This window comes from Petaurus breviceps, unplaced genomic scaffold, assembly GCF_028583685.1.
Source record: "Petaurus breviceps papuanus isolate PSGF00001 unplaced genomic scaffold, PetGlider_PUasm1.0 90919, whole genome shotgun sequence".
In the NCBI taxonomy this organism is placed as follows: Eukaryota; Metazoa; Chordata; class Mammalia; order Diprotodontia; family Petauridae; genus Petaurus; species Petaurus breviceps.
The window spans coordinates 29,006,716-29,078,804 of record NW_027187378.1 but is presented as its reverse complement, the minus strand read 5'-3'; the positions used below and the strand labels follow the sequence as shown (position 1 = coordinate 29,078,804).

The window sequence follows — 72,089 nt, the reverse complement described above, 5'->3', positions numbered from 1 at the left end:
GGGGATGAGACATTATGGAAGGAATGGGAATTTACCTGCAATCAAACTAGTTGGGGCCACTGCTATGTTAGCACTGCCCAAATTGAAATGGCTCCCGAATAAATATTGCTGGGTGGAGCAGTAGCCCCTATCAATAGAAAAGCTAACAGCCTTACACCATATAGTGGAGGAGCAATTACAGGCTGAACATATAGAACGTTCATTCAGCCCATATAACTCCCCTGTGTTTGTTATAAAGAAAAGGAGTGGTCAATGGCGAATGCTCACTGATTTGAGAAAGATCGATGACCTTTTACAACCTATGGGAGCACTTCAACCTGGATTACCTTTACCTAATATGGTTTCAGAAGGATATAGAGTAATGATTATAGACATAAAAGATTGTTTTTATTCTATTCCTCTACATCAAGAGGATAGAGAAAAATTTGCCTTTACTGTTCCTTCAATTAATCTGCAGTCACCTGCCAGGAGGTATCAGTGGAAGGTATTACCACAAGGCATGGCAAACAGCCCCACCTTATGCCAATGGTTTGTAGATCAGATTCTGCAACCTATAAGGTTGGGACATCTAGAAGTTGTCATTATACATTACATGGATGACATATTATTAGCTACAGAAAAACAGAAAAAGCTACAAACAGTTTTAAAGGAAGTATTACAAGCCTTGTATGAACAAGGGCTCATAGTAGCCCCAGAAAAAATACTGGGAAGCTTGGAAGGAGAGCCCAGCAAATAGCTAGTAGGGATCCATGAGTCGAGTGAGAGGTTTTTAAGGGTGGGGACATGTAAACATGTTTACAAGCAGTAGAGAAGCAGTCAGTAGACAGAGAGAGAGAATGGACATAAGCTAGAGAGCAGGGTTGAGAGAGAGGCCAATCTGCTGGAGAAGATGGGATGGAGCCCCTGTGCATGTAGAGCAGTTTGCTTTGTCAAGGAGAAGGACCAAGTATTCATGTAAGATGTGTGAAAGAATAGGTTAGGAGAAAGCATCAGAGGGATAGATATGGTAGAGGGATGGAAAGAAAAGGGCAACTGGCTTTAATTTCTTCAATCAAATATGAGGTTAGTTTCTTAATTGAGAGGAGGGAGAAGGGAAGCCACTGGAGATTTAAGGATGGACTCTGATGTTCTTTCCAGATTTAGAACTATGATTCTATGACCATCAGTTCCTTTAACCCATGCCTTTTTTTTTAAAGCAATTGGGGTTAAATAACTTGCTCAAGGTTACACGGCCAGTTATTTTTTGTGTGGGTGCCAAGTATCTGAGGCCGGAACCGATCCCGGGTCTCTCGATGCCAGGGCCAGTGCTCTTACTCACTGCACCACCTGGCCACCTCCAACCCATGCCTTTTTGACATGGTTCCTGGTTATCCTCATCCTCTGGACACACCTCAGTTCATCAGTGTCCCTCTTAAAATGTGAATATGACACACCAAATATGGTCTGAATAATGAAAACATCATCTCTCCATATCCCTTCCCTGTATCAAATTGATCCCTGTATCAAAAAGGTAATTTTTATCTTGTCTATCACATTCATATCTTAATTGATATGAATTCACATTCAAATAATCCTTTTTTTTGTAGCATTTTATGGTCTTTTGGGTCTGTGCCTTCTTTACATTTCTGCAATCATTACCCCATTCAGGGCTCTTTGTCACTACTGTTTAGATTACTTGGATTACATTAATATCAAGTGGTTTCCCTTTCTCCAATCCAATTTGTACACTTCTGCTAGAATAATCTGTTTCCATTCATCACCCTTGCCAAAATCTATATTGTCTCCTTTCAGAAGTCATCATACTTAATCATTCAGTCAATCAATAAACATTTATTAAGTGCCTACTACAAACCAAGCTCTGTTCTAGACTCTGGAACTACAAACACAAAGAATGAAACAATCACTTCTCCCAAGGAGCATACTTTGAAATAAGAAGACAACACATATGCACACATATGTGCACGTTTCTGTGTATGTATGTGTATACATGCACACACATGTGTATATAGCATAAATACAGAAAAATAATAATTACAAAATAGTTAAATTCAAGGTAATTTGGATGAGAAGGTATTGGTGAAGAGGCTCAGGAAAGGTTTCTTATAAAAGGTGGTTCTTGAGTTGCATCTTGAAGGAAAAACTCTCTTAGGGGGAGTTGAGGAAGGAATGCATTCTAGGCATGGAGTATGGGCTAATGTATAAAGGTATTCAAAGCAGCATTCAAGTGACATGTATGAGGAATACAGTGAAGTCCAGTTTGGTTGGATTTCTGGGTGTGAAAGACAGTGTAATAGAAAATGAAGAGAGAGATAGGTTAGGGACAGGTTAAAAAGGGCTTTAAAAGCTAAAGAGAGGAAAATATATGTATGTATGTGTATATGTATGCATGTATGTATTATCCTAGGGGCAGTGGGGAACTACTGGAATTTATTAAGTAGGGGAGTGACATCGTCAGGTACCCGCTTAAGGAAGATCACTTTGGAAGTATGGGTCCTACAACAAATTTGCTTCTCTCAACTCAGCATAACTTCTCATACCTTTTCATTACTATCCTGGGACCTTGGCACATGCTTTTATCCTGACTTTGCTCTTCTCTGCCAACTCATATCCCACCTCTTTTTCAAAACCTGGTTCAAATGACCTCATTTAGGAACTCTTCTCCTTTCTCCATGCTAATTGTTCTTTTATGCTGAACTCCTTTTGAATTTGTATACCCTAGTTAAAATATTTGAGTTTGTACTTAACATATTGTGTGTACATTTTTCTTTAATTTGTATGTAGCTTTAAATATTTTATGTCCTATATCCTCAATTCTGCTTTTAATTCTTGAAGCTGAAACCAAAGTATCATCGATTTAGAGTGTCAGGTTATTAGGAGACCCCCTGTTTTCCAGAGCTAAGGCCCAGTGAGCGAGCTGTGCCCTGAGCCTGGCAACAATCCTTTGTGCTCACCTTCTGGAACTGATGGTCCCTGAGCTTCGGAAAGCATCAACAAGCCCAGACATGATAACCTTGCCTCACTGTTGCTGTCATGCCCCACTACTTTTGCTACTCTACACTGTTTGATTCTTTATCTGGCCACAAGTTGAACCACGAGGTTCAACCACACTGCCTCTGGTCCTGCCACTAGGGGAGGGGCCCCAGCATTTGTATCCTTACTTGCAAACCATTTCTCCCACTTTGAAATTAAGCTTCTGTTTGATTCCTAACCCTCCTGTCTCTAGCCTTCTCTGTTTGGCTCTGGCCAGTTCTATCCATTTGACATTAATTGTTGTAAGAAGTGGGATTAGATATAGAACCTGGGTCATTCTCCAGTACCAGAGGGAACAGACTAGGCACCACTGGAGATTTATTTCTCCAAAGTCTGGTCCCTCTCATCTGATGAGTCCTTTGTCCTTATCCCTTCTCCAACCCTCCAAGTTCCCTCCTTGGTTGAGGCCACTATTCTTTGTGAGGAAAACTCCAGGGCAGCTCCAGTGACCCAGTTCATCTTGGATTATGCTGGTAAGGATGTCCTTTCTTAAACTGCATAACTCTTAATTGGCCTCTCTGCTTGCCTCTGTTGTGTTTTTGCGTTGGGTTTTTGTTTTTGTTTTGTTTTTTGAAGGAGGAAGGTAGGACAATTGGGGTTAAGTGACTTGCCCAAGGTCACACAGCTAGTTTTGTGTTAGTGTCTGAGGCCGGATTTGAACTCAGGTCCTTCTGACTCCAGGACTGGTGCTCTATTCACTGAGCCACCTAGCCGCAGCATCTCTGTTGTACTTCTTTACACACCTCTGTAAACTTTGTGCCTCTTGTCCCTCTGTTGTTTTTTAAACTGCACACCTCAGTAAAGTTGAAACCACACATCTCAGTAACTATGTGCCTCTGTATGGATTATAACTGCAGGCTTTGTTAAAACTATCTGTGTCAGGGGTGGCTAGGTGGCGCAGTGAGTAGAGTGCTGGCCTTGGAGTCAGGAGGACCTGAGTTCATATCCAGCCTCAGACACTTAACACACACAAACAAAAAACCTAGCTGTGTGACCTTGGGCAAGTTACTTAAACCCAATTGCCCTCCAAAAACCAAAAACCAAAAAACCTATCTGTGTCTGTAACTGTCTTGACATTTTGTCTGTGTTTGCATCTTTGTAAAATATCTGTGTCGTGTTTATTTGTGAACTAGATTCTCTTACCTTGAAAGATTTAAGATGTAGTTGCTGTAGCCAAAGAGTTTAGAACACTGGGAAAGATTAATGAACTTTTATACTTGAAGCAATTGTCCCAGCAAGCAGGACTAACTCCCACTTTAGACTTTCTGTGGGAGATTAAGTTATAAGAAAAAAAAAACATGCAAGACATTTTTTCCCTGTCATTTTCAGTTATGGTTATGCTGGAATTACAAAAAAAAAAGTCAGATACTCAAAGTCTATAGAACTGCTAAAAACATCTTAGCATATTTTGGAAGTTTGAAGATTAACCATTTTAAGATTACAGAGGACTGGGATTTGGGATAATTCCGGAAACTCACTCCCTTCTGAAATAACTTAGCAAGTTTTGGGGTACCACTCTGTAGAATTTGTTTTAAGGAAAAATAAGGATTATATTTTATAAAAATCTTAAAAGTAAATGGCAAGGTTAATAGCCTCATTGTTCTAGGGCAGTAAAGGAAGGCAGCTAGTTGGGAAGCAATCTCAGAGTGAAGAAAGAAAAAAAAAAGGTAAACAGTTTGCACTTTATAGCAACCTCTTGTCGACCCTTCCTTGACCATGTTTGTGACTCCCCCAGGTCAGAGAGACCCTCTCCATCTTATTCTGTTAAACCTCCTCATCTCAGATTAGATTCCCCAATACAGGTGTTTTTAAAAATACTGGAAAACTGTAGGGAAACTTGAATTATATTCCAGGTGCATAAATTTATTAGTTATGTAATCAAGCTATCTTATCTCTGCCCCAGTTTCCTGATCTGTAAAGAGAAAAATAATAATGGTACCTACCTCCCAGGGTTGTTGTTATGAGATCAGAATAATATAATGATTGTAAAGTGCTTAACACAGTGACTGGCATATGCTAAACACTATATGATTTCTTTAGGTCAGTGTAATCATTCTGTATCTGATAACTCTAAAGTGGTTTTACAATGTCAAAGGCAATAAGATCAATCATTTTTATATGTGGTAATTTGGAAATGCAATTGATGTCATCTGAAGTTTATTGTTCGAGTTATTATTGTATTTCTAAATTCTCTTATATTGTGGAATTTGAGAGAACATTGTTACAAAAATGCTGTTAGACAAAACTTTTTAATCTGGGTTGGGTTTTTAAAAGGATGTGATAAAAGATATATATTTGAAAACTATAAAATACTTAATGAGATATATTTGTTATGAAGCAGATGATAATAATAAATTTACTATAATAGTGAATTTTTATTTGAAATTCTTGGCTATTATGAAAATGTATAGGGTGGTTTAAAGATGTATCTTCAACATATTAATACTGTTAATCTGGATAGGCTTAATTTATTTTAAAAAAAGGACAAATGAAATGTCAACTGTTAGGAAAACATCAGGAAAGATATTCAATTTCTAAGTTGTAGCTAGTAAAATTTTGCAGGTTAAGGTAAATATTATTCGGATTATAATTTACTATTGTTTTGAGTTTTGATTACAGGGATGGTTGTCTGAATTCTCGGGAAGCCAAGAGTAGAAAATGGCATGTCTTACAGTCTGAGAACTGCTAAAGGTGGATGTGCCTAAGAAAAAGTTTTGGAGATGACCTTGGTACAGTCTAGGTAGGATCCTCTTGACTCTGTTTTCCCATTGTGCTATTTCCTTTCTGAAAAGGAAAATTCCCACCTGGTTGATCCTGAACCTTGTTTTAACACCCTGTGACTACATGATTGGCTATCAGATATGACTCATGTTTGGAATCAGAGATAAGGGAGTTTTTCTCTCTGTTATGATACATGGCATTGTCATAAATATGTCCCTTTTATAACAAATTTCTATAATTAAGAAGTTTTGAAAGTACAACACTAAATCTATTAAGTACTAGATTGATACTGGAACATCTCTGAGTTATTATAATAGGATGCAAGTATGAACATCTTAGAATTTTAACTTGTATTTTTGGTCAAATTATAGGGATGATCTCCTCTTATGGGGGAAATGATTAAACAAAGTAATAAGACAAAGATGTAATGTGAAAGTTTTCCAATTAAATGGAATAGTAAATTTTGAGAAAAGCAATGGGATTAGATTGTTTTCTTTAAGTACTATATATAGATGTATATGATTGACTCCCAAAGTTTACCTACCATGGAAATTCAGACTTTGAGCATGTTTTGGTAATAAGTCCTCAAAATTCAATTTTACACATAAATTGTATGAATAATGATAAAGAAAGTGAAATTATTTTCCCATTATTAAAGTATCTATATGATAATTTTAAAAGACAGAAGAATTTTTTTGCAGTTGAATCCTCATAAATTTTTAAAAGATTGTTATATCAGATATAGGATTTAGGTAAGGATAGAAACAACAAATGGTATATGATGTGAAATTCTCTGAAGTTCCAAAATTGGAGAATCAAATTTAAATGATATTACTAGCAGAATTATCTAGGAACCTCTGCATTTGGGACCAGAGAAGCAGAGCCCCTTTTAGAGCTGTCCTGAGAATAAGGCCTATTGTCCAGAAAAGATATTTAGGGACCAGATACCAATATGAGAAATCTGGGACTCAAAATGTGCTGATTAAACAGATATTAAGAGTGGGTCATTAGAATACAAGATTTGATCACCAGTTAATACTGGTGATAACCATTGTATTGCTTTGGTGTTTTGTTTCAAGATGTTTATGTTTAAGTTTTCTTTGTTACCTTGGTGACATGTAAATCTCTGTTGTTAAGAGCTAGTTCGCTGTGAGCCCTCTAAGTAGTTTCATCAGTACCTGACTTAATGTACTTATGCAATGATGATCAGTCTACGAAAAACCTTATTACGTTGTTTGAAACTAGCCATGTGTGACTGGGAAAAGGGATCTCAATGGGCTGTTTAGAGATCCTTAACCAAGGATCTATGTTACTTTGACCAGAAACTCAGATTCAAAGATTGCTACAAGGAGTTTTCTGACAATTGTTAACCCACATATCTTCTAAGGGCCCCTACTGGATTCTTCTGACTACTCCCACAGATGCCAAATTTGCAAGTGTGGTCTCCTGGATCATCTGAAGAAAGCCTGTGCTCCTGAGTGAATAGCAGAGCCCTCCAGGGACCTCAAGGTTCATCTAATATGGTCCCAGAAGCAGCTGACATCCAGATGAGACAGCTGTTCCGAGATTCTGGACAGAGGCCAAGTATACTGTCCTAATTTTTTCTCCTCTTCCATTTCGTTATGTGCCCAACCACCACCGTCTTGATTCAAGTATGTGTTGGCATTTTCTCCCTCTATATTCTTGGCCCCCTTCTCTTTTCTTCACAAGCAAACAATGGCTAGCAATGATACCTGGGACACACTTCCCGGTAGGTCCCCTCAAGGAGCCGACCTCCTGGGGCAACATCTCATCCGGGCCCAACTGGCCTCTCATGGCATTGAAGTGCCCATCAGAAATTATACACCAAAGCCCCCTAACCCTGCTAGAAGGGGACCCCTACCAGGGTCCCTGGAAACTACCTAATAGGCCATAATAGTGAGGGAACGTTTCACCTGTGTTGCTAGAAACATACCCCAGATACAAGTCTGTTCTTGTTAGCCCAGATACAAGTCTGTTCTTGTTAGGTACCCAAGACTTTACTAGAAATGGTACCCCCCCCCCTTGGAACCACATTTTGTTGATTAGCAACACCTAGCTCTATAAAAGTATACCTTTCAGAAGACTCAGTGCTGTCTTCCCTACTGGGGAGGCAGTCACCGTGGTTAATAAACACTCCTATCAAATTATAATTGGCTTTGCTGTCATGTCCATTGTATTTGTCCATTTCAGCATCTTGGCTTATACCTGCCTCTCCTTCACTGACCAGAAGAGTAGGGGTTATTTCAAACTCCCTCCCTTTGACCAAAAGAGGGAAATGTCAAGATATTAGGAGACACCGTGTTTTCTAGAGGTAAGGCTTAGCAAGCAGGCTGTGCCTGAGTTTGACATAACAACAATCCTTTGCGCTCACCCCCTTAATGATCTCAGCCACAGCAAAATCCCAGAATTGTTTCATCTAATTATATTGCTTTGACCAGCATTTGGTCTTTTCTGAGCTCAGACAAGAAATGGATAAGTACCCATGTTCCAGTCATGGAGCCCTGCTATGAATCAAACTTGTTTCATTGGTGCTCTTAACCTTCATTGTCAGGACTACAGCTCACTGCATAGACATTGTATTAGGTATTAATTGGTATTAGTCTTGACCTTTCCCCATGATGCACTGGGTCCCTCCCCTTATTAGGGGGCAGAGCCCTGGCACATGTGTCTTGTTCCCTTCCTGCTTGCAAACCATTTCCCTCACTTTGAAATTAAACTTGTTTGATTCCTGACTCACCTGTCTCTAGCCTGCTGTTTGGCTCTGACCATCCACAGGTTAGAAGCTGGTTCATTCTAGTTGATAAGAAGTAGAAGGGCCCTCAGAGGCTACCTAGTCCAACCAGCCTCATTTTATAGAAATGAGCAAATTAGCACTCAGAGTGAAGTGATTTGCCTGAGTTTGCAGTAACAGAGCAGATAAGTGAACACAGGGCCTCTGCATTATGAGGGTGTGAATGATGTCTCTCTCCGTTTCCTTAGGAGTCCCTGGCACTATACAGTGACTTGCCCATAATGAGATCTCTAGATGTGTTGTTGACTGCCATCACAAAACGAACCTAGTCTTGCCACCCACAGTCGATTATAGCCAGAGAAGTTGTTCAGTCATTTGTGACCCCATGTGGGGTTTTCTTGGCAGAGATACTAGAGTGGTTTGCCATTTCCTTCTCCAGTGTACTTTACAGATGAGGAAACTGAGGCAAACAGGGTTCAGTGGCTTGCCCAGGGTCACACAGCTAGTAAGTGTCAGAGGCCAAATTTGAACTCAGGAAGATGAGTCTTCCTGACTCCAGGCTGGGTGCTACGTCCATTATATGACCTAGCTTCCCCTTAGCCAGAGAAGAGAACATGGTAAAAACTTTTATGATAGAATCACCACCCAGATTAAGAACCATGAATCAGGATGGCAGAATAGAAAAATACTGCACTTGGAGTTGGAAGACCTGCTTGGAATCCCAGCTCCACCACTTATTAGCAATGCAACTATTCTGAATCTGTTTTCTTATCTATAAAATGAGGTTAATATTTGTACTACCCACCTCTCGGGGTTGTTATAAGGTTCAGTTCTGATAATATAGATAAAACTCTTTGGAAACCTTGTGTGTGTGCACGCACATGGGTGTGCACCTGAGACAAGTAGTCAGAAAGTTCCTTCAAATCTACCTTTTGGGACAAACTCATTGGGGTAGATGATAGCAGAGGAGGAGATGGCTAGGACATCCCAACAGGGAGACAGCTAAGGCTGATGAAGCAGGTATAGGGTGGGAAGAGAATGCAATGGGGAGAGCTGAGCTGGAGTGTGAGAAAGAAGCAACCAACATTTGATGATTATCTATTTTAACCATTATTCCCAATAAATTTACTTCAAGCTTAGTTACCTATACATTTCTCAGATTAACTACTGTCACTGCCCTCTAAGTTTCAAAATTCTGAGGCCTTGCTACAGTTCTTCTTTAATTGTTAATTATTATAGACTAAAGTTAGTTATTATAAATAAATTTATGCCTTGGGATCCTTATAGGTATAAACTGGTAGTGCTTTTCCCAGAAGGTTCTCCTCCATAAATGAGAAAGACAAGAGACTTTCTATGATCCAGAAAACTTCTTCATGAAAGCAGACATTTATTTTTAAGGGTTCAGGGATTCCAATCCAATCCAATTATTTCTTATTAACAATACCTACCATTTATGTAGCACTTGAAGATTTACAAGGTGCTTTACATATATGATCTCGCTTAATCCTCACAATAACTCTATGAAGCGGTTGCTGCTATTGCCCCCACTTTCTTATCTAGCATTTCCCACCAGGATGCTCTGCTTATAGATCGTTGTATTGCTTTGACCAGCACCACTTGTCCTCTGAGCTCAAAGAAGCACCAAACACCAACAAGTATCCATATTCCCCCTGCTGTGAATCAAACTTGTCTCATTGTCGCTGTTACCCCTTCATTGTACATCTCACCGTGTAGCCATCAGTATAAGTATTGAGATCTTCCCACACTTAAAGCAGGTCCCCCACTAGGGGCGGGACCCCAGCACGTATATCTAATCTGCCTCCTTGCTTGCAAGCCATTTCCCTCAATTTGAAATTAAATTTCTGCTTGATTCCTTACTCTCTAGTCATTATCCTGCTCTGTTCAGCTCCAGTCATCCATGGGTTAGAAACTGGTTGTTTGGTTGACATGAGGAAACTGAGGCAAACATGGTAAGCAACTTGCCCTGGGCTTCTTTGTGATGGCAGAAAGTAAAGAGAGTGGAGAGAAATTAAGCTCACTGGCCTTTGATTTGCAGAATCTATTTCCTTCTCTCTTTTTGGGATCTTGTTCAAGAGGTGATCAGTGAATTCTTTCAATTTCTATTTTGCCCTCTGGCTCTAGAATATCAGGACAATTTTACTTGAGAATTTCTTGAAAGATGGTGTCTAGGCTCTTTTTTTGATCATGGCTTTCAAGTAGTCCAATACTTTTTAAATTATCTCTCCTGGATTTATTTTCAAGGTCAGTGGTTTTTCCAATGAGATATTTCACATTGCCTTCTATTTTTTCATTTGTTTGGATCTGTTTTATAGTATCTTGATTTCTCATAAAGTCATTTGCTTCCAATTGCTCCAATCTAATTTTGAAGGAATTATTCTCTTCAGTGAGTTTTTGAGACTCCTTTTCCATCTGGCAAATTTAGCTTTTTAAGGCATTCTTCTCCTCATTGGCTTTTTAGGCCTCTTTTGCCATTTGAGTTAGTCTATTTTTTTTTTCATTAAAGCAATTGGGGATAAGTAACTTGCTCAAGGTTACACAGCCAGTTATTTTGTGTGGGTGTTAAGTATCTGAGGCTGGAACCGATCCCGGGTCCTCCCAACTCCAGGGCCAGCACTCTTACTCACTGCGCCACCTAGCTGTCCCGTTAGACTATTTTTTAAGCTGTTATCTTCTTCAGTGTATTTCTGGGTCTCCTTTAGAAGTCTGTTGACTCGCTTTTCTTGATTTTCTTGCATCATTCTCATTTCTCTTCCTAATTTTTCCTCCACTTCTCATACTTGATTTTCAAAATCCTTCTTGAGCTCCTCCATGGCCTGTAACCAATTCATATTTTTTCTTGGAGGCTTTTGATGCAGGAGTTCTGACTTCATTGTCTTCCTCCCATTCCATGCTTTGATCCTTTTTGTCCCCCAAAAAAGGATTCTATGGTCTGATAGCACTTCCTCTGCTTGCTCATCTTGCCAATCAATTACTTGATTTTTGAGCTCTTTGCCATGGTAGAGCTCTGCTTTCAGAGTGGAGAGCTTTGACCCAAATCACTGGAGTTTTCCCAGCTGTCGGAGCTATTAGGAGAGAACCCTCTCTACAGCCCCCACAAGCTCTGGCACACTGGTCACACACCCCAGGACCACCCCGCAAGACTGTGATCCAGATCCAGGGAGGTTAAAGAGTGATTACCCTCTGAATAGTCACTTGGTCCCCCTGCAATCTGCAGGCCAGGTGCTCTGGAGGCAGCCACATGGCAGCAGCTACAGCCACCACACCTCTGCCACTTCTTGCCCTGGGGGGCAGGGGCTGGACCTTATTCTTCCTTCACCCTAGTTGCAACAAAGTTCCCCACTGACCTTTCATTTCACTTTGACCTATTTCCTTCCCCCTTAAAAATTAGGTCATTTGCCCTCTCCTATTTTCCATGATCATTCAAATATTACTAACAGTGGCAAAGTTATTATGTCTGTCAGTTCCTTCAGTAAATGAGCAGAGAGTTCTTCCAGGCCAGTGTTCGTCCTTGGTGACTAGCATAGTAGGTCCTTAATAAGTAGCCTGGTGGCACTATGAATATAGAATGTTGGACTTAGAGTCAAGGAAACTGGGAGTTCAAATTCTGAGTCACATACTTCCTCACTTATATGACCCTGGGCAAGTCCCTTAACCCCTACAAAACTAAAGGCCAGTGAGCTTGCCTTTTATTCCTGAAAAAATTCCAGAAAAGATCATTAGAGAGATTGTTAGTGAAAATCTAAAATGAGAAGCAGAGATTAAACAGAGCCAGCATGATTTTACCTAGAAAATGGCTCATGCTAGACTTAACACTATAGATATGATTTACCTAGATTTCAGCACACCTTTTCATCAAGTATTTCATACTGTCATATCATACTAGCAACATAACATACTATCAACAATTAATACTATTATAACATATATAACAATCTCCCTTGGGGCTGGGAGATTACCTTTCTGTTACACTCTTCCAGGAACTGCCTGACCTTTTCAGAAGCTGGGTCTTAACAGAAATAGTAGTAAAAGGATGGATCACAAATTAATAATGTTATTAATATAACAGTATAATATTAATTTCTTAGAAGACTAGCCTCAGAGTAGTTGCTAATGGTTCAGCGTGATGTGGCAGGAGGTATCTAGTAAAGTATCCCAGAAATTTGTGCTCAGCCGTGCTCTTTATATTTTTATCAATGACATGCGTAAAAGCTTACTTAATATGCACTAGGGATAACAAACACATACCTATGTTAGACGTGCAATTTGTAGTCTTAGAGAGTTGCCTTCCAGCACTGAAAGGTTAGGAGATAACTTCTCTATCAAGCTGCCTTTCTCTGCTCCATTACCAGTTTTGTTAATATTGGGACATCTAGGTGGCTCAGTGAATAGAAAGCCAGACCTGGAGTCAAGATCTGAATTCAAATGGGATCTCAGCCACTTACTGTGTGACCCTAGGCAAGCCTGTTTCCTCATCTGTAAAATGGGATAGAGAAGGAACTGGCAAACCACTACAGTATCTTTGCCAAGAAAAACCCAAAAGGGGTCATAGTCATAAGTGACTGAAATGACTGAACAGCAAGACAACAAATTGTTAATATTATATTACCTTTAGTTTATAAAAGATTGATTCTTTGAGACACCAACATTGTCTTGTAAAGCAACCACTTTCCCCTTCTGTTTCATTCTTTGCTCAGCAAAACAATGTAATTAATATGGTTCCCAAGACACAGGAGCACACCAGTAACAGGAAGGGGTTGCCTTGAGTGACTAACAATTTGCACTAGCTGTTAGGGTGACTTGGTTGTCCAAGCAAGTACACCTCCCATTATAAAGTAGCCAACGGGCAATCTCTTCTTACAAAGCACTCTCAGTGAGTTTAGTTACCCTGTCTGTGAGTTTATGGATCTGGTAAGGCTGAAAACTGACCTTAGTTACCTACCTATAGGTAGCAGGTTAAGCACCATTCTTGTTATTCAGTCATTTCAGTCATGTTTAACCCTTCATTACCCCATCTGGGGTTTTCTTAGCAAGGATACTGGAATGGTTTGCCATTTCCTTCATATTTTATAACTTGATCCAGTGAACTGGGAAACTCAATTGATCAGGAAGGGGTTGCCCTCATCAACCCACTCCCTGACCCTTTTTAGTTCTTCTCTGGAGACAAAGAAAAGCAGTAATATTTTTCCTGGATTTGGTTATGATAAATATTTTTATCCATAGTGAAAGGACTCTTTACATCACTACTATTCCCTATATATTTAAGCTGAGATAATTAGATTTGTAAATTCAAAAGGCACAAGAGTTGTAGGGGAAGGGAATCTGATGAGATTGACATGACATAAGGGTGATGTGCAGATTACAAATCACAATTTATTAAGCATCTATTATATACTACATGTTGTGCTAAGCTCTGGGGATACAAAGGCAAAAAATAGTCCCTGCCCTCAACATTGGAGACTATATGCAACATGCTATATGAACACTATATGTACAGGATAAAATGGAGAATCTAATCAACAGAGGGAAGACATTAGCATTAAGGGTTATCAGGAAAACTTGCAGAAAATAGCATTTTAGCTGGGATATGAAGGAAGCTAGAGAGAGCAGGAGATGGAAATAAGAAGGAATTCCAGGCATGAGGGGAAAGCCAGAGAAAATGCCTAGAGTCTGAGATGAAATGTCCTGTTCAAAGAACTGCAAGAAGGCAAGGATTGCAGTGTACTTGGGAAGGGAATAAGACGTAGGTGACAGCTCAGGATGACCTGGAACACGGAAAGATATGGAATCAAGGAGACTAACCAGAAAACTACCGTAGTAGACCAAGTACAAGAAGTAATGAGCGTCTGTGCCAGGGTGGTGGCAATTATGAAGGTGGAATGGAGTGAATTTAGGCTAATTCAGGAGGTAGTTTCTGCTTCTTCACTGGAAGTCTTCACCCAATACTTCCATCCAGCTCCAAGGCTGGCTGACTAGCTGGGTATTTTGTGAAGTCCTTCAGCTATGGCTTAGAATAGATGGTCTCTGAAGTCCCTTCCAATTTTGAAATTAGATGACATCTTAAGGTCCCACTCCAGTTTTAAACATTTTTATCTATTAAGATCCATTTCTTGCCCTCAAAGGCCTTCATGACCTCTTGCTTTTGTCCAAGATGACTCACATCTTTTAGTTTATTCTCCTACTGAAATCCCTTTCATTATTTTAATTGCCCTTACCCTTCCTTTTTGACATTCAGTTGTTTCTTAAGAATTTCAAACAGTACTGTGGCCACACTGACTCAGGATTTTATTATTAGGAAGCAGAAAGGAAAGTAGAAGACGCAGGTATGTAAACTTCTCTAGAAAATGTAGCAACTCATGGATTGCTGCTTGGGGGTGTAGTATCTTGGAAGTGTGAATAACAATTTACATTGTTATCCAAAGATTTGACATCTGGGCCTTATCAAAGGTAGGGCTCCTGTACAAATATGATGGCAGCAGGGGAGGATGGTGAGATATACTGCCTTTACATGTCTTTACTGCCCTTTCCTTTCACTGTTTGTAGCCCCATATCTAGTTCAACGTTCAAATTTGTGAGTGGGGTTGGGTCACATGGCCTACTGCTTTGAATACAAGCCTCCCCTGGGAACTTCTGAATTACAGGTAGCCATTCTCCCCTATTCTGAAGACTTGGCTGCAGTAAATTTTCTGAAGACATTTAATTTTTTTTTTCAGATGGGGAAGGCAATCAGGGTTAAATGCCTTGCCCAGAATCACACAGCCAGTAAGGTAGTAAGACTGGCTTTGAATTCAGGTCCTCCTAACTCCAGGATATCCACTGCACCATCTATCTGACCCCAGATGTTTAATTTTAGCCAAACACTTAAGGAACAAGAATGGAACAGGTTGAAAGAAGATGAAAAGGAAAACAACTGCAGGAATTAAAACAATACATATATTTAAACATAGGCAGATTTTAATTCAAATATTTTCTACCAGTTTCTTTATAGATTTTTGAAAAAACTAAAGTCAGATGGCAGCTTAATTTTTCAGCATCTGATCAGATTTGAATTTTATTAATAGTTATCTAGAGAAACTTAACACTAGACTTGGTGTAGCTCTCCTTTGTGGTGGAAGAAAAACACCATATACAAAACAAGGCACCAACAATAACACAAACACTTGAAACAACACAAATTTCTTTCAAGTCAATAAAACCACACTTGACAAAACAAGTTGATGCAAGTTGATTTAGGATGGAAATACATCTACTATCTAGTTTGCATTATTTAATGACTATGACTTGAACATTACAAAGAATATTAAAATGTTACACAGATTTACAAAAGTGTAGAGTATCTTTCCCTAACAGTCAAAGACAGATGCTCTGTAGAGGAGGAACCTGTGCATTAACGGCACTCAGGATTAGCAAAAGATACATTAGAGACACCAGTATATTATGTGGTGCGACTTTATTTTATGGGACATGAATAGTAATAGTGCACTTGAACCCAAGAGTCACATTCAAATATATCAAGAGTACAATCCAAATACCTGGCTAATGAGGAAATACATTTAAACTAAATTGTGCAAGTACAACATTTTTATTATAAATGGCATTAGATGTACAAGGATTCTAAACAATGAGGTCTAGCATGTACTTGTATTGAGCAGTAACTCTCCCAGGATGCATACAGCTTGAACCAGAAGCTAGTGTTGTTATGGCTAGACCGACATAGGCCCTACTGAACCAAGGAACTGGGTTGTTTCAAATCTCCATACACCATCCTTTGGATTTGCAAAGAGTCATACATAAAAGATTTTTGTTCACTCTAAAAGCCCATTAGAAATCACTTCTCAGGACAGGAAAGCATTTGTAGTGAATACCATTTTCCTTCACTTAGAGAAAAAGAAACCAAACATTTCATAAATGTTTAGTTCTATTTCCTAAATAGGAACTTACAGTAATGAGTATGGAGCTCAAGAACTTGAAATGTTTCAAAAGACTACTTTTGGGTTACCCATTTAAAGTGGGCTGGTATGTTATTTTATGAAGAATGCAAGGCCTTACTGATGAGAACAAACGTGAAAAGAGTTTATGAAGGAAGGAAAAAAATGATAGACTATGAATGCCAGTTTTTTATTAGTTCAGCTACATTAAGGGCAAAACCTGTCTTCCCATTATTTGATATTTGATAAGATGGAAAATTACATAAAAACATGACCAAGGAATTATCTTGAAAAGCCAGCTATTAGCAAAAATAGCTATAGTGACACAGTGACAAAATCACTATAGGTGTGCTTTAAATGGACAAAGGAAAAATAAAAACTAAATCTGAGTGATCCCGAGCCACAAAGGACTCAGACAGTTCACTTATATCAGATGTGCTAAGTGGCCTTCTATTACTTGTCACAGTCCTCATGTTGTCAGAGGAAGGGACAAACTATTTTAACAACTAGCTTACTTTTGGTCCAGAAAAGAGAATAAGAATGAATCCAGTCTGCTAGATAAGGAATAAGCATTTTGCTTTCTTGTAGCATCCATTCAGTAAAACTGAAAAGTTTTCATTTTAAAAGGACTGTTCAATTCTTCCTTAAATGGTTTCCTGGGAATTTATGTGACAAAACAGACATTTACTCTTTACTCATACAGAAGAAATCAACAGACTTCCAGATTCCACCACATTTCATCACCTAAACTGACATCACTTGAGACCCATATGTTCTTATTAATATGAAGCTCAGAGTCCAAAAACTTATTTAAATTATAAAGACTAACACTGTTCATCTAAATTACTTTTAAAACATAAGAATGAACTGAATTTAGAAGTTATTTGATATTGTTAATTTTTAATTTGGCAACAAAGCTTACAGTTTCTGCATGAATGCTTCAAATGTATGTATTCTACAAAGGCAAAAAGTTCATTTTGACACATAAATATTATATATGATGGCTTTTGCCATAAAAAAAAATTTAGTTCTGGTTTAATCAACCCTATATTTTCCAAATCTATATAATTATCTGCTAATTACAAATGACAATAATGGACCCAGTAATGTCATAGAGAAGTTCTCTCTTTTAGAAAATCATAAGGACAAGTTGATAAAAAAGAAATCAGGATTTGGAGAGCTGAATAACTAGGGAATAGTGATTGTGGGTAGAAATTATTCAGGTCAAGGACAGGGACAAGTAACTACTCTAAACTTAGGTTAAAGGATTCTTTTTGTGTACTACTGGAAGATAATGATTACACATTTGCTTTTAACTTTCCTTTCATGTGCTTTTAAATACAACTAAAAATATGACCCAGCATCATCAATACACATGGAAACACCTCATGTGATTATCAGCCTAGATGAGAAACAGGGAACCTTGTTAAATACAATCCTCTAAGCCTAAGGCTTTTATCTAAAGAGTATTAAAAAACACTAACAGGTTCAACCATTCTGCTTGTTCTTTTTAATCAAGTCAGAGGCAATTTATTATTTTCTAGTTATTTTTTCACATATCCAGAGGACACTTCAGTATGTTCTAATTTGCCTTAAATGGCTCTCAGATTTTGAGATTTCTATCTGCAAATGTGTACTACAAATGCACAAATCATATAATAGCTTAACAATCCACATGTGCTAGCACCTGTTTTCAGGAAGAGAAAGAAGGAGCAGATTTTATGTCCCTTACTATTATAGAACTCTGGCTCAGACATTCGTTACACTCGTTCACTAGGAATGATGATATTCCATGTCCCTATCAGTAGGACCTAGTAATGAACAGTCCCTATACCTGCCTATGGACCACATGTCATGTTAACCATTGTTAAGGAGTCACTAAGAAATCTTCTGATGCTCTTCCTTATAACATCCTAAGTGAATTGGAGGTGAAAAGTCTTCCACTTTGAAAGAAAGAGAAAGCTAGGTTTAGATGTATTTGCAAAGTAGCAGCTCATTCTCAGGACCCACAAAAAGTTTTCCTCCTGTCTCTGCCTTCCAAATTTTATATACATACACATATGCACTGTACATAACTAGCTTTAGTCTATTTAGGCACAGATCTCAATTCCCTTCCTTGCCTTAGTCTTTTAATGAGGCCTATTATGCCCCAAGGTTCATAGCTATAACCAGAGAAGCCAGCCATTCTAAAATATCTACAAGGGACTTCTCACTAAAGACAGGTTTTCAAATTACTGCTAAGCAGCCAGGGGAAGGAATGAAAGGACTAGAAACTTCTAAAGTGGTAGGATCACATTTTTGGATGGGATGGAGAGAAGCAGCTTGTATTTGCCAGTTTCTAGGGCTACTATGGTCACAGATTTACATTCAAGAATGGAGAGCAAAAAGTTTTTCTTTTTCCACAACATACAGTAGCACTAAGTCTGGATTATGTTTCAGCACTCTATACTAAAACAATTATATGTAAAGGTGTTATAATGAGTTGGTATTAAAGCCTAATCTTTCACAGTGTACTCTTAAAAAGTAATAAGTATCTATAATTTTGGTAAACAAAATTAACATTGAAAAAACTTGGCAACAAATTTTCTAGAGCTGACCAGAAGAAAAAACTGAAACCAGAATAAACAAGTCATGCTTTTTCTGTAAAATCTGAAAATCTTTTAATCTACTAAATTCCTGAAATTTAAAATGTGGTACTACATCACAATAACAGTTTGTTCCTCCTTAAATCACATTTGCCTAACATAGAACATGGACAAGTTAGTATAGTCAAGACAAAAATGCACTGTGATAAAAAAAAAATATCACACAAAAAGTTGTAACTTCAGTATTAGTCAAGTCTTATTCTTTAAAAAAAAAAAAGGCAAAAACCAGTGCAATGAGAACATCAGACAAGGGCAGTGCATCTCTGGTTGAAGGTAACCATTTTTTACAATGTAAATTATGACCTCTTCCAAATGACATTTTTCCTTTCTGGCCCTCATATGTTATGTTCACTTCTAGAAAGTATGGCCAAGAAACTTAAAACAAACAAACAAAAAACTCAATGTCAATATTGCACATTTTTCCAACTCTGATTTAGTGTTCACTCTTCAATAAATTTAATTCTTAAGAGAAATCCCATCAGACTATCTGGCTTCTGTTATAAAGGCAACTGTCCCACAACAATGAAGTGATATTACTGTATTTATCTCTTTTCTTTCTTGATAAACTGAATGTAAAGTAAATTTAGCTTTGTCAATCTGAATTATGCCAAAAAGAAGGTGCAAACCCAATGCATTAAACAAAAAATGCCTTGATTTTTCACTTCGGGTTTGAAAACCCATGTTTTTGCATCTGAAGCATACGGAAGTCTGATACCAACACCAAAAACCCTAGACAAAAAGCCAAAAGTCAAATAATCTTTTAATTAGATGGACTTTTGTCTTCATCCACAGCTGGCCATCCATATAAGATTTAAATTAAAAAGGAGAAGCTTAAGCTTACACTTAAGTATAAGTTGTTTATAATATGAATGACATCAAATATGCCACCACTTTAATGCCAACTAAAATGACTCTCACCTTCTTCTTTTCCTCAAAGTGAAGCAGCCCTAAGAGGCCTTATTTAAGGTAAATAATGGTTGCAGATTTCATCAGTGAAGTGTTGAGAAATCTATTACATCAGATGAGTTCCACCATTTAAGCATATTCCAAGCTTCAGTGTAAAGATGAACCATAGGAAAACAGGAGAAAGAGACTAAAGGGAAGGAAAGTGATGGAAAAGGCTCCAACTGTAGAGCCATAAGGGGATATCTCAGGGGCTTTCTTGCATCCCATCTTCTGTTTCCAGCTCTGCCAACTGCCTTCTAAGTGCATTTACTTTTGCCTGTAATTCTTTGTTATATTCAATGATATTAATCATTTCTTCATAGGCTTCATCCAGATACTTCGAGGATCTGTTCCATCGTAGGAATACACCTATTGAAACAAGAAGGGGGAAAGAAACAATGAATTATTTAAACATTAAACATTTATGGAATAATAGGAATGGCAAGTACCTAATTCTTCATCCTCTACATAGGTTTATACCTCTATAATCCCAATCTAATTGTTTACTAAAGAGGCACAGATAAGGTAACACTATAATTTCTCATATTATGTGCCAGTGACTGACAAGGATTCATTATGATTCATCAGAACACAAGACATATCATTGGTCTAAAGGATGCTTCTATAAATGCCTAGTGTTAAATGGCTGTGGCATATGCAAATTGCATGAAACTACATTCAAAAAACTTTAAAGTACAGGTGGTATCTCACTTTTGATATTAGCTAAAACAATAATATTTTACATTTGTATAGCATTTTCCAGTTTGTAAAGTACTTTGCATCTGATCTCCATAGTAATCCTATTAAGTAGGCATTATTAGTTCCATTATGTAAATAAAGTTGAGTTAGAGAAATTGAATGACTTGTTCACATGGCTAGTGCTAGAACTAGAAACCAATGTCATCTGACTCCTCCTCCAATAAGTTTTCCACTCTGCCTTTCCACCTGTGGAGAATATCCAAGCCAAAGGGACATTCTTATCAATTACGCTATTATAGGCTCAAACTCCACATAGGTCAGTTTGTTTTGATCTGTTACATAGCCAAAGACTATTCCTCAAACTAATCTGTGCTACTAGCCACAAGAAGCCTGAGTATTCTAGGTAGAGTTAGCTAAGGGATACATATAAGTAGAGAACTCACTAAAACTATAGTCCCAGTTGGTAGCTTCACCATTCTCAAATCAAAAGATGGCACATAAGAAAAAGATAGCATATATGACTAGGAATAAAATACATTTGAAAAATAAGAACAATTTACCTTCCCATAACTGAAGACTCTGTGGAGCAACTGAAGGCCAGATGACAAGGCTATTGGCTTCAAAAAGAGGATTAACGAACTTACTCAGTTCACTGGGTATGTTGACCCAGGACCACAAGGACATGGTTTTCTGTTGTAGTTTCAATTTACACCTGATTAAAAAAGAAAATCATTACTTACTGAAAGTGTGTAACTAGCCACTACTAAATAATCTTATTTAAGGATCTTATTATTTTATTATAATATTATATATTATAATTATAAATAATACATAATTATAACATATGATAGAAATAATATTTAATGATTAATAATAATCTTAATCTAATGATAAATAATCTTCATGTAATGTTGGGACTGCATCCTCTCTGTGCAAGCTAAGACATAAACTGAGCCACTAAACTTTCAAAGAAATTCCTGTAGAAGGTTATTACCTACTAAATTAAACTAACTTAGTTTGGATTAACACAGAGATTCTGGTTTAAAGGCGATCTCTTTTGGAAGGCAGACTAAAGGCACATGCAAGGTAGGTCATGTTGAGGATTCCACTTAAACCCATTCAAAGAACTCTGCTCCCTTTATCTCTTCACTAAGTTTAGGTCAGTATAAAAATTTTAAATTACTGAGTAACAAAAACTTCCAGTATTTCCTGTTGCTAAGAATCTTCAAACTTCAGGACAAAGCAGTACATACTACATGAAAATACAGTCAAACCTCACTTTTGTAATTGTAATACTATAAGATCCTTAATTACTAAAAAAAGTTCAATTATGTTCACCATTCCCTATTTATGAAGAAGGCAAAGTAGTTTACTATTATTTGGGGAAGGTTTTAAAAACCTGAAAGGCCCTTGCTTAACTTTAAAAATGTTCATAAAAACAAGCTGCCATAAAACTTTTTTATCCCCTGCTATTTCACTGTAAAGTGGGCCTTATATAGCTAGTTTTTAAACACTCTGGACAATAACTAAACACTGTACTAGAGCTAAACAGGCAGGCAATTATATAATTTTGAGTTATGAGAATGCTATGTGTGCACTAACCATTTAAATCCTTACACGCTTAGATGTCTCCATTCTATATTTGAGTGGCATGACAAAGGTAGCCTACATAATAGTAAAGACCAAAACAAATTAGACCAGAGTCCAAGATCTTAAGCATGATTAATTAAGAAATACAGAGAAAGGCCTTCCCACTCTTGGATTTTTAATTGTTGATTTCAAATATGTGCCATGCTAACTTGTGTACTGACCCCCTGACCCATGAGGAGTATGTCTATAGCCTTCTATTTTATATTTGGTAGGATAAAGGTTTTAACCATCAATACCGTTTGTGGTGCCTTCCATCAGAATGCAGTACACAGCTATTTGGGTAGCAGAAAACAGGAACAGAGAGCTAAGTAACCAGTAGTTTAGTCTTGGCTTCACCACTAACTAGTAAATTACTTAAGTTCTCTGGGTGTAAGTTTCTTTCTCTGTAAAATAAGTAAGTCTGACTAGATGATTGCTAAAGTCTTCCAGATCTAACATTCTATGGTTTCTAATTAAGGTGTGGCAGAAGTGGCAGCAGAGAAGAAGAACTGAGAAGGGGGAAATGAAATTAATAAGAGTAGGTCAAACAGGGGATGGCTAGGTGGCACAGTGAGTAAAGCGCTGGTCCCGGAGTCAGGAGGACCCGAGTTCGGTTCCAGCCTCAGACACTTAACACCCACACTAAAAACTAGCCCTGTAACCTTGGGCAAGTTACTTAACCCCAATTGCCCTCCAAAAGGCAAAAAAAAAAAAAAGAGTAGGTCAAACACTACACAGGAAAGAGACCTGCCCCTAAGGGCAAGGACAAGGCAGCCAATTAGCATACCTCCAAAGGGTCTCAGACTGTTTTCTTTTTTTAAGGAATATGCAGGGTCCCCAGCTCAATTCTCAATTTTCTGCCACTCAGGGTCATCTAAGAACAGGTAAGAACCAATCTCCTACTCCTAATGGAGTAGGCAAGTATTATTTTATATGGGGTCTGAATAAAAGCCTCACTTTCTCCCAAAATTTGGCTTATACACACAAAAAAGTCTAATTTTGGTTCCTTGGATATGGAAGGCAGTTTCCAAACTATGAGAAAAATGAACAATTGAAAGCAGTAATACTGGGAAAGGTAAATGTTGCCATTCTTGTAAGCTTTCAGCTTCATACATAACACCATTATGAATGGGGTTAAGTCTTAACAGTAATACTGAGTGGTCAGGGTCACTAAGGGCAAAATCAAATAGCCCATAAGGTCTACTTGGAACGAAGCATGATAGACAATACATTGCTGTCAACAATTTATCCCCTTGATGTCCTGGAATTAGTAACAAGGCTTATTAAATTGACATGTTTTTCAAAACACGTTATTATTTAATGGTATTTTTAAAAAGTTTTTTTTAAAGTATTCTATTTAAAATAACAATAAGAACAATAAGGAAAATAAAAGGGTGTTCAGCTGTAACGAGAGTTCAAAATGGAGGACTACTGGCTGCAAAATAGAATTTCAGGTGTTTCCTTGGAGTCAATTGATGGGATTTTCTCATTTTACAATTCCTCTCTATTCAGTCTATCTACTCCCTGGTAGCAGGCCCCTTGTTCTTTTGCTGTTGTTGAGTCATGTCTCTTACTCTTGGTGTTCTGGGTTTTCTTGGCAGAGAAACTACAGTGTTTTGCCATTTCCTTCTCCAGATCATTTTAAAGATGAAGAAACTAAGGCAAACAGGGTTAAGTGACTTGCCCAGGGTCACACAGTTAGCAAGAATCTAAGGCCAGATTTGACAAAATTAGATGAGTCTTCCTGACTTCAGGTTCTGCTCTATCCACTGCACTGTACCCGATAATGAAAGGCCTAATTTTAAAAATTCAGCTACCTTGTAGGTCTTAGGGTCTTTGCTCTTGAGCCCTCGTGGTTCTCCTTGTCCAGAGGTTTCTCAACCTGCTGGGGTGTCCACTTTTGCCATCCCTTACCCTGCCTCTATCACTAACTACTTCTATTTCCTGCCCATATATTTTATACTTACTGTCCTCTGGTAAAAGGTGTTTGCTCTAAAAACCATGAGTTTGAGGACAATAACTCCATCCCAGTCATTCATCTGTACTTCTGGGAAAAACAAACTCAACAGCTGAAGAAAAAGACTCATCCCCCTGCCCTCCAACATTCATTTTGTATGAATGATAAAACATAAGGAAAACACTTTCATCACACATGGATTTTTATACAGGTTTCTTGTGGATGTAGAGATCACACTAGATTTTTTGATTAGTGGACTTTGCTGCCTTCATATTAGCAAAGCCACATTAACATAACGATGCCACTTAGTCAACAATCATTTATTAAGTGCTCCCTGTATACCAGGAACTGTACTAAGCACCGGCAACATAAAGGCAAAAACAAAAAGTCTCTGCTCTTAATGGGCTGACATTTTATTATCCTGTTCACTTTAAAGGAAGAAATTGAAGTTCAAGAGGAGTGAAAGATTAATAGCTGAAATAAGAGCATCCCATGTGCTGGGCTCTCTCACAGAAGCATGGGATGTCAGAGATGGAAGGGACCATAGAGATAATCCTTCATTTCAGAGTGGAAAATGGGCCCAGGAAGAGGCAGGGGCTTGCCCCACTATGCAGTGTAGTTAGGATTAGAATGACTAAGAGTCTTTATCATTCCCTAGATGTGAGATCTCCCCAGTCTTCAGTATCCTTTGTAAAATAAGTGCACTGGATTAAATGATTTGTAAGGTTGCATCTGTCACTAAAACTCTACATTTCTAATATAAGCTGCTGGTAGGACATGTAAACAGTCCTATTATATAGAATTAGGTGTTATATAATGTCATTCATTAAGATATGACTTTGGCAATACTAACAGTTCCAATAGCAATCCCTTACTACTATGACAGCTATTCCCAGAAAATCAACTTAAAATGTAAAATGGGTAACTAGTCCTATTTCATTAATTTTAAAAATTGCACTTAGCACAGCATCTGGCACATAGTAGGCACTAAGTACTTTTCCCTTCCCTTAACTCTATGACCTGAGGAAAGTTTTACAAAATATTAGTTTTGAGTCATTAATGCAAAAGGACATTATTAGCTCCACTCCCCCACCCACATAAAAGTTTGAACTAGTTCTTCAACATGCCTAAAAACAAACTAGTCTTGTCCTACTTCCACAATACCATCAGGAGAAACCTGGGAATAAAACACCTGCAACAACCACTTACAAGGAATGTGAACATGTTCAAACACTAAGGGGCCACTCTTGCTAAATCAAGCACATAAAGAACTTGTAGATTCAGTAGCAATTCCTTAAAACAAGTATCTATAGAGACCATAAGACCTTTCTGCAGAACTCATCAAATCATTCTAAGGTTTGCACTAAAACTGTATTAAGAAAGCTAAATCTATGAAAGGAAAACAACTGAAGAATTTGTCAATATAGTTCTCATAAAAATACGCATTATCATCTGTCAGTAGCTAAAGACAAACTGTTAAAAAGTTTTTTTTTAAAGACAAAATTGCTTTGTACTGATTCAATTAAATGGAAATGGCTATCAAAAACATCACATTTTGCCTTTAGACAAACTCAGGTAACTTGAAGATCAGACTTTACTGAGGGGGTTAATTTGGAGCAGTGGAAACAACAGACTTCAGAGTCAGAAGACCCGAGTTCAATGCCTGGCCAGGCAATTACTAGTTGTATAATCTTGGATAAGGGTGTTAAATTCTCCTGGTTTCAGTTTCTTCATCTACAAAATGAGAATACTACTCCTGCACTACCTATATCACAGTGGTATATCAGAAAAGTGCTTTGTAAACCATAAAATGCTATGTAAATGCTAGTATTATTATGAGAAATTTCTCAATGTAATAGCTGCAGAGTTCTAAATAAACCTAAGGACTTAGTGGTGGTTAGGCTTGTGAAATGGGATAGCTATGGTGGTATACATTATATTAATAGACTTGCTCTGCTTGACCCAAGAGGCCAGAAAAAAAAAAGCATTGGTTTGATGTTGTGAAGCAGATTTTGCCTTGATGTAAAGAGAAATTTCTTAATAATCAAAGCTATCTAAAAGTGGAAAGGCTCACTGGATATGAGGTCCTTTCCAATTCTGAGGGTGTGACTGAGACCAGCTTTTAAAAATGGCAGTGTTAGAGAACTCAAGAATTCAACCCACTCATGGCATCCCACTCAGTGTGTCTGCAATTTAAAACAATGGTTCTGAGAATACACACCCCCACAGAACATTTCATTTTTGTGTTCTGAGTTGTAGCATGTTTTGTAAAATTAAGTGATTACATGCAGGATCGTTATTTGTTTTCAGTGATAACTTGAAAACAAAAGGAGACAGAGCTTAGTCTTTATATCTCAGGAACTACAAGCATGTAAAATGGGCTACTGCCATGAACAACAGAGACGTGTGGTTACCTTTCACTTTCATTGTTGCCCAAGAAGGTCCCAAATTGCGAGGCATAAGAGTGCTCAAAAAGCAAGATGAGGAATTGTTCGTTAAACTCAAAGGAGCAAGGGAACTGGCGCAGGATTTGCCACACGCAGTCTAAGAAAAGAAAAAACACAGGTGCTTCCCACTTCTGCTTACTGTTGGAGTAGGCCGACTGGGCACAGCGCTGCTGGAAAGGGTGGCCTGCCTAGGGGTAAAGAATAATGCAAAGCCCCAGTGAGAACATTAGAATACAGCTGTGATGAGATGCCTGCTAATAACGCCCAGGGCAGCCTCAGAGGGGAAACCTTTCCAGAAAGGCTCTTTCAGTGAGAAAGCCAGCCTCCTTACCAGAGACTACACTGCTGATATAAAGCCCCCAATGTCTGCTGTGCAGGTAAAACAACTCTTGACAGAGGGTTGGGGGCATCAGATTTTGTCAATTTCTTGGTTTAAATGTTTCCTCCCAACCATCCAAAATCAAGGAAGTGTTGTTGGAAGATGCTGTCATCTACAATAAATTCAATAGAAAAGGAGCACACAAGCTGCCAGAAGTAGGTTTGATGCACTCTTTATGGGAGCATGTTTAAAACAATAGCTAGGGAGTTATTACCCAAACGCAAGTGAATGCAGAAGGCCTTGTTCACAGTCTACCAATATGCCTCAAATCCCCAGAATTATAAAACTCAAGAAATAAGAGGAGAAAAAGACTATTACCTTTATAGGTTAAAAGAAAAAAAAATGACTGCCATCTTTCTTTTCTATTTCCTTCCATGAAAGACCAGCTGTAAGCTCTGCTTTTCCTTAGATGCTCAAAGTTTCAGGTCATTTCTGATAACCAAATCTGTCACTGTGGCAAAGGAATAAACCCATGTTCATGAAGAGATGTGGCCAGATTATTTTAGTTTGGTTTCAGAGTAAGACCATATATCAAATAGTGAAACTGTCGGAGTTGTTTTCCCATACATCCAAAAGCAGCATGTCTGATTCCCAGGAACCATGATGTTCTGGATAGCTAATGTGGGCTAGGAGTCTATGAAAAAAAAAATAACATTTTCCCCCCTCTCAAATACTAAATATGAAATGACATATGGAACACTGCCAAGTGCTGCATTTTTTAAAACACGAAAGCAGGATTATTTTATTCTGTTTCGCTCCAACATTCTAAACTCTCTTTATCCAGAGGGTATCCCATATTCTCAAGACCAGCACTCAAAAGCACCCATTACAAACTCAAGTCTTGTGTGGCCTACTGGAAAACAGTTGTCTGGAGAAATAATCAGAAGAATCTGCCACCTACTGTCCAAAGTGAGTAACTGAAATGATACATTCTAGTGACAGTCATTGCACAGAATCAGTAATGCCCAAATTCTGCTTTTTACCCTCATGATCAGAACCTAAGCAGGCTGGTCTTTTAACTAATCAACCTATTACACATCAAAGCAACATACATCATAAAGTACTAAAGTTTGGAATTTTAGATCATATTAGTTGACATAAAGCAAACAGAAATAATTTCTATTAATTCTTGGGATTTCCATAACTATTAAGATCATACCTGAATCACAGAGCAAACAGATGGCTACACAATGCCTCTGGAGCATTGTAAAAGAGAGAAGGGGTGCTTGGGGGAAGGTGGAAGAGGGAGGATAATATAATAAGATAATATAATAACATAACAAAGGTCAATGTCAAGAACATGAATGTCATTCATAACAGTATTATGAATATTATAATAAGGTTGTGTTATATTATAAATGATTAATTTTGCTCCAAAGAAATTCTAGTTTTATAGCATTTTTTTCATGGTTTTTCATAGCATTGACTCTAAAGATAAGGTCATTACTGTCATGTTATAGCATGAGATCTCTTTTTTTTTGGTATAATAACAAATTGAAATAGCACTCCTTTTTTGGAACATCTTTTCAGAATAGAATATTCAACTTCTGATTAAAATGATACAATTTGCAAAATATACAAAGGTTTACGGGCATTAATAGCTTGGGTTTATGACTCAAAGGCACATTAATGCAGAGGGCCTTGTTCAAATAAAATGGGGAAATTTAGAGGGATAAGTTTATACATGTTGCCATGTAGGTAGAAATATTTAGCAGGTGGGGGCAGCCAGGTAGCACAGCGAGTAAGAGCACCAGCCCCAGTGTTGAGATGACCTGGGGATCGAATCTGGGCTCAGACACTTAGCACCCACCCAGAAACACCTGGCCGTGTAACCTTGAACAAGTTACCCCAATTGCTTAGGGGTGGCCAGGTGGCTTAGCGAGTAAGAGCACCGGCCCCAGTGTTGGGATGACCTGGGGATCAAATGCGGGCTCAGATACTTAGCACCGCACCCAGAAATAACTGGCCGTGTAACCTTGAGTAAGTTACTTAACCCCAATTGCTTTAAAAAAAAGAAAAAAGAAATATTTAGCACTTGGAAATATGGACAGAGAAATTAGGGCAAGATCAGGCAGTCATCTGTGTGTAGATATCATAAAGAACTCCAAAGGAAATCCTACCTATCTTAAGAGGTCCAACTCAAATGATAGCCTTCCTTCCATCTCTACTCTAGACCAAAATAAGTAAATTCTTTCTGCTTAATTTCTATAGCACTCTGTTCCATTCATTTACACTTCATCTTATTAGATAGCAAACTGCAGTAAAACAGAGATTGTCATGTATTTCTCTCTCACACAATACCTTCTATATAAACATTCTACTATTTGTTAGTTTGAATTTATTCATTCAACAGGCATTAAGATAAAGGAATTATCTGTAAAGGAATAAAACAAGAAGTTTTTCATTCAAAATGTTGTAGTAACAGATACTGTGACAGCTATTACAAAAAGAAGAAATTAACACATAAGGGCAATTCCTTTTGAATAGATGTTATACTCCTGGCAATTTCTATTGGAATCAATAACATTTCTTACCTGTAGCCACTCTCTCTCTATAAGAGCCTCAAAACCACGGATGGTCCTACATCTTGGTTCTAAGATGATCTGGGCCAGGGAGGTAACCTGAAGCGTGGAATCAGTTCCCTCTGTTCCATGAATCAATACCGATGCTCCTTCCCTGATAGGAAAATCCAGAGCACAAATGGGATACTCCCGACATGTTCAATGAACTCTGTTAACAATAAACATTTATTGAGTACAAGTAACTTGTAAGACAATGTATACTTCTCCACAGCTCAGCAGGTTCTTAGTCTTAAAAAAGACTGATAAAATACATCAAAGATTTTTCTTGAGATGGAGCAGGGAAGGAAGTAGGGGGGAAAAACAGAACAAGCTTCTTTGGTGGTTAAATTTCACAGGTCCCCTTTCAACTTTCATACTTGAATTTCTCTTCCTTGCTAAACTTAGTAGTTTTCTTTCTTTTTTTTTTTTTTTGGAAGGGGAAAACAGGGCAACTGGGGTTAAGCGACTTGCCCAAGGTCACACGGCTAATAAGTGTTAAGTGTATAAGGCCGCATTTGAACTCAGGTCCTCCTGTGCTCTACTCACTGTGCCATCTAGCCGCAACCCCCCCCCCCCTTTCCCTTCTTTAAAAGGACATCACCAGGCCTTGGTTTTCTTCCTTTGAAATATACCCTCAAATTCTTTTTCTGTACTTTCCTTTTGTTCTTGACCTTGATTTTCCTTTTTGGCATAGCAGATAAGACAACAGATTTGAAACCAGAGGACCTATGGTCCCATGATCCTAGACTTTGGGCATATCATATCTGTCGTCATAATTTCTGGGTCACAGTTTCCTCATCTGTCAAATGTGAAGCAATTGGATTAGTTGATTGCTAAGGTATTTTCCAGTTCAAAATCTATGAGCCTTCTAACTCCATACCTGCTATATTTACTATGATGCATCTTTAGATGTTTCCAAAATTTACTTTGGGAAACACTTTACAAGTCACATTTCTACAGTTTTTATGGCTTTCAAAGTGCCTTCCTCACACAATGCTTGTAGGGAAGCTATACAAGTATTATGGTCCCCATTTTATAAAGAAGGAAACTACACTTCAGAGCCTGAGGGTACAAAACTAGTGAGTGGCAAAGCTAGGATCTGAACTTCATTCTTCTGGGATCAAACCTAGTGCCCTTAGCTCATAACCCCCAGTGCTGTTTGGAGGAAATTTTACTGTAGATCTAGTGAAGAGAAAGGAAATGGCAATGAAAATACCAAATTTTTCATTAACTGAGAGGTACATTTATAAATAAATATATACATAGGAATGTGTATATGCATCAAAATAAGATGTTCCATGAACACAGGTTTTAATGACAATAAGCCATCTTTAATTTAACTATAGTCAAGTGTGTATTTATACCTTAGTAACTGAATTATGTCTAAATTTAGTTACATGCTATAAATAAGTGATTCACCAAGGGAGCCAAAATATGGCAATGATGAATTGCTTTTCAATGCAGATTTTTAGTATGAAGTAGCCATCTAAGATGAAACACAAAAGTAATCATTTTCTATTCATTTTTCCATTTGCTAACTCATTCTAAGTAGTTTTTTTTTCTAAAAAGGACATACTATGTAATGAAAGACAAATTTGCTTCATGTTATCTCTATTAATTTCTAGACAGTCATCTTATTTACACATTTATTATCACATTTTCCACTGCTGACATTCAATTCCAACTAATTACGACCATCAACAAATTAAATAATTCCATACCTGCAATTTAAAAGCAGGAATAAATGGCTACCTTAAACTATATTTATATCTGTTTATCAAGTATGTATATGGAGCCATTAAGTACCCAAGTAAAAATCCTCAACTATACAAAATACACATCATCTGATCATTTTGTCTCAGCTCTACTAATACAGAATTTTAGTTCTTAGCTTTATTTTCATATTTTCCTGACTATTCACATAACAATTTCTTTCTAAAATGAGTAACATTTCTTCCTAACTTGACAGTATCACTTTGTGATTTCAAAAGCATTATCTTTTGAGAATTTTCAAAGAAATGCAGAGAAAGGTGCCATTTCTAGCATCATGGTGGTAATGATTATTTTTATTTGAGAAGATACCTCCATTAAGAGTATTACGGACTTTCAAATGGTTTCTATTAATCAGCCACTAAGTCTTTTTATCTCAGTTTTCAGTAGGTATGTCATGAATTGGAAGATGTGATTTCACTTCGCTTTAACACTGTCTCTACTTCTTCTCTTTCCACTACCAAACTTTTTGTAACCTTTCTTCTTACCTTCTTACTCAACTGAAATGGCTCTCTTCAAAGTTACCAGTGTTCTCTTCACTGCTAAAACTAATGGTCTCTTCTCAGCCCTAACCATTCTCCATTTATCTCCTGATGAGCCTCTCCTCTTGTATTCTCTTTCCTCTCTAGATTCTCAGTACTCTCTCCTGGTTTTCTTCCTACTTATAGAACTACACCATCCCAGTCTCCTTTACTGGGTCATCACTCGTATCATTTCTCTAATTGTATCTCCCAAGGTGTTATCATAGACCCTCTTCTCTATGATCTCTCTCAGTGACTTCAGCGGCTGCCCTGGGCCTAATTAATTTTTTCTAGGCAAATAACTCCCAGATCTATGTATCTGGTCTAAGTCTCTCCCCAAACTTCAGTCCCACATCACCAACTGCCTATTGAACATTTCAAACTGTAAATCCTAGATACATCTTAAATTCAAAACATCCAAAATGGAACTGACTGCTTCCCCACCAAACCTTTCTCCTCTTCAAATCCCCCTGTTTATATCAAAGGAGTCACCATATTTCCAGTCTTCCAGATTTGTAACCATGGTATCATCTGACTCCTTACTCTAACCCACATATCCAGTTGGTTGCCAAATCCTGCATTTTCCTTATAGCATTCTCACATCTGATTATCTTCTTTCTTCACACAATTGCAACCTTACTTCAAGCCCTAGCATTGCTCATGTGAATTACTGCAATAGCCTCCTCTTTGGTCTCCCTGCCTCCAGTTTCTCACTCCTGTAATCCATCCAATACACTGCCACCAAATTAACTTTCTTTAAATTCAGATCCGACTAAGCTGCTCCCTTAACTCAGTCAATTCCAGTAGCTTTTACTACCTCTAGGATAAAATCTAAACTACTCTGTTTAGCTTTTACAATCTTTCATGAATTGCCCCTAACTTATCTTTCCAGCTTTATGAGACATGATTCTCTTCTCTTAGTAACTGAGCCAGACTGGTCAGTCTGCTTCTCATATCCGACAATGAACGTCCCCTCTACTTGCCTTTGTACTGGCCATCCCTCACACCTGGAATCTACAACATCCTCACCTTTGTCTCAGGAACTCCTCTCTTACTTCATGATTCAGTTCAAGTACCATCTTCTGGCCTTTCTTGACAGCTTCCTTTCCCTCTATGGCTAGTGCTCTCCATCCCAACCCTACCCTGCATTTGCTCTCTTTATTTTTATTTTGTATGTAGTTATAGAAGTACTCCTGTTTCTAATAAAACTATAAGTTTTATTATCAGGTATTTTTTTTTCCTTTTGTTGCTGTTGCTGCTAAAAAGTTTAGGGTTTATTTCACTTGGCCATTTTGAAGACGATATTTTTAGCAAAGTTCACCAACATTCTTGCTCATTTTCACTGATCCCACATCCATTTTATCATTTAATTTTGTGCTTTTTGATGCTAGTGTTGAAGATAGGATGCTTCCTCACTGCCATTACTCACATAATGAAGGTGATTTGGAAATCCCAAGTAAAACTTTTATCTGTGAGTAGTTTAAATTCGCATAGCAAAATCCTATCAATGTTTTACGCCAGTTGGTTGTATCTTGACGAAGTGAAAATACAAACCATATGCTATACCAGATAGTTACTTTGAATAAAATTGTCCACGAGTGTTTGTCAGACACAGCATCTGGCTGTCCATGAACAACAGATAATTTCCTTTTTTCTCCTAAGTGTTACCAGACATTTAATAGCTATTGTGTTCTTAAGTCCAATAAATAATTTTAGTTGCTCCAACTTAATTTCTTTTCTCAATAAGGATTTTATGTGGATACAAACAAACCCTCCACTAGAACATCCTCTAACCTTAATTCTTTGTTGTATTTCCTTTCATACTTAAGAAAGATATCTTATATACACATGTAATAAGTAAGTATCCACTTTAAATGCTCTGATGTTTCTGTGCAGGAGTTAATTATATCAACTTTGGTGCTACTGGCATACTCCTAGAGTCAGAAGTAGACCATCACACAGTCTGGCAAGTGCAAGAAGGTCAAAGTAAGGCTTTGGGTTTTTTTTCTTCCACTGCAAGGAACTCTGTGTGGGGAAATTGTGCAACTCATTTTCTGAATAAGAACTAAACTTTCTCAAGGTCACATCAAAATAGGGGCAAAGGCATAAGAATAAAACAATTGTCTTCTTGTCTTATCTAATCAATACAAGCTTAATCTCTAAATTATCTTAGGTTCCTCAGAGGATGTCCTATAAATTACAAAGGATTCTCAGGATGACTATTTTTGGTAGAATAGCACTTATTCCTCATAGATGCTATATTGCTCAGCCTAATCTCTAGGAGCAGAAAGCTATGATTCTAAAGAGGAATCACTTTTATTGCTTCTTTGATTCTTTGCATTTCAAAGTTTCTCCTCAGCTCTGGTCCTTCCATCAGGAAAGCTTGGGCATCTTCTCTTTAACTAAAGTCCCGTTTTCCCCACAGGATACTTGTTTTTTGGGGGTAAACTGCTATTAGTTGTAAGCCCGTGTTTTGCCTTTTGGAATAATGTATTTCAAACTCTCTGCTCTTTATAATGGTGGCTGCTAAATGGTGTGTGATCCTGGCTATGGCTCCACAGTACTTGGACTCTTCTCACTATGCTTTGCATCTGCTGCTCTGTATCCACTAAACATTTCTTTTTTTTTTTTTTGCTTTTTGGAGGGGGGAGGGCAGGGCAATTGGGGTTAAGTGACTTGCCCAAGGTCACACAGCTAGTAAGTGTTAAATATCTGAGGCCAGATTTGAACTCAGGTCCTCCTGACTCCAGGGCCGGTGCTCTATTCACTGTGCCACCTAGCCACCCCAAGCTATAATATTTCTTGTCTCATGAAGTTATTACCTATTTTTGTTCCATTCTAATTTTCAAGGAAACAGATACTTAGGTAAGGTGTTAAAACCCTTAGTATTAAGCTCTTAATTCTACTTCCAAGTCTTTCCTCCATAGCTCCCATTTCTTTTCTCTAGTGCTTATTTTGTTTATAATATCCTTAAAAATTTTTTTTAAATTCTTGCACTTTATTTTTTTTTTCATTAGCAGCTTCCGCCATTTATTAACACCTTGTTGATTTAATACAGCCGCTGGGGCTTGCCCATGGTGCTTTTGATATACAATGCCCTCACATTTTGCCAGTTTTTCTTCAGCAGAGAAACGAGGAAAGTGATAGCCAAATGGATGTTGTAGACAAGCTCATCGTCTGTCATCTTCACATGGCCAACAGCAACCGCTAGACACAGCACCTTCTTCATCTGGATCTTGATAGTAGATTTAACCTCATCAACCTTTGCCATCATATTCTCATTGTGGGTGAGCAGAGATGGAAACTTGTCAGCTTTGTTCAGACCAGGGCCCAGGATTCAAGGAATTTGCTTGATCAAAGACTCAGAGGCCAAAAAGACTTTTTAGCCAGTTTCTTGACCAATTTCTTGTTCTTATTCAGGTTCTCGATGTCCACGTCGGGGATTTCTACAGCCTTGGCTTCATCGCAATGCTGCTGGTCTCCCAGTACACATACAGAAAATTTAGGTTGGGGTGTGGATTTGAGCCTGATGGTGCCAGAGAAACGTTTGTCCTTTTGGGGATCATAGTTCTTCAGACTGATCTGCAGCTCCACAGTTTCCAAAAACTTTCTTTTTTTGCGCTGGGTTCCATGCAGGACCTCCTGCACAGCTTCATAGAGCGTGTCACGTGAGACTTTGCTGCTCATGGCTGCTCACTGGTCACAAGCCGGGAAAAGACCTTGCACTTTATTTCTTCAAGAAATTCTTGCTGTCAGGATGAGTTTTAGTTTGAGGCTTTACTTATAAATATTCTGGAGTTATTTTATTCTAGATTTGTGTCTTGGGCATTCTTGGTACCATAATAGCTTTATCATGTTAGTTTTGTTTTGGTTTTTTAAACTCATTCTTCTAGTCTTTCTTTTTGAATTGGAACTTTGTGTTAAGGCACACTTCTGGAGGGAATGCTGGTGCCTCATTTGGTCCTGATTTAGATTCTCTGGGATCCTGTTGCTACTTTTTCTGGATATTGAGTGCCATGTCAGTACATCAGTCAACAAGCATTTAAGTATTTACTATGTGTCATGTACCATATAAGTGGTAGGTAAAGGACTAAAAAGGGATAAAAAAAAAACAAAAATAGCCCTTGTTCTCAAGGAGCTCACAATCTAAGGTGGGAAGATGACACACAAACAAATATATACCAACAAACTGTATACAAAATAAACTGGAAATAATCTCAGAGGGAAGGCATTAGCATTAAGAAGGATGAGGACAGGCATCTTTAAGAAGGTGGGATTTTAGCTGGGACTTGAAGGAAGCTCAGGGAAGCCAGGAGGTAGAAATGAGGAACAAGAGAATTCTAGGCATGGGACCAGTGAAAATGCCTGGAGTTAGAAGCCTGGAGATAGAAATCTTCTGTTGGGGCAGCTAGGTGGTGCCCTGAGAAAAGCACTGGCCCCAGAGTCAGGAGGATCCGAGTTCGGTTCCAGCCTCAGACACTTAACACCCACACAAAAAAACTAGCCATGTAACCTTGGGCAAGTTGCTTAACCTCAACTGCCCTCCTAAAGGTAAAAAAAAAAAAAATCTTCTGTGAAGAAAAGCAAGGAGGCCAATGTTACTGAATCACAAAGGGAGAGAGTAAAGTATTTAAGAATACTGGAAAGATTGGAGAAGGGCAGGTTATGAAGGGTTATTGAATGCCAAAGTATTTTATATTTGATCCTGGAGGTGACAGGGTGTTCCTAGAGTTTATATGAAAGATGTTATTTATTAAGGTAAAAATAACAGGACTTGGCAACTGACTGGATATTAAGGGGAGAGGGTGAAAGTGAGGAGCTGAGTGTGATGTCTAGTGAGTCTAAGCAATTAGATGATGGCACTTTCAATATTAAAAGAGAAGTTCAAAAGTATGAAACATTTTGGAAAAAGATGTTTGGATATGTTAAGTTAAAACGTCTATAGGATTCCAGTGAGAGATGTTCAACAGGCAGTAGAAGATGGGAAACTCAGCATTAAGAGAGAACTTAGGGACAGACAAACAGATCTGAAGATAAACTGTATGGAAATAACTAAATCCATGGAGCTAATGAGATCACTAAGTGAAACAGCAGAGAGGAAGAAAAGAAGAAGGTCCAAAAGAGAGTCCAGGGAGACACTCAATGCTAGTGGGTGCAACCTGGATAAAGATCCAGCAACAGAGAACAAGAAAGATCAGTTAGATAAAGAGGAGAAGAATCAGGAGAGAGCAGTGTAACAAAAACCTAGAGAAAAAGTTTATCAATTAGAAGAGGAGATGATTGATAATGACAAAAGCTGCAAAGGTCAAAAAGAATAAAAAGTGAGAAAGTCATTAGATTTATCAATTACAAGAGCCTTAGTAACTTTGGACAGAGTAGTTTCATTTGATATCAAAAATCAGACTACAGAGCATTAGGAGCATGAGGAACCTAAGTGGAGGCATCAAATGGCTTTCTCAAGGACTTTAGCCACAAAAGGGAAGTTAGGGGAAGATAGCTAGTAGGCATCGATGGATCAAATCAAGTATTTTTTTTAGTTTGGGGAGGCATGTTCATAGGCAGCAGAAAGGCAGATAGTAGATAGAAGAGGCTGAAGATAAGCATGAGAGTCAGGATTATAAATGGGGGCAAACTTGGAGAAGATGGACTGGAATGAGATTACTCATACAGGTAGAGGGGTTTGCCTTAGTAAGGATAAAGGGTCATCTCTTCATGTAAGACAGGGTTTGTAAAAGAGGAAAAGGAATAACAGCAAACATATAGCCAATATGAGGGGAAAAAAGGGAGCTCTTAGAAAATGGCCTCAATTTTTTTCAGTGAAATATAAGCCAAGATTCTCAGCTGAGAGAATGGGGGAGGGGATCCATAGGAGGTCTGAGGAAGGATGAAAAGATTTGGAAGAAGACTGTGGTGAGTGACAATGTTTCAATCAAAGTGGTATGAAAGGACTATCTTACTAAAGCAAGGACCCAGTTGAGATTATGTAACAAATTGTAGAGGCCCCATTCAGCCTGGTTCTTAATTTTCTCCAATTTTATTCTCTAGTACTGAATAGGAGCTAAGGCAGTGGATGGTGGGTGAAATGGAAGATGAGGTTTAACAGGGCAAAATCAACAACAGGATAAGAGCAAAAGGGACTCAGTGTAGAGATGAACTGATTTACCAAGGAGTCAAGATTAGGAAAGTGAGGAGAGTATAGTTAGTGCAGGAGTGATGGCTTAGAAAAGAACATGGAGTAGAGGAACTGGAAGTCTCGGTTTGGATGAAGAGCAAGGTCTGGGGTTATACAGCAGAGGCAATGGCGGAATGACAAAAGAGTGATCAGATAAGAGAATTTCAGTGAATAAACAGGCAGTGGTGCATCTATTATTCAAGATTAAGGGTATGTCCATCTCTGTGTATAGCTGAGGTGGGGTGGGGGTACACAGGTCTTCTGAGAAGCTGGGAGGGTTAGTATTTGAAGGAGTATCAAATATGTATGTTGAAGTCATCTAGAATTCATCAGGAATTCTTCAGGGATCTCCAAGTATGGCTCAAGCCAGAGACCTGCAAACTTTCAGGGCGCCCAAAGTGGTCTGATCTACTGTAAAAGTCTGATTACTATCCTTCTGGGCTGAACTTTCAAGTTCCTGATTGCTGACTCGCTTTGCCCTGGCTGGAATTTCTGTAGAATGCTGCCTGTCCCAGCCCTTGTTAGCAAGCTGGAAGGCTCTGTGAGTTCAGTGGAACAGTTGTGGGCTCCCCTTTGGTCTCAGGTCCCTGCTGTGGTTACTCAGCTGCACCTCAGATTGAGCTTGGGACTGAATCTGAGATTCAATTCCAGCATCAGAGCCTCACAGTTGTTGGCTGACTCCTGTGTACTGTCCCTCCAAAATCAGCCCCAATCTGAGGTATCCATGACCACTCCTTGCTGAAGTATACAGCTGCAGGCTCCAGTGTAGTTCCTGTGCTAGAAGGCTTTATGTAGGACCTTCCTAAAGGGAGCCCTTTTCCTAATGCTCACTGGCCACTAATTCCCCTATTCTGACCTAGGCTGAAAAAATTACAGTGTTTGTTTTTATTGTGTTTTCCAATCCCTACGAAGTTTGGTATTCAATCTAGATTTTTGTTCGAGCAGGTAAGAAGGAGATCTGGGAAGGGAAGAGAGAAGGGACAAGCACTTATTAAATACCTGCTATGTTTCAGGCACTGTGCTAAGAGCTTTAGAAATATTATCTCATGCGAAACTTACAACAATCGTGTGAGAGAGGAGCTATTATGCTTATTTTACAGATGAGGAAACTTAGAGGCAGATAATGGTTAAGTGACTTGCCTAGGATCACACATCTAGTTCAGGCTGGATTTGAACTACTTCAGATTCTTCCTACTCCACCATCCTTGCTGGTCTTGTTTCATTTTTGTACTTGTATTCCTGGTGTCTAGCACAGTATCTGGCACATTAATAGGTTTTTAAGTCACTTAACCTCTGCATGCCTCAGCTTCCTCATCTGTAAAATGGGAATTATAATAGCACCTATTTCATAGGGTTGTTGTAAGAATCACATAAGATAAATATTTGTAAAAAGAGTTTAGCATGGTGTCTGGAACATAATGAGCACTGTGTAGGTGCTTATTCCTTCTCTTTTCTTCCCCCATTTAATAAACTGGTTTTGCAAGTAATAAGTGTATGCGGGATGTTCCAAATAGTCTTAATGCCGTTTTAAGCTTCAATAAGACTTTCTGGAATACCCTGTATATACAGGTCTTCATGAACGAATATATCATCTGTTTCTAAAGGAAACAAACTACTTACAGCTAGGTGGTGCCATGGACACAGCAAACACTTAAATACAACTTAAAACTTAAACACAGCAAACACTGTGACCCTGGGCAATTCACTTAACTTCTGTTTTCCTCCGTTTCCTCAGAGCACCTATCTCAAAAGGTTGTTAGAAGATAAAGTGAGATACTATTTGCAAACTGCTTTACAAATCTTAAAAGTGTTATTGCTCACTGTTATTATTACTATTGCTGATGATGTTGCCTTGTATAGCACATGATATGAAGAGGGAAACTATAATTTGAACCAAAGACAGAATTGAAAGCAAACAGAAACATGTAATCTGCCTACATTCTTATATAAATCAAGGTCTAATGCAGGGTTTCTTAAATTTTTTCCATTTACAACCCTTTTGCCAGTTTCCACAGTGTTCTTTAATGCTGTGTGGCCGGAGGGCATATACGGTGCGAAATGTGCACTATGTGTTCAGAACCAAGGCTACAGTGAAGTTACACAATGCAACATAAGCAAGCACTGCCATATTCATTATGCATTCGATTTTAATTAATTTTTGGTCTTTGTGCTTTCAGAAGTCTAAATGCTGCCAGATTTTTCATGACCCCATATGGGGTTGTGTGACCCACAGTTTAAGAAGCGCTGGTCTAGTCAACAAGAAGAGTCATATAAAAAATTCCAGAGATGCACTTTACCTGTCAATACACTGAGCAGCCAGGCAGGCAGTGGTTAGAATCTCTTTGATGTGAGTCAACCAATTAGAAGCCTCTAATTTGCTAAGCCACCGATCCATGTTATGTGATTGGTCATTACAGGCTTCTACAAGTTTTATCAAGCTCTCCTGAAGAATATGATACCTTTTGGGGAAAAGAAAAATAAACAACTCAGACTGTTATTAAAAAATAGTTGACTTTTACAAAGTACTTCAAAGTTTACAAGGTATTTTACAAACATTATCTCATTTGATAATGTAGAAGCACATTAAAAACTTTTTTTAGTTCAACTGAAAATATTAAGAAATAAACATTTCTCTAATAATACCAGTTCTTAACTTGGGGTCTATAAGCTCCTTAAAAAAACATATTGATAACTGCATTTAAATATATCTGGTATCCTTTGTAATCCTATATATTTTACTTTATGAATTTAAAAACATTACCTTGAGAAGGGATCCATAGGCTAGGAAAGGGCTCCATGATACCAGAAATGTTAAGACTACTTCACTTTAGTTTAAAATTTTGATAAATCATCAAAAAGCTAAGGCTCTGGAAAAATGGCAACCAGCCTTAGAACAAAAAAAATAAATTTAATTAAAATCACTGCCTTCTTTAATCCTTGAAAGGCTAAGAATTAGGACCCATCTAAGGGCAGCCCCATCCTTCTCTCCTGAAGGGATTAAGGTACTGAACTCAGGGGGATCCCTTTGATCACTCCAGGAGAACACTAGCTGGGGTGGGCAAAGAAAGAAATGAATAATTCTAGGAAAACATTAAGTGACTGTTATTCTATTATATAAAGCAGAATGTTAACCCCAAATGCTATTTTAACAGAATATGATCTTTTCCTTGTTCAATATTCCTATGTTACTTCAGATTGTCTTGTGGTAGAGAGATGTCTGAGGGAATGGGGGTGGGGGGTGGGGAGGACTATGTCAGTTTAGATATTTCTTGCTCTGAGCTAGAAAGGCTTCGATTTAGAATAATGTTAAGTTAATAAAATTGTTTCTGGCAAAATTGTGCCTAAAATGCATAGTACAATATGGATACTTTTCTTTGACAATTTACAGCTACCCTTTGGTCAGTGATATGACACAGTAGTAGACAGAGCACTGGACCTGTAGTCAAGAAGAACTAAGCTCAAATCCAGCCTCAGACACTAGCTGTGTGAACATTTAACCTGCCTGCCTCAGTTTCTTCATTTGTAAAATGGGGGGTGATAATAACACCTACCTCCAAGGATCAAATGAGAAAATATTTGTAAAGAGCTTGGTACAGAGGGGGATAGCTGCAGCCTGGAGGCCACATGTGGGTGCAGTTTTTTGACAGAATTCAAGTTTTACAGAACAGATCCTTTTATTAAGGGAATTTGTTCTGTGAAGTTTGGATTCAGTCAAAGCTCTGCATATGGCCTTGAGGCTGAAGGCTCCCCACCCTGGTTTAGTACAATGCCTGAAACATAGGAAGTACTTAGTAAATGCTTGCCTCTTCCCTACTTCTCTCCCCCCAGGTGCTATTATTATTCACATATTATAGATAAGGAAACTGGGGTTCAGAGAGACTTGGTCTACTGCTCAGAATCACACAAGCTATTAACCCCTGGAAGGAGGTTAACATACTAGCTTTATAAATTCTGTCATAAATCACCACCACTAAGAATAAGGATCCATGTACCAATACCAAAATATATCTGTGCAAGTGCTCAAATGCATTAGCTAAAACCTGCCATTCTGATCCATCTGTGAAGAATTTTCTGCACCTGAAATTAAAGCAAAAGTCCAGCGCTCCCTCAGTGGCCTGGGACCATCAGCCCAACCATTAGGCAGGCAACCATAGCTATTTCAGACTTCCTTGACGTTCTGGTTCCAATGCTTATCAGTACCAGATGTCTGGGCCAGTGGTCACCACAGTTTATTCAGAAGTTTTAGCAAAGATGTACAACGGGTAAGAAGCTAGTTAATTACAAAAGTAAGTAGTGGGTGGGACATAACAATAAGACACATATGCAAAATCTAAGTCTTATAACTTTGCAATTTATTAACAGTCATGTTTGAAGATCAACAAGATGAATGATGTGGTAACGAGCATAGGTTGCTGTGTGTTTGTCCTTTGTTTTCAAAGAGGATCGTGACATCAGGGAATGATGACATGATTTGCAATGGCCTTGGATTTGAGTGCAGGAGAGCTGTGCAATGAGCTATGAGCATAAGGGCTGTATCAGAAAAAGAAGGAATAAAAATAACCCTTGATACCTTTAACACCTGTGATGTGCACTTAGCACCTCCCATTTCATCAAATATCACCGTACCACTTTGGGTCTTTAAAACAATTATGTAAGGGTTTGTTTGAACAAGCAATTTCTACTAGTTAAGAACCCACCTGCCATGATTACCTTTTATCTTAAAAGACTCTCTATTACCTTCCCCACTCAGTTTTACCTCTCAATGGACTTATGAATGCGTCTCCACTGAGGATAATGTGCCTCCTGCTCAAAACCACCCCCTTTAGCTCTTGCTTGCTGGGCCACATTTAGAGATCGGGTGTCAATAATGTAGCCGCGTTTTCCTGGACGAAGGGTAGCATTTATAAGTTGTTCATCATCTTTGCACCGTCTCCCATTGGTGCCTGTGAGTGGCTGACTACTCCGGATCATTACCTAGAAAGGACAGTAGAGTGCAACATTCAAAAAGAGACCACAGAGCTGACAAAAAAAATGAAGTGGTGAGTTAGTTGAACTGAAGAATAAATGTCCAAAGGAGTTCTTATGAGAGGAAGAGGAGAGCCACAGTATATAGAGTATGGTTTAGAAAAAGCTGAGAAAGCATTATAGCTAATTATTTATCAAGCTTTGGATAGGGAAAGGGACTGGACTTGTGATTTTCTTGGTGCAGGGAACTCCCAGGAAAGGAAACTCTCTACCAATGTAGGTTGGCACTTAGAGACTTGCCTAGAGTAATGAGACATTAAGTGACTTGTCCAAAGTCACACAGCTTCCACAGAGGAGGAACTCAAATCCAGGGCCTCTTGGCTTCAGAGCTAGCTCTCTAATATACCCAAACTGCTTCTCAAGCTTTGGAATATAAGTCAAAAGACACTTGTTCCGGTTGTGATTTTGTTAGTGACTTATTTTTACTACAAATGGGCCTAAAACTGGAAAAAAAAAAAAGCCCCATTTATATTTTTCAACATATAGCCAAATGTGAGATAATAGAAACTGCAAGCATTATTCAATTAGAAAACATCCTTTACACTAAACTAGAAAACAAATACACATACACATAAACATTTCTTACCAGCCCACTGTCTTCCGTGAAGATTGTGAAGTAGTAAAAGATAATATCAACCATCACAAATACCCATCTGACATGGATTTGTATCGATGGGATAATGTCTACTTTAGGAAAAGGAAAATTATCCATTTGCTGTATTTAAGACAACCATTTCCTAGAGCACTACATAATCCTAATAATTAAATACTTGAAAATAGCTTTAAATCATTACATCAGTTTCTTAAAACTAACAGATTGAATGCAGTTTACTCACTTGGCCAGGCCTCTTAAAGGGTATTTCTTTCTGCTGTGCTCAGAAGTGAACAAAATCTGGGTTTTCTGAGCTTGAGAGGTAGAGAATGGATTGAGAAGTATACCCTGACCACAGAAAACAGTCTGCAATTGGCTCCCTAAAGTCCGAATTTGGAAGCTAAAAGTAGGAATGATCTGGAGCAAGGGTGAGAAAACTATGGCCAGAGAGCCAAATTTGCTCATGAGGTAAGAACCGTGGTTTTTTACCTTTTCAAATACAATAAAATATTTTTTTAAAAAAGGCAAAAATTAGTCTCTGCTCAAGGGCCCAGCAGGATTTAACCTTTAGGCTGGTTTGCTCACCCCTAGCCTAGATAATCACAGAAATTTGAAAGGGTTAAGAGGGGAAAATACCAATGGTCATGAAGAATATGAGATTCCTTAGGGAATAAAAAAGCCAAACTGTACTTACCATTCCATTTTTTTTATGGTAATAACTAAGTACTGGGAAGCGCCCACCATGACGAAATGTAGCCACTTTCTTGAGGGCCTCATCATCAATGCAGGTGGGCACAGTAACAATTGGAGGGTAAGAGGCGCAGACGGCAAAATCCTTATTGACATAGCTCAGCCTCCATTCTTTGGTCTGTAAAATATAAATGAGAACCTTTCATGCCTGTGAAATGTACCTTTCAGGGAAATCTAAATGTCACAGAATAAAAGCATCATAAGAGCTAGAAGTGACACTATCAATTCCCAATCCAAAACTCCATTTGGGAGGATTCCTTTCTATGCCCTCCCATCTCTTCCTCAATATACCCTGGGGAGGAGGCAGCTCTCTCCTCCCTCTCGAAACCTGTTCTCTCTACTGACTTGAATGCTGAGCCAAAATCTGTCTTGGTCATTCCAACTTACTTGCTCTGATGGACCTTTTCTATGCAAACACCAAACAAATCTGCTTCCCATTCAATATGGCCCATCTTCAACTATCTTATTCCACTAGCCTTCATAAAATTAAAATTTCATAAACTCAATTTAGATTTGAAAGGAGAGAACAAAAATGAATTACATGAATTAAAAAAATATTTCATTTTGTAGGTATAGTTTCATAAAGGATTATGATATACACTCACAAATCAGACAATTCTGGTCAACCCAAATCAAGAGCTCATTACTTGCTTAATATTTTCCTATGTTACAAAGACAGTCACTATAAGTTAAACACTGTAATACTAAAACTCTCTATAGAAACTAAGAGCTTTTAGCTATAGGAAATATAACTAAAGACTGGTGGGTATCATCAAAAAAGAAAAGGATGACTAGAAGAAAATTTGTGGGTAAGAGCAACAGTTTAACCACTGGACAGCCCACATTCTCCATTGGTACTCTGAAAAATCACATAAAATGGCACATAAGATATTCAGGACAAAGTTAATCCCTACTGGAAGAAAATAAGTTAAGCTTCCCTATATAGAACTAACAGATTTATTTCTTACCCATAGGATAAGGAAAATGTCTACTCTATGATAAATACAACTTGGAGGTGGGTGTAATCAAAGAATAAACTGGCAAGAGATTTTAAAAGGCTCCCCCCACCCCAAAGTTTCTTTATCATAACAAAGATTAACCTCCAATTCACAACACTTAAGTCATAGGTAACTTCACTAGACCAAGACAATTATGAGAAGTCTGGCAAGCATTATTATAAAATTGTAGGAAAAAAACTTATTTAAATCTTCATATTTTCCTGTTTACTTCTTCATATTTTCCTTTTATCCTCACTAAGGAACTATATCATTTCATTTCTACTTTTTCTACTATGGAAATTCTTAAATTTTCATTTTTATCCACTTTGCCCTCCTTTTCTTATCTTTCATTGTTAACTTAGCTATAAAGACAATTTAATAGTAACCTGTAGCAGGTTTTGTTAAAATTATATCAAATAGGTATCTTAGTGCTAATTAGGTCACCCTCCCAGGTTTCAGACTAAGGCTGAAATGAAATACACTTCTGAGAGGTTTAGGGTTACTATAATTACCTAGTATTTCCCTTTGTTCTAACACCAAAGGATTTTCAAATAATATTGACCATCATGATTTACTGGAATAAAAGTCAACTCTTCTTTACAAATCATCCAGTAGAAAGAAAATTTTTGCCATGATCTGCTCATACAAATCCATGTTACGTGTTTTTTTTTTAATATGATCAAGAAATTTGAATTACAAAACCTTAAAATCAAACTGTAGACTGTTTTACCTGCATCGAAAATTAACATTTTCTATTGATGAAATGCCTCAAAAGCAACTAGCAGTTTAAAAACAAACAAAAAACCACCAATCTTTTAGATTTAGATCAGTAACTAAGCATGGACATGGCTATATTAAGTAAAGAGAAGAGAATAAGCATTTTATAGAGCACCTACTATATTCCAGGCTAAATGCCTGTACTATGTGCTTTATAATGATTTCACATGATCCCTACAACAACTCTGTGAGGTAGGTGCTATTTTTATCATCTCTATTTTACAGTAAATGAAATCGAGGTAGGATCACACAGCCTCTAAGTATCTCAGGTCACATCTCAACTCAGAGGTCTTCCTGACTCCAGGCCTAGTGCTCTATCTACTGCACCACCCAGCTGCCTCATGTCTTCCTCATTCATAATAATAATATGTACTACAGGTGCTCTTAAAAAAACAAAAACAAAAACAAAAACAAATTAAGAGCTCATTTCTTGCAAAATATTTTCCTGTGTTGCAAAGACAGTCACTATAAGCTAAATACTATAGTACTAAAACTCTGTATGGAAACTAAGAGCTCTTAGGCTATAGGAAATATCACTAAAGACTGGTGAGTATCATCATCAAAGAGAAGAATGACTAGGAAGAAAATTTGTGGGTAAGAGCAGTTTAACCACTGGACAGCCCACATTCTCCATTGGTACTCTGAAAAATTACATAAAACGGCACATAAGATATTCAAAGGTAAAGTAACCCCCCACTGGAAGAAAATAAGTTAAGCTTCTATATTTAGAAGAGATTTATTTCTAAATGACAAAGGCTAATTTATACTTTTATCACAAAAGTCTTTTTGAGGGATCAAGGAAATTAGTTTACCCTATTTTTTTAGATGGATAAGGGTACATTTCAAAGGGGAGTACTCTGAGCCTCAATTAGGCATGAGTCTTGAAAGGTGACTTACAGCTGAGGAGAGGAGCTCAAATTCTCTCTCAGGAAGAAACGTATGCCAGCCATCTTCTACCACTTCAAACATGGGTCGGTAAAAGAAAGGATACATCAGAGTGATGGAGTCCAAGGTTGACAAAGCCTAGACGAAAACAAAGCAAAATCTGAAAAACTAAAGAAGTCAGTTTTACTTTTTATAAGAAAGATGTCATGGCTTATTCTTGGTCTGATTTAACTATGGGTTTGAAAAACCAAAGTGACAATAACAATAATGATAACAACGAATATTCACACAGTGTTACAGATTTGCAAAGCTATTTTTATGTACTATCTCATCTGGTCATCACAAATCAGGTAAATAAGATTTATTAAGTGCCTACTATGTGCCAGGCACTGTGGATACAAGTAAAAGAAAAACAGGCCCTCCTCCAAAGGAGCTTACACTCTAATAGGAGAGATATCATGTAAATAGTCTTGTTCCTCCCACACGACACACCGTCTCCTAACTCAGGGCATATTTGTTGTTTTTTTTTTCTCTATTGCTTCCTCAAGGGGGAAAAAAGCTTTATTAATAACTATCAATTACTATACATTGAAAATGTATAATAGCTTTTTTGCTGTAGAAAAATATAGGTAGTCGGTAGTATTAATAGCCATTCTCTTGGTCCTGCTTTACAAAGAGTATCTGGTGTTGGCATTCCATGCTCATTCTGGTTATTAGATGTGTTGACTCCACTGAAGAGGAGAGCCAAGTTCTCGGTGGTTCTAAGGGAGTAGGCAACAATGATCTTGAATTTGTCTTGACTCTTGAGTAGCACTGAATTTCTTTTTTTTTTTAAATTCAATTTTTAATTTATTAATTTGTTTGTTTCCTTTTAGTTTACAGGATTCAATTCCACAATTCCTTGAATTTCACATTTTGTCCCCCTCCTTCCCCTCCCCCCCATGGCAGCTTATTATCAAGTATAGGATCTGTAAATACTTTCACGTTATACAATGGTCAGGTTATAAGGATGGATTGTACCAGCTGGAATGAAAAATGGTAAAGAGGACATAAAATCAAATAAGAGAACGAAAAAGATCAGGTATTTTGCTTCCACCTGGATATAAATTTAGTTCTTTCTAGTTCTTTCTCTGGATGCACGTTTTTCTCTCCATCATGCGTCTTTTGGGATTGACTTATATCCCTGCATTGTTGAGAAGAGTCCAGTCTATCAAAGTTGGTCATCACACATACGTTGTGTCTGTAATTGTGTACAAATTCCTCCTGGTTCTACTCATCTCACTCAGCATCAGTTCTTTTAAGCCTCTCCAGGTAAATATGAAGACCGCCTGCTCCCCGTTTCTTATAGTGCAATAATATTCCATAACATGCATATACCACAACTTGTTCAGCCATTCCCCAATTGATGGACATCCCCTTAATTTCCAATTCTTTGCCACAACAAAAAGAGCTGCTATAAACATTTTTGTACATATGGGTATTTCTCCCATTTCTATGATCTCTTTGGGATATAACCCTAGGAGTGGTATTGCTAGATCAAAGGGTATGAAAGTATTTATAGCCCTTTGGGCATAGTTCCAGATTGCTTTCCAGAAAGGCTGGATCAGTTCACAACTCCACCAACAATGCATTTAGTGTTCCCGTTTGCCCACATCCTCTCCAGCATTTGTCATTTTCCTGTTTTGTCATCTTAGCCAATCTAACTGGTGAGATGTGGTACCTCAGAGTTGTTTTGATTTGCATTTCTCTAATCAATAGTGAATTAGAGCATTTCTTCATGTGCTTATAGATAGCTTTAATTTCTTTCTCTGAAAACTGCCTGTTCATATCCTTTGACCATTTATCAATTGGGGAATGACTTGTATTCTTATAAATTTGACTCAGTTCTCTGTATATTTTAGAGATGAGTCCTTTGTCAGAGACATAGGTTGTAAAGATTCTTTCCCAATTTCCCACCTCCCTCCTAATCTTGGTTACATTGGCTTTATTTGTACAGAAACTTTTCAATTTCATGTAGTCAAAATTATCCATTTTACATTTTATAATGTTCTCTAATTCCTGTTTCGTCATAAAGTCATTCCCTCTCCACAAGTCTGATAGGTAAACTATTCCTTGTTTTAGCAGACTGCTTACAGTATCAACCTTTATACCTAGATCATGAACCCATTTAGACTTGATTTTGGTATATGGTGTTAGATAATGGTCTATGTCCAGTTTCTGCCATACTATATTCCAGTTTTCCCAGCAGTTTTTGTCAAATAGTGAGTTCTTATCCCAAAAACCAGGGTCTGGGGGTTTATCAAACAATACATTACTGTAGTCGTTGACTTCTGAATCTCATGTGCCTAATCTATTCCATTGATCCACTCCTCTATTCCTAAGCCAGTACCACGTAGTTTTGATGACTGCTGCTTTATAGTACAGATTGAAATCTGGTAAAGCTAGTCCACCTTCCCTAGCATTTTTTTTCATTAATTCCCTTGATATTCTGGACCGTTTATTCTTCCAGATGAATTTTGTTACTATTTTTTCTAACTCTATAAAGTAGTTTTTTTGGTAAATTAATTGGTATGGCACTAAATATATAATTTAACTTAGGTAAAATTGTCATTTTTATTATATTGGCTCAACCCAGCCATGAGCAATTGATATTTTTCCAATTAGTTAGATCTGACTTTATTTGTGTGAAAAGTGTTTTGTAGTTATGATCATACAGGTCCTGGGTTTGTTTTGGCAGGTAGATTCCCAAATGTTTTATAATGTCTACAGTAACTTTAAATGGGATTTCTCTTTCTACTTCTTGCTGTTGAGTTTCATTGAAAATATATAGGAATGTCAGGGCATATTTGTTGACTATCTACCATATGTAGAACTCTCTTTTTCTTCATCTCTGACTCCTGGTTTCCTTCAAGTCTCATCTAAAGTTGCACAATCTACAAGGAGACTCTTGAAGTCCTACTTAACCTTAGTGCCTTCCCTCTGAAATTACCTCTAATTTATCTGGCATATATCTTGTCTACCAGGTCTTCCTACCTCCCAAGTCCAGTACTCTACTATTCTACACTAATCCAGACTTGTACTTTATGAGATCAATACAAACAAGTGTCATTCAAAATAACTACAAAATGCCTCTCTGATCCCCCTTAATTCTAATGTCTTACCTGTTGGATTATTTCTAATTTTCCTTTCTATAGCTTGTTTGTACATAATCGCTTGCATGTTGTGTCTAATCAGACTGAGTTTCTTCAGAGCAGACTGTCCTTTACTTTTTACCTTTCTTGGTATCCTCTGTGCTTAGCGTAGTGACTGATATATATAGTAGGTGCTACTGCCTGATAATTCAATTTACCAAAGCACATACAAAAATAAAGGGAGAAAAATGACTTGATACTCACTGTCATAGGTATGTCATGCCAATAAAATAAAAATGACAATACTATAAATTTACAGGTTTATTGTTAATACCATATTACAAGAGGGATATATTTTTTAAAAACTAGACAAAATATAACAAAAATCATCTGGAAAAACAAAAGGCACAGAATTTTAATAGAGATAATGAAAAAAATTAAGAATGAAGGGGGCTTAGTATTACTAGATCTTAAACTATATTATAAAGCTATAGCCATCAAAACTACCTGATAAAATTTAAAAGCTCTTGCACAAATAAAATTTAGATTGAATTAAAAAAAAGAGGGGGGAAAATGTTTGCACCATGTATCAATAGACCAACAAGTATCTATTAAGATGTCAATAGACCAACAAGTATCCATTAAGCGCCAACAAGTCATGCAAGCTGCATACGAATGTAAAGAAAGGCACATTCTTCATTTGCAAGCAGTTTATCTTCCACTGTGGACTAATAAGTATACAAGAAAATAATTATAAATAAATACGAAGCAGAGGATTAAAGCAAATAAATACAAAGGAGGCAAGACACTAGTAGTTGGGAATCAGAAAAGGCTTCAAGTAAGAGAAAGTGGTACTTCAATAGGGTCTTGAAGAAGAGAGCAATTCTATGAGGCAGAGGTAAGCACGGAATACAATCCAGGTACAGGGGACAGGCAGGGCTGAAGTAAGATGAAGGGAGATGGGTGGTGGTGTGTTTGAGGGTGATGCAGTATTATGTTTGAGGAGCAGAAGGAGTGCCACTTTGCCTAGACTATAGAGGAAGGTAAGAGGAGTCATCTACAATGTCTTTAGAGATATAAATTAGAAAGACAGACTGGGGCTAAAGTTATGAAAGGCTTTAAAAGTTAAAGAGATGAATTTCCATTTTCTCTTAGAGGCAACAGGGAGCCCCTAGAGTTTTACTGAGTAGAAGAGTGACATGGTTATTGATAATACATTTAGTTAGGTAAATCCCTTTGGCAGCAGTGTGTACGACAGATTGGAATGGAGATTTGTGGCGAGCAGAACAATGAGGAAGTTACTACAATAATCAAGGAAAGAGGTGAAGCATGCTTGACCTGAGATGATAAGTCAAAACAAGGGGTCAGATCTGAGAGATGCCATGAAAGATTAAATGGCAAAAGTCCAGGATATTGCCTAGGTTAAGAATATAGGAGACTGAAAAAAAAATAGTGCCTTTAAGAGGCATGAGGAAAATTGGGAAGAGGGGTCAGTTTAGGGGAAAAGACTGAATTCTGTTTGGGATGTGTTGGATCTGTGCCAAGCACTTGGGATAAAAGGAAAAGCTAAAGACGGCCCCCATTCAAGGAGATCAGCCTAATGGGGGAGATGTTAATACATAGGACAACATGGAGATGAATCAACAGGAAAAGGGCACTAACATTACAAGAACTTGAAGGAAGCTGCGAAGCCTTGGGAGCAGAGATGGGAGAAAGCATTACAGGCGTTACCATTACAGGAAAGAGAGTGAAGAGGCAGTCATTATCTGATGGAGTTTCTTGTTCCAGGAACGGCAAGGATGTCCGTGTCCCTGATTTGATGATCCCAGAGCTCCTTCCTACTGATGTGGCCAAAATAATCAACTGGTTTAATTCAATGTCTATGACTGACAAACCGAGAAAAAGCAGTCAGAGAGGTAGGAGAATTAGGACTAGGAGAGATCAGGGTCATGGAAATCTAGAGAGAAGATAGTGTCAAGTAGAAGAACATGATAACTGACAGTGTCAGAGGCTACAGAGAAGTCAAAAAGGATGAGGATTAAGAAAGGACCACCAGAGAGAACAATTAAGCAATTATTAGTAACTTTGGAAAGAGAAGCTTTGGCTGAATGATGGGGTCAGAAGACATACTTTCAAAGGTTAGGAAGAGAATGAGGAAGAAGTGGCTGTCTACATGTAAACAGCCTTCTCAAGAAGTTTAGCCAGAAAAGGAAAGAGAGTTATGCAAAGATAAGAGAGGAGGAAAATGGAGGGAGATGCCATTCACAATATGGCTGGGAAAGAATCCTTAACTAAAAAAGGGAGAAAGGCGATCACAAGAGTAAAATAAAAAATTGAATATGAAAAGCTTTTGCAAAAATAAAACACAGCCAAGTTAAGAGGGCAACTAACTGGGGAAAAAAAATCTATATACCATCTATCTCTGATAAAGGTCCAAGATACAGGTGGGAAATTAATTAGTTCAAAAGGCAAAAAGACTTCCCCCAAAATATAAGAAGTCAAAAGTAAATGAGCAGTTCTTAAAAGAAATGTAAACTATTAACAATCATATGGAAGACTATTTCAAATCTGAGAATTATTTTAATTTGTGTTTCTTTTGGCATACTCAAAAGAAAAATAAGTGGAATTCAGCAGCTGTTACGTCATAGAATATTAAAGAAGACTTCAATGATCACAGTAAGTTCCAAAGTCTTTATTTTTTTAAACGTTCTATTAAAAGTTGAACTGTGACCAGCAATATAGCTCAACTTGTTTAGTAACTATTTGCATTTAAATTAATTTAAGAATGAGAAGTATCACAATAGTATTTTAGTAACTTCTAAAACCCCATCAGAATTTTTAGTCCATTCATTTTCATTCACTTTTCCTCACGTGGTCATGATTTTTCTTTCAGTTCTGTTTTTTCTACTCTGCATTATTTCATAAAAGTTTCCCCAGATTTCTTAATATTCCTGATACTTGGTCTTACCTGCATCACATGGTATTCCATTATATTAATGGGCAACTTTTAAAAACTTTACTATCTTGTATTTTAAATCACTTTCATTTCCAAATTTGTTCCTTCCCTTTCTCTACCACCCAGGGAACCATCTCTTGTAATAAGGAGAGGAAATAAAGCAGTTATACAAAATAAATCAATGCATAAACCAAGTCTCAAATTACAGGCAATGTTCCACATCAAGTTGCCTACCTCTTCAAAGAAGGTACACAAGTGCATTTTCTCCTCTTTTCTTCAGAGTCAGACTTGTTCATTGTAATTACACTGCATTTAAGTTTCCACTTCTTAAAAAAATTTAGATCATAATCATTGTGTACGTCTTCCTGGTTTTTCTTACTTCAATCTGCATCATCATTTAACTGATTGCTTTTTTTGAATTCTTTAGTCACTGTTTCTTTTGGTGAAGTAATATTCTGTAACATTCGTGTACCATAATTTGTTTAGCCATTCCCCAATCGATGGACATCTACTTTGTTACCACAAAAAAGCTGTTATAAACATTTTAATGTACAATGAGACCTTTCTTTCTAACTCTGAACTCCTTGTAATATATGGATAGCAACGGAATCTCTCTCTGAATATGGGCATTTTAGTAATTTTCTTTGCATAATTCTGAATTGGTTTCTAGAATGGTTGAACCAATTCAAAGTTCCACAAACTATTAGGATGCATGTCTTTCTACAAGCCTATCGATATTACTATTTTTATCTTTTGTCAACTTTAATTTCTTGGCTGTGAGGTAAATCCTTAGAATTATTTTGATTTATATTTCTCCTGTTATTAGTGACTTGGAGAAATTTTCATATGGTAATTAATAGTTTGCAGTTCTTCTTGAGAACCGTGTGTTGCTATCCTTGGCATAAACCACTGGGAAATGACCCTTGTATTATGCATTTGTGTTAATTTCCTATATAAGTTGGATTATTAATTCACTACCTCACCACTGAGGATCCTCCAAATCTTCTCACCCTTCCTCACTTGCTACCTCTACTCTCTCAGCTGAGAACCATGTCTCAGATTTAACTGGAAAAAAAAGGTCATTTATTAAGAGCTCCCTCTTTTCTCCTCCTCATCTCATATCATCCATATGCCTTATGCCACTATCTCCCTTCATTCACTCTTGTTTTACATTATGAGGTGGTTTGCAAACTCCTCTACATGTAAAAGTGTTACTATTCCATCCCATCTTCTCTAGTAGATTGCTGCCCCCCCACATTCCCATTCTCTCACTTTTCAGTGTCTCCCTGTCTACTGGTTGTTTCTCTGTTGCCTAAAAACATACCCCTCTCTCTCCTATTCTCAAAAAAAAAAAAACCTCACTAAATCCATATGTCCCCACTACTTAGCTTCCCATAAGTCTCCTCCCTTTTGTGGCTAAACTCCTTGATATTCTTCCAAATCCATATATTCCTTTTTTACCCGAATTACACTGATTTTGTTCATGCAAAAGCTTTTCAATTTCATGTTACTGAAATTACTGATTTTATCTTTTGTGATCCAGTTTTCTCCTTTGTTTGGTTAATAATCCCCCCCCAACTATAACTATGAAAGGTACTTGAACTGTCTTCTGATTTTTTTTTTTTGCTTTTTGGAGGGCAATTGGGGTTAAGTGACTTGCCCAGGGTCACATAGCTAGTTTTTGTGTTAAGTGTCTGAGGTCGCATTTGAACTCGGGTCCTCCTGACTCCAGGGCCAATGCTCTATTCACTGTGCCACTTAGCCGCCCACTTCTGATTTTTTTTATGGTCTTAACTTAAACATAGGTCAGATATATATTTTGAACTAAAGTATTTGCAAGTGAGAGATTTAGGTTGTTGCCTTTTTTTTTTTCCAATTCTATATAATAGTGCCATGAAAATCTTTGAACAGATATTTTGTTTTGATTTGTTTTTGACAACACTTTCAGGGTATAGTCTCATCAGTAGAATTCCTAAGTCAGAATCATAATTTTTATAACTTTTCCTGTGTACTGCTAGATTGTTCTCCAAAAAGATTCTAAAAGTTTACAACTCTACTAGGCAGAAAGGAAAACACTTGCTTCTTGTACAACCCTATCAGCACTGTATTGTCTTGCTTTTCATTATTTTTGTCAACTTGAAATCAACTGCTCTATTTTAAAGATATGGAAACTGAGACTCAAAGAGGGCAAGCAATTCCCCAAAATGAAAGAGTCAGTGCTAGAGCTGAGACTCCAAAAAGAATTTAGGGGGTAATTTTCACTTGACATGAATACAATTAAAACCTCCTAGAAGCCAGTAATTTCTTGGAATATGATTATAACACTAAATCAGGGTTAGGAACTTAAAAGACAAATGTTGAACCTTACAAAGAAGGACACATTACACTGAGATGCTTCAGCTATCTAAGTCGGATACTAGGACCCTATTATTTGCAGTTGTCCTAGATTTCCTTAATCAAAGCTTCTTTGTTGTTTTTTCTTTTGATTTTTCAAATGCTTTATTAACTTCTGATTTACATCATTCATTTCCGCCAGATTTTGAGTTACAAATTTTCTCCCCGTTTCTCCCCTACCCACCACCCCAAAATAGCAGTCCCACAGGATATCCCCTCCTCCAATCTGCTCTCTCCCATATTTTCTCCCATACCCCTTAATCAAAGCTTCTTTGGCAGAGCCCTTACCTCAATGGAACTTGAAATATTCAAACATTCTTCCATTCCAGGAATGTCCAACTGAATAATTCGCAGATCTTTGCATTTGATAATTATGGTACCCAATGATCCCACGAACCTGAAATAAAGTATGCCATGCTCAAGGACAAATAGAAACATGATTTTACGTAGAAAACTCCACTGTGTGAAAAAGTACTCATCTAACTACTCAACATTACTAGTAACTACACAGTCTTCTTTCTGAAAAGATGTTCCATACAAAAAAATCTAAACTCAGACTAACTGGAGGAAGGGAATTCATAAAAAGTATTTTTAAACAAATGTGATACTACTTTAAAACATATACACAGTAATTCATATTAGGCTAACTCACCAAGTAGACTTCATTAGGAGTCTTGATTTAAAAACAGGTAAGAATGACTTATCATAACTCTATTCCTGAGAGATACTTCCAAAATTCAGTACAATTCCTCCACAATCTTATTTACACTAAAGGTACTCTGGAAAAAAAATTATTTAATAAAACAAGAAAAAACTTCAGAAAGACCCCATGTTAGTTATAAAAATCTAAGTTAGTGAAATCCAAATTAATTAAGTTTTAATGTAGTAGTTTTTCTTGCTGACATCTCAGGACTTTTCCTTTGCCCATACCCAATTCCAACTCTTTCCCATTAACAATTTTTGATGCTATCTTTGTCATGAAAGTGACAAAATGTGAGCTAAGCCCTGAAGGATGTCTATGACTGGGAAGAAGAAAATAATATTTTAATCTAGGGCACTAATTAATATAAGCAAAAGTTTACAGTTAGGAATGGGTATGGTAATGACAGAGGGGAATAGAACAGAAAGTTCATGAAAAATGTGGATACTTGGGTTTAGTAGTTAGTAAAATTAATCAAATACTAATATACATCAGATTGAAGGTAGAAGACACTGAAGGAAAGCAGACCATTTATGGAGCTGTTAGAGTAGTCTAAGTATACAGTTATCAGGTAATGAACTAGGGTGATAGCAGTGAGGATGGAAAATGGGCAGATAGAAAAGACATTTCAAAACAATAAACGGTATTTAGTAACACTGAATATGGGGGGAGAAAGAAGAGAGAACCCCAATGATTAATTAGGTAGTTCTAGTATTAAAATGATTATGTAGACAGGGCCCAGGAAAAAGTTGTTGGATTACTTTATATAAATAATATGCTTTAATTAGATCTATAATGTACCATTTCTGTGGACTATCCATCAAGGAACACAATTAACATCAATCATACAGAGGCTTTGGACATAAAAGCACTTGGATATTTCATGCGTTTGTTCATGCATTTATTAAATATCTACTAAGCAATGGGAGAGATACAAGGATAAATAAAACTCCTCCTCCTAAGGGGCTTAAAATCTACTAGAGAGAGAAAATAAACCGTTAGTAGATAGGAAACTAGTCTTTGCAGTCAACATGATTCCGTGTTTAATGCTCTTTTAGGACCAGGAAAACTCAAAGAATATGAAATTTTAAAATTATTTTATTCTTTTCTTTGATTACTTCTTAAATAATCCTCCCATTTCTCCTACAAAATATAATTTGTAAAGATAAAGAAGCTTCCTACCTTAAGGATCAAATGAGATAACATTTATTTTTTTTAAGTGCTTAGCACAGCACCCAGCAGAGTAAATGCCATATAAATGCTTACTCCTTCCTGTTGCTCCTCTTCTCTCTATGTTAAGTCCCATATTCTCCCAGCTACTAAGCTTATTCTCTTATGTAAAAAGCAAATTCAAAACTGGTCAGTCTTCCTGAAATCTAAAGTGCCTCGGACTATATAAATAATGGCCTGATTTTTAAAAATTCCATTGCTGGTATTGTATAATATTAATTAAACCAAATTAATACATAATACCTTTACAAGTATTATATTAACTAATACATTTCTATAGAGGCATACAAAACTGAGGGAGAGAATGTGAAAGTTCCAGACTTCTAATAGTTTAAAAAAGATAGCTACATAACAAGGATGTTTGTTAACCTAAAACTATTACTGTTCAATTTTTATTACACTACTTTCAAGGAACAGGACAGAAATTCCATTCCCCAGGCCATCAAGCTTCTAACACACTTTATGACATTCAGTTTCCATCAGTATAGAGGCCTCCAAAAAATAGGCTTCTAGGTAAAATGCTTTTAAGCACACCACCATAAAGACCAGATTTTACCCCTACAAAATTCCCACTGCAAATGCATTACCATCAGTTAGGCAGGTGGTGGTGTTATCGTACACAGAGTGCTGGGCCTGGAATCAGGAAGACCTGAGTTCAAATCTATGCTCACGTTTACTACTTGTGTGACCCTGTCAAGTCACTTAAACTGCCATCTGCCTCAGCCTCCTCAACTGTAAAATAGGAATAATAAAAGCATCTACTTCCCAGAGTTGTGATTCTCAAGTGAATACATGTAAAGCTTAGCCAGCACTCAACACATAGTAGGTGCTATATAAACATTAGCTATTATGCTACTATTATTATTATCAGTTCTTTTTGACTATTAGCAACTAAGAAACCTTGTGGATACTGTCAAAAAATGGGTTTAAGAGAGATGCAGATCCTTGACTATTTTTTAGAACCATCCATACTAGGATCTCAATCCTCCTTCCTAGGGCTTTGAATAGAGTTCAAAGAAGTCTACTTTTGGAAGATCTTCATCAGTGGAAAGTGTTTCCACACAGACAAAATCACAGAACCAGACCAAAAAAAAAAAATGAAACGACAATGTTCTTATTAGAACTTAGGTTCTAAATTAATGGAATTCAAATACAACCATGACAAAAGAAACCACTGTATGGTTTGGAGCTTATGAAACCAAAGGCATTGAGAGAGGCAAGGTAGTAAGAATAGCTATGACAGTAAAGAGAAAGGAAGGATTGAAATATGGCTGTGAGTTGTATATCTTGTCTCCTTTACTGGAATATAAGCTGAAGAGCTTGTGTGGGTGCTGAATAAGTAGGAAGTCTTTATACCTCTTATTTGCAAACTCCACAGTGCCTAGACCTAATACACAGACACATAGGCACTCAATTTTGAAGCAAGCAATAAATATTTGAAGTAGAGAAGCAAAAAAGGCCAGGGACAAAAGTTACAACTATTTATATTGGGAAACAAGGTCTCCTGAGTAGTCATTTTACTATGTTGCATGATTTGGAGGAAAATAGGCCTTCCTAAGTTTAGCAATAGTCTCTCCCACCAGAAATTTCACCATTAGATATTTACCTAAAGGCACTGCCTTTCTAAGCATCCTTGTTTAAAATCTCAGTGTTTCCTGTATGCAAAACACAGCAGGTTGTGGTCAAACATTTAAATGCTTAGTTTATAACTTTAAATTTCCTCCTGGATGGCTAGTTAGTACTAGTTGTGCAAATCACTTCCTTTTTCCGAGACTCAGTTTCCTCATCTACAAAATGAAGGGGTTGAACTAGTTGGAGTCTAAAATCCTTTTCACCCCAACATTCTACAAGTCTTAATTTCTGAATCCAAGAGGGTAGGGAGGAATCAGGAATTTTAATTTTAAGACAGCTAGGCTGAAGATTGCAGAAGTGAGAGGTGGCTAGTCTCTATTTCACAATTCTGCCTAGGGCAGGACCTGTTAGGGAAGACCTATTTCTTTCAGTGAAAGCAGAAGTAATGACTATGAAGACTGTATTATCTCACCTAATAATGGAGTGACACAAATAACCTGAGCAAAGGATAGAAGATGGGAGATGGAATGCCCTGTGAGAAGAACAATAAAGTCAATGTGGAATGACCATAGATAGCGTGTGCAGAGTAATTAGGTACAAGAGGTCTAGAAAGACAGCCAAGTCACAAAGGGTTTTAAAGGCCAAAGGAGTTTATAATTGATCCTGGAGATAAAAAAAGAGCCACTAGAGTTTATGAAAGGGAAGTGACAAGGTGCTTTAAGAATATTATCTCAAAAGCTGTGTAGAGCAGAGGTATCAAATGAGAGGACCAGATAAAAATATAATTGGGAAATGTTTAACTAAATAAAAATACAATACAACATAAACAATGTTCATTTATGGTTTTATAAATCAATTTCTATTGAGTTTGACACCACTGGTGTACAGGATGGATTGAAGAAGGGGAAGAATGAAAAAAAAAGAGAAACCGATCAGGAAGCTACAGAGAATCCAGAGGATATAGGGCCTGAATTAGTAATGAAGAGAAGGGAAGAGATGTGAGAGATTATGGAGGTAGAAATAAGAGATGGCACCCAATTGGATACATGGAGTGAGGCAGAGTGAGGGGTCAAGGATGACTGAGATTTTAAGATGGGCTGACTGGAAGAGTACTGGTGCAGTTGACAGAAATAAGAAAGTTCATTAAAGAAAAGGAAGGGGAGGAGGAAAAATAATGATAATTGTTTTGGATGAGTTTGAGATGTCTATGGGTTATCCAGTCCCAAATGTCCAATAAGTAGCTTATGATGTGGGACTGAAGTCCAATAAAGGGACCAGAGCTAGTAGTAGATCTGACAGTGGTCAGGCTAGGAAGGATAATTGAACCTATTGGAGTTGATAAGCTGACCAAGATAAAAGAAAAGAGGAGCTAGGACAAAAAAGGGAAGTGACTTGCATAGCTAATATTAACTAGCTATCCAGGAGGAAATTTAAAGCTATAAACTAAAAATATAAACATCATGTCTTGGAGGCATAACAGGCAAGTCAAATGACAGGATGAGCAAGACAATCCAACAAAAGAGACTAAGAAGGACGGCTCAGACAGGTCTTAGAACCAAAAGAGCCAAGTGTTCCACAGTCTCACTCAAAGTTGTTAAAAGCATTGTACAGATCCTACATTTTAGTAGAGACAATATGCAAGTAAGCATTATTATCTCAATTTTACAACAGGTAAAAAAAACTGGTATGTAATCAAAAACAACCAAAGCCGATAAAGAATCCATCTGATGCTATGCCTCCAAACGAAGCTAAAATAGAATGGTTAAGAATAACTGATGTACAGCGGGCCTGTGATATGCAGACGGCCTAGAAGCAGGTTCCCCTGTTAGGTTATTTTTCCTACTTTCCACGTTTCCCACAATTCAGATCCTAAGGAAGGGCCCTAAAAGGTACATTCTTCAGGAATTCAGAAACTGCTTTGGAGACGGGGAAAACTACTCCCTCATTTCTTAAGCGTTTACTCTGTTCCAGGTTCCGGGCTAAACACTGGAAATAAAAATAAATTAATAAACATTTATTAAACGTTTACTAAGTGCTAAGCACCCTGTTAAACGCCCGGGAATACAAAGAAAGGAAAAAGCGTACAACGGGGGAAGATGTGCAAATAAACGTGGACTATTAAGATATAAGCAGAATAAACTGGACGTAGAGCTGGAAAGGGTCTTTGGGATCAACCTACTCCAACTCCCCTAACTCTTTTTAACGGATGAGGAAACTGAGGCCCGAAGAGTTTCTCATTTCGAGCTGGACTCACCGCTTCTCGATGGAGTCGATGTTGGAATGGAGCAGCCACAGCTCCTCGGTGTTATCCTGCCGGGAGGACAGGATCAGGTGATGGCCAGTCAGGCACAGCGTGCCTTCCACCGCTGGGTAGAAGGGCCGGTGCAGCACCACGTTGTCGACTCGCGGGGTCTTGATCAGCTCCGCGAACTCCATCGCGGCCTGGAGCCCGAGGAAGGGGCGGTGGGGTCGGGGTTATAGCGGTGCGGTCTGCTCCTTCCTCTCTTTCCTCCTTCCTCGAGCTCCCAGCGGCCGGCCCCGCGGGCCTGGTCCAGAGGGTCCTGCCTCCCACACCAGCCTCAAGCCGGGGTCGGAAACGGCCACGACCTCGCTTCCCCCGGCAACCCCGTCTGAGGGGACCCGGGGGGGAGGGGTCCTCTTCCGGGGAGCACGGAAAGAGAGAGGACCTCAGGCTCCGAACATCTCTAGGCCGCTGTCCACTGCGGGCGGAAGTAGCTGACGCCCAGCACTCTCGGTCGACTCCGGGCGGAAGTAAGTGACGCCCAGAGCCCTCCGTCAACTCCGGGCGGAAGTAGTGGAGGCCGATCGTGAGACGAGGTCTATGGGTCTCGTGACCGGAAACGGTGTCCTCTGATTTAAGTTCCTACCCACCTCATTCCCCATACGTCTTCATGTGGAAGGAAGTAAGAGGTCTTGTGCCTGCCACCCATGCTCCCCTGAGCCTCAGCAGTCCTGGAACAAAGGGGCCGCAAGCCTGAGGTAGACAACCGTGCGAAGCTTGGGCAGTGATTCTGATGGTCACTTTCCGCTTTATTTAAACATGCCCGAAGCTGTGTCTTGGGACCCCGGGTTTAGGGCTGGGAGGGTTTAAATGTCGTCTAGTCCCACCCACTCTAGAAACTGAGACTAAGAGAGGACTGATGTAGTACAGTGAAAAAGAGAGCTATTCACTGTAGGGGGCGTCAGGAACTGGGTTCAAATGTAAACAAGTGCTGTTACTTAGTGTCAGCCAGATCTACCTTCAGCCAGACCTGAGTTCAAAAGCTAGCGGTGTGACCTTGGGCAAGAACTTAACCCCTCAGTTTACTCGACTGTAAAATGAGGTTAATAGGAACCACCTCGTAAGGTTGTTGTGAGGCTCAAATGATAAATGGATTTTTTTTTAAAAGCAGTAGATGTTTAATACATGCTTCCTCCCCTCCCACAACTCTCCTTTTATTTAAAGAGGTTTCATAAGAGACTGTAAACCTCATACTGCTTGCTTTTTATTTTTATTCTTAAAAAAAAGTACATAATAAATTCCACATATCAGTTTTAAAATTGTCCTGCTTGTTTATACTTCCTTCTTGTCTCTTCTGTACATTTTAAAACATTTCAATATTTTGGGTATTGCCATCGTTATTTCCTCTCTATCCTCATCCCTGTCAATTAAAAAGGGGGAGGCAGGAAGGGAGGGGGGGGGGGAACTTTGGAACACGTGAGCATAGTGAAGCAGAAGGAATCTTCGGTCCTCCAAGAGACGTGGTTGGCCGTTGAGTGATCAAAATTCTCAAAATCTTTCAAAGTTATTTTTCCTTAAAATGTCTCTGTATAAATTATTCTCCTGGTTCTACTCACTCCACTTTATGTTAGTTCATAACTACCTAGGATTATCAGAATTCATCCCTTTCATACTTTTCTTGTGGTGCAATAATATCCTATTACATTTATATACCTCCTCTCAGAATAAGTTTTTTTCCTTTAAATTCATAATTGAAGGAAATAATAAATTTCAGTTAGAGGCTAGTGAAAATAAAAATGTAATTTTTTTCCCTTCTGCATTCACAATTCTCTGAAATCTCTTCACTGACGCCAAGAGGTCTGTGCACCAACAATTAAGAAACCCTGCCTTAATAAATTAACCAGCTTCCTCTTAACATTCTAGTTCTTTTCTTTTTCCCTTTTCGATGCCCCTTCAGGATTAGGAAGTTTGTTTTGCTTGCTACTAATCACTGCCCTTAACTCCTCTTCTCTTTATCCTTGTTTAATTCTCTGTTGAGTTTAAAGTGTTTAATATGTGTGTGTTTATCCCCTTTTTTTGTTTCAGATAAGGGGAAGATTTATCTGCCCACTTCCCATACCCCTTCTTCCATATTTATATACTCTTCTCACACACCCAAATTATGAGAACTATGAAGTTCCATGCTTTCCCCCACTACTTTCTAAACCAGTATATTCCTTTTACCCTTCCCTTTTCCCTCTTCAGATTCTTAGACCAGACCAGTTCTGCCCTTTGAAGACATTAAGGTCCAGAATAGACACTTGTTTCTTCTCCCCCCATTGTAATGTTAACATCATCATATAGATTAAATTATCTTTCTAGGTTACTCTGGATTCTTTTGCATTTCACAATTCTTACTTAGTTCTGTTTTTTTTCCCCCATCAAAAATGACTGAAACTCCATTTTGGTGAAGTTCCATCCCCCCACCCCAGGATTATTTTCAGCTTTGCTGGGTAAATTATTCTTCATTGTAAGCCTATCTCTTTTGTCTTTTAGAATATTTTATTCCAATATATATATATATTTTATTGCTAGGTCTTATGTAATTCTGCCTACGTTTCCTCAGTACATGAATTTCTTTCTGGATGCTTGCAACATTTTTTTTTTTAAACTTTGGATTTTGGCAACAACATTGCCAAAGTCCTGGAACATTTTTTTGGAGGGATAACTTTCAGGAGTCTTTCTAACTTCATTTTACCCTCTGGTTCCAAGAGCTTTAGGTGGTTTTCATTTATGATTTCTTTAAATATAGGGTCTCGCTTTTAAAAAGAAGTTATTTTCAAAGAGTTCAATAATTCTTAAATTCTTTCTCTTGATCTATTTCCCAAGTCAGTTGTTTTTCAAATCACTTAAAAATATCAGCTGTCATACATTTTCTTCTATTTTTCCAACCTTTTGATTTTGCTCTGATATTTTTTGCTGATTTGTGGAGTCATTAATTTCTGTTGGGTCTATTTGTCTAGTTTTCAGTGAGTTCATTTCTTGGGGAAGGTTCACCATTTTCTTTTCTAAGTTATTTATTTTTCTTTCAATTCTTTCTTCTAGGGCTTTTTTTTTTTTTTACTTTATGCCTTCATTTCTTTTAGATAATTGCATTGCCATTTTGGAAAATTCATTTTTCTATTTGAGTATTTGCATACTTTATATAGTGACTTTCTCCTTACAAGTTGGATTTCAGGGCATCCCTTGAGCTACAATAATTTTTGATATTCTTTGGTCACTGTCTTTTTTGATATATTCATTTCTCCAACTTTAATACTTGAATTAGAACTTTGTGCATGAGCCAAAATCTCTTCTCTTCTGTACTTTTGGGTGGGTGGTGGGCCCTCTTTGTTGTTACCTTAGGTCCCCTGAATCCTGTGCTGTCCTCTACCACCTGGGCTTAGACCCCCCTGTATCTTTATGTTTCGGAGATCTTCTGGATGCTAGATCTTCAGGGTCCAATTTGGAATAGCAGGACAGAGTGCTAGGGGCCCATCCAGGTCTGAGTGCCTATGTGTCACACCCATCACTGTTAAGCCTGATGACTTTCAAGGATCTTGCTCTTTTCTGACCTCTGTTGGGCTTTCTGACCACCCTGAGCCTTCCTGGGGGGGGGGGGGCTTCCCCCCCCCCCTTTTTTTTTTTGCTGACTCTGCACACAGTCTTGAAGGCTAAATGTATCTCTGGCAACACTAAGAAGGCCACTGACTTGTTTGCCTCTGCTGTTATTGGTTTTGCTGGTGTTCCACTTTCCTATTGCCTATGAGTTTTTGGATGGCTATTTGTATAGTTTTGAGAGGGTGAGTCACTTATTGTAGTTTCTCATTAAATTTCTTCTTTTTTTTTTTTTTTAAAGCAATCGGGGTTGAGTAACTTGCTCAAGGTTACATGGCCAGTTATTTCTGGGTGTGGTGCTAAGTATCTGAGCCTGGATTTGATCTCTAGGTCATCCTGACACTGGAGCTGGTACTCTTTACTTGCTGAGCCACCTGGCTGCCCCTAAGCAATTAGGGTTAAGTAACTTGCTCAAGGTTACACGGCCAGGTGTTTCTGGGTGGATGCTAAGTGTCTGAGCCCGGGATTCGATCCCCAGGTCATCCTGAGACTGGAGCCAGTGCTCTTACTTGCTGTGCTACCTTCTCATTAAATTTCTTAATCATTTTTCAGTCTGGTGCAAATTTCAGGTTTTTGCTAGAAAGGATATATGGGAGCTAGGCAGTCTTCCTCAGTTCACACAGCCATCTGCTAGTTCCTGGCAGCCTCAAATCTGGTTGATAATCCCTATCACAAATACATATACTTTTTTTTTTTTTTTTGCCTTTTTACTGCTTTTTCCCTTCTGGCCAGATCCAATCAACTAGAAACATTTTTGCTGGTTTCTCTCTGAAGAAGAACATATCTATTTGGTCTCACCTAAAATGGGTTTCTTGTTAAAAGTGACTTTGTTATCATGATTCATAGATTTTGAACTTAGAATCTTAGAACTTAATTTTTGAACTAAGCTTTGAACTTAGAATCAGGAGAGCTAGGATTGAATTCTACCTCTGATACCTTCTATTTGGGGGACCTTGAGTAAATTAGTTAACCTCTCTGAGTTTCATTTTCCTCAGTGGTAAAGTGGAAGGGGTTGGAAAAGATCTTTTCTAAGGACCCTTTCAGCTCTACATTCGGGAGCATATCCCTTGGAGAGGCAAGATGTCTGATCTTCAAAGGATTCCAACTTCAGAATGATTGTGTTGCTCTCAGAGGTGTCACAGAGAGACTCAGCAAGACTAGGGTTGGTTAATAGATTTTATCATTTTTTTAATAGCTGAACCAGTAATTAAAGGCTCTGGGACATTTGCTTATTAAAGGTTATACCATGTGTTAAGGTCTGTATTCATCACTTTTCAGAAGAAATCACATATTCTATAATTATGTGTGTGTGTGCGTGTGTGTGTGTGTGTGTGTGTGTGTGTGTGTGTGTGTGTGTGTACTCTTAAGTACCTGAACCCAAAGAACAAGATATTATTATTTTTTTAATTAATGCTCTCCCTCCCCATCTCTTCCTTCTGGCTCCCATTGCTTCCATCAAATTGCAGCTCATCTTTGACTTTGTACAATTCACTTTTTCCTGTTCTGTTCTCTGTCACTGCTAGTGCCTTCACCTCCAGTTTACCCTGTATATATCCTGAATGTACATAGTTGTTTAGTGTCTCTTCCATTAGAATATAAGTTTCTCGAGGCAGGAACTATTTTCATCTCATCACTTATTATAGGGCCTGACTCATGGAAAGTTCTTAATAAATACTTAGTTCGATGTTGACTTCAGATTTTCTGTTTCAGGTAGCCCCAGGGTACTGCTCCAGGATTTCCCTCGAGGATTGTGAAATGTACCCAAAGGACCTCCTACTACCCTACATAGGCATAATTGCCATAGTTTGCTAAAGCAGTGCTAATATCCTGCTTGTTCTCCTATTCTGTAACCCAAGCTGGTGCTATGTCCAGGGCAAGGCACATTCATTCTGCAAAAAATATAAACAGGTAGGTTAAGTAATTAATTTTAAAATCATCTTTTAGGTTTTATTTCTATAGAGTATTTTATCTCTGACTGTGAAATTGATTCTTAGAAGCCGCAGATAACTAGCACCGTAGCTTGCTGTTTCAAAGAAGAAGAAAACATAAAGGGAGGGATGAAACAATGGACAATTTTTTTTAGTTGTTTTCAAAATAAGGAGTGTTTAGGAGACAGGACTTTGAAAGGGAAAATAGATGAGTAAATATACTAGGTTGATAGATTTTGAGAAGGAAGTATCATAGTATGATGGAAAGAACACTCAACTTGAAAGGATTAAGAAGACCTGGCTTAACTGTGTGACATTTGGCAAATCACTTCATCTGTCTCTGAACTCCAGGTACCTCATCTGTAAAGTGGTCACCATATATCTTGCCTACCTAATGGTGTTGAGGATTAAATCAGATGACATCTGCAATGTGCTTTGTAACAATAAAATGTCACACAAATGTAATAGGTTAGCATCATCATTATTCTATTCAGATCAGAGAAACTTTCTCTAGTGCAGTATAATTCCATGATTTTTTTTTAAACTGAAAGCTTACCCAAAGTGCAGGATGATGATGATGACCATGACCATGATGATGATGATGACAGCTACAACAGTAATGATAACATATAAAAGAGAATTGAATTCAAATCGACAAACATTTATAAGCAACAAATGCAAGTAGTATTCTGTTCTGTTGTCATGAAGTTTACAATCTGGTCATTGTCAGCCTAGAATTAACAAGATTTTGCTTTCTATCCAGCTTGCCAAGATGTTACAGTACTTAATTCTAGAGAATTACATCTACTATGGGCTGAGGCCAAGCAAATAAAAACTTGGGGTCTGGGGCTCTGGGAAGTATGAATAACAATTCACATTCATATACTCTATGGACAGTAGGTGGCAGCTCAGCCCAATGGTTAGCCAGGCAGTTGGCCCTTTCTATTGGCTATCCTTGCTTTCAAACCACAGACACAGCTGCACAAGGCATAGTGATTCAGAGGGTTATGATGAAGAGAAATCTAGTCCAAGGTCAAGGGCATTATTCCATTGTATGTGCAATGGAAGATCAGACCACATTGAGGGCACAGGAGAGATATAGTAATAGAGATACAATACAATAAACATTTATTAAACACCTATCAAGTGCCAGGCACTATGGCTAAGCACTGGGAATACAAATAAGAAAAAGAAAGACAGCCCCTGCCATCAAGGAGCTTACAATCTAATGGAAGAAGAATACGAAAAAGGAAGTTGAAAGAGGGTGGGTAGAGTGATAGAGCTGGGGCATGATGAAGATGATAATGGAGTTGAAACTGAAGTAGCTAATAGCAAAAGATGGCTGACGTTTTGAGTCCCCTAAAAGGGAAGCTACGGGAGGAGCTTTTGTTCTGCCCTATAGCTCTACAGTAAGAGAGAGAGAGAGAAGCAACCAAGGCGACTGATGAGGTTTTGGTAGGAAAGCTGAAGCAATCTTCACAATAATCAGTTTTCTGGTTATGAGTTTATTGTGGGTGGGGCATGATAAAGAAGATAATGGAGTTGAAACCAAGCCAAGCACATTGTGGGGCTATATAAAACAATCTGCCTTCAAAGGGCTTGTAGTCTTGTAAGGGAGACAGGACTGACTGACTAAATTAATGATAAAGTTTACAGACATGCCAGGCATTGTTAAGCACAGAGATATTAATGGAAAGAAGTAAGACAGTCCCCTGCCCTCAAGGAGCTTGCATTCTAATGGGAAAGACTACACATGGCTTAGAAGGGAGGTGGAGGTGGAAGCAGAGGAAGAAGGAGGCTGCTACTAGGCAGCATGGTTTGGGAATAACCAGGAAGTGATATGGAATTCTGGCCATACAAGGTGAAAACTTACCTTTGAGAGCCCAAGGACTCAAGGGTAGAGTCTAGGTGGTTCCAGTGAGAGAGGGTTGAGATTGGAGACTCATGGTCCAGCATGGTCTGAATATGTTCAGGAAGAGTTGATAACTTGGTAGATACTTGAAAATTAATGATCTCAACTTTCAGTACCCTCTTCCCTTCCAACTGCCAATTATGTCAGTTGGTCAACAAACATTTTAAAGTGGCTATTATCACTATATCTTAAAGTGTCTACCATGACATTTCTAAGTGCTCACTATCACTAACATAAATCAGTACACAGCATAAGACAGTACTAGATATATAAGTAAGGGTTAAATTCTACATGACAGAGGCCATGATTCAGTGTCTGAAAGATAATTGCAAAAGTAGTTGGGGTAGGTAGATATAACATGGTATATCAGGAACCAAGGGACCAAGTGTTTATTAAGCACATACGACATGCAAATCTTGTACATGCTACTTCACAAATATTATTTCATTTGGTCCTCATAACAGTCCTGGGAGATAGGTGCTATTATTATACACATTTTACAGTTGAGGAAATTGAAGCAGTCAAAGGTTAAGTGACTTGCCCAGGGTCACAAAGCTAATAAATGTCTGAGATCAAATTTGAACTCAGGTCTTCCTGATCCAGGCCCAATGCTCTATCTACATTATCACTTAGCTTCCTAATGGAAAAAAATGCTGGACATAGAGCCAGAAGATGTAGGGGTTGTACTTCTAGTCCACCTCTTAGTATGATCATGGCAGATCACTTGACCTAACATTTGATTTCCTCCCCAGAAAAATGTGAATAATAGCTACCCTTCCAACCTCACAGAGGTGTTCATGATTAAGATATCAGGGGATCATAGATCATAGCTTTAAAGGTAGAGTCCTCTTCTCACTTTCAAAGTAAGGAAACTAAGGCATTTAAAGGTTAAGTGACATATTCAGAATTATACAGTTAGTAAGTGTTTAAGATAGGATTTAAACTCAGATCTTCGTGACTCCAAGTTTGGCTTTTTATGTGCTATGCCATTTAGCCCTTTGTAAAATTACAAAGCACCATACAAATGTAAGGAATCATTAACTGAGCAGTTCCCTTCTTACTATTTTGCACTTATATATAATTACTATACAAAGTAGTAATGGGGTGTTCAAGAAGGACTAGTGCCTCTGTTGTAAAGGCTTGCCAAGCAATTTTCAGAGCTAATGTCCACTTGATCTACCCACCTCTCACCTGTGGCTCCAAGAAGCTGTAGCATGCACAGCAGCCATGCCCTGGGAAAATTGTCTTGGTAGATGGACTAACCTAGGTTGAGGGTAACCTACAAGGCCTCAAACCCATTGGTGAGATAGGGGGGTGTCTACCCCAAGCATGTGAAGACTTTCCCCAATGGAATAGGCAGATGAGAACAATTTGTTCCAATGGTCATGAGGGCAACTGAAGTAGATACTTTGGAGTCAGACACTGATTATGCCACAGTCATTGCTGCATCTCAGGCCATTACCAATCATCTTGACTTTTGTTCTGCTGCTGAACTTTGATGACTTAGGAAGGGAAAGTGAGGCTGATGATTTTGTGAACTCTGCCTCACATAATTCCAATTCACACATAAGCTGACACATCACCCTGTGATGTCATTGATCCTCTTGGAAAATGAAGGACAAACAGCAACAACAAATAGAAAATGTCAGTGAATAATTATACTTTGTATTTATTTGTCACATTCTCTTCGCATCTGTGAAAATATTTTCCATATTATATCACAATCTTTATATTAGTGTTTTGAGAAAAAGAAATAGTACGAATAACCCAATTTTTCCTCTTTCAGTCAACAAATGTATTGTCTTCAGTGAGATGCTAAAGTATGGCCTCTATCCTCATGGAACTCACAGGGTCTAGAAAAGTGATAATACATATTGTGGGGGATTCATGTATTATAAGGGGTTGTCCCTTGCCTGTTGTTTGGGGCTTTCATTTGGTGCTCAGAGGGAGGCAGAATGGACATCTCTAGCTTTGTCTCTTCCTACCTCTTGAAAAGAGGGAAACAGAATAATTTCTTTTGGAAGAAGAAGGTTGAGTCTGAAGGCCACTCTGCTCTCCTCAAAGAATGAGGATTCTTGACTAGAATGATTTCTATCTGTTCTCTTAAATATTGTTAGTCTAAGGGATAAAGTTTCCAGGTTCAAACCAACTTCTGATTATGGTTTCATTATTGGGGGTAGGAGGATCCCAAACTTTATATCCAAGTCTTGACTCCCTTCCCACCAAATATAAGTTTCACAATGAACATGAACATATGTGGGAATTATCAAAGAAACCCATTTATCCAATTTGAAAACAAGAGAAAAATCAAAGAAAGTAGACGTATGAGAAGGTACCAGACCCCTCTTGGGAGCAAGGTAACTTAGCTAAAAAGAAAGGAGAGACAGAGACAGAGACAGAGACAGAGACAGAGACACAGAGAGAGAGAGAGAGAGAGAGAGAGAGAGACAGAGAGAGAGAGAGAGAGAGAGAGAGAGAGAGAGAGAGAGAGAGAGAGAGAGAGAGAGAGAGAGAAGGAGGGAGAGAGAACTAGATTTAACCCCAAGGGAAGTTCCCCAAAGTCTCTAGTGAGTAAACTGGGGACAGGGACATGATGGAGATTACCAGGTTATCTCATGTCTTACCGGAGTGTATTACTTCAGTAACTGGAAGTGGGTTTGACCTCCTCCATCTTCTCAAAGCTGAGAGCAAAAAGCACCTGAAGTGACTCAAAGTCTGAAGAGAAGTTGAAAAGATTTGTTGAAAACTTAGAGAAGATTTCTCTTCTCTCTATCTCCTTCTCTTTCCAACTCTGCCCTTGATATGTGTGGCTTCAGAAAGGGCTAAGAAACAGTCGATATGGTGTTTATTGCCCAACAACTCCAGGAGAAATGCCAGGAGCAGAGCAGAGATCTGTATACAGTGTTTATAGATCCGACCAAGGCCTTTGATGCTGTCAGTCACAATGGCTTATGAAAAATTATGTCAAAATTAGGTTGCCTGGAAAAGTTCAACAACATTGTATGTCACTTTCATGACAGCATGCTTGCCTGGACTCTGGATAATGGATGATGCTCTTGTGCTTTCCTGGTCACCAATGGATCCAAACAAGGCTATATATATACTTGTTCCCATGCTTTTTAGTATCATGTTTTCAGCTATGTTGTTAAACACCTTCAGTAAGGACAACACCAAATCAAGGTCAGCT

The 72,089-nt window shown here is 38.0% G+C and overlaps 1 protein-coding gene and 1 pseudogene across 1 annotated transcript; both read right to left on the bottom strand.

The window, feature by feature from the left end:
- Positions 1 to 15,453: 15,453 nt before the first annotated feature.
- On the bottom strand, positions 15,454 to 61,956 carry MTMR9 (myotubularin related protein 9). Its single transcript, XM_069075660.1, has 10 exons — positions 61,439 to 61,956; positions 55,971 to 56,079; positions 47,214 to 47,339; positions 44,486 to 44,659; positions 42,931 to 43,148; positions 40,472 to 40,633; positions 29,685 to 29,826; positions 26,739 to 26,959; positions 21,299 to 21,450; positions 15,454 to 20,408 (listed from the first exon to the last, which is right to left on the bottom strand). Exons 1-10 carry the CDS (start codon positions 61,618 to 61,620, stop codon positions 20,245 to 20,247), a joined length of 1,650 nt encoding a protein of 549 aa, XP_068931761.1. The 5' UTR covers positions 61,621 to 61,956; the 3' UTR covers positions 15,454 to 20,244.
- On the bottom strand, positions 35,000 to 40,462 carry LOC138152020 (large ribosomal subunit protein uL1 pseudogene; annotated as a pseudogene).
- Positions 61,957 to 72,089: the final 10,133 nt, after the last annotated feature.

Excerpts from the sequence above, each read along its gene's own strand:
- MTMR9 (XM_069075660.1), bottom strand. The coding sequence starts at position 61,620 with ATGGAGTTCGCGGAGCTGATCAAGACCCCGCGAGTCGACAACGTGGTG. Across the intron at positions 44,660-47,213 it reads TTGAGCTCCTCTCCTCAGCT|ACCAAAGAATGGAGGCTGAG; the intron begins GTAAGTCACCTT and ends TATATTTTACAG. Across the intron at positions 43,149-44,485 it reads ACCATAAAAAAAATGGAATG|GTAATGATCCGGAGTAGTCA; the intron begins GTAAGTACAGTT and ends TGTCCTTTCTAG.